The 72089-nt window shown below is 35.9% G+C and overlaps 1 protein-coding gene across 1 annotated transcript; it reads right to left on the reverse strand.

The window, feature by feature from the left end:
* Positions 1-19440: 19440 nt before the first annotated feature.
* On the reverse strand, positions 19441-42125 carry ANXA1 (annexin A1). Its single transcript, XM_021009517.1, has 13 exons — positions 42017-42125; positions 36727-36806; positions 36334-36442; positions 35067-35161; positions 32595-32708; positions 31551-31641; positions 29595-29674; positions 29317-29373; positions 26681-26774; positions 26043-26138; positions 23437-23495; positions 21414-21536; positions 19441-19818 (listed from the first exon to the last, which is right to left on the reverse strand). Exons 2-13 carry the CDS (start codon positions 36790-36792, stop codon positions 19762-19764), a joined length of 1041 nt encoding a protein of 346 aa, XP_020865176.1. The 5' UTR covers positions 36793-36806; positions 42017-42125; the 3' UTR covers positions 19441-19761.
* Positions 42126-72089: the final 29964 nt, after the last annotated feature.

Below are 72089 nucleotides of genomic sequence, written 5' to 3' on the forward strand. Positions count from 1 at the left end.
AAATATACTTAGTTTTTCACAACAAGACTACTATGGAAGTGTTTTGCATGACTACACATCTATAACATGTATAACATGCTTGCCTTTTCAAGGAGGGTGGGTGGAGAAGGAGGGAGAAAATTTGTAACCCAAAGTTTTAAAAATATATGTTAAAAATTAAAAAAAAATTTAAAAAGAAAGTCTGAATGAAGATGACCAAGTGACTTTTTTCTCCATTGCCATCTAAGAGTGAAGGATTTGTTCACTGATGCCTAGTTACATAAAGTGGTAAGGGAAGAGAGCCTGAGGAACATCCCCTTTCACTATCAGTTCTCCCCCCTCACTCCAAAAAACTAACCTTTGCTATTCTATATGTTCAGGGAATAGACTGTCCAACCGGATGCTCAAACCAGGGTGATTCAGGGGGTCTAAGAATCCAGTCAGGGTATACTTGGTGCAGGTAATGCTATGTAGGAACTGAATTAAATTTTGAGACGGTAATCCAAGCAGGGTAGGGGTTGTGCCCCCGAAGTGTTAAAAAGGAATGTTTGTGCATTTGTTCTTACTGATATCTTTTAAGTAAATATCCTGTTGTAAAGGCTAATCTGATTTCAGGTGGTTAAGTGGAAATGGTCTGCAAATCAATGAGCCCCTAAATATGAGGGAACATAATCAGTGTAGGGCTTAAGCCAATGGTAGAAAAAGAGATTCCCAGCTCCCTTAGGGTCCTGAACATCGCTGGGTGGGCAAAGGAGGCTCTAATATGTAATAGGCCCAGGCTTCAGAGAGTAGGGCCAGAGAACCTTTTTGTATATGTGCATATGTGTGTGTACACACACACATATATAACATGTATATATGCATATGTGTATGTATATGTGTGTATATGTGTACACATTGGTTGTTGGTTGAGTTTTTTTAGTTGTTTTCCTTCATTCTCAAAGAGAACCAAAATGACATCACTAAATTGGAGTCAAGGTACAATGTGTCCAGCTATGGCTGATCAAACCAATATGAGCTCGGAAGATTCTACCGCAGGTCAGACACAAATAGTCAGCATGAACATTTGGAATGAAGATGTCTCTAAATTTGTGCAACTCATGTTGCTTTTGAGCTATTCTGCTTCACTCAAAGAGCAGGCACACCATGCTGGGCAGTCCTCTCCCACATCACACAATATATTCCAAAGTACACATAAGTGGATGCCTAGGCATGCAAATCTATCCAGTTCCCTTTTTGGTTTGTAGTTTTCAAATCTGTAATGCCAAGAGAGTAGGATTATAGTGTTTTAGAGCTAGAAGGTATCTTTGCCATCTTAGAATTAATTTTAGAGTCGAAAGGGACCTTACAGTTTGCCTAGTTCAACCCTTTATTTTATAAATGAGGAAAACTAAGTCCCGAAAGGGAAATTATATTTTCTTTTTTTTTAATTAACTTATTTTGATATATCAACAATCACTTCCATATGCTTCTGAGTTTAAATTTTTTCTCCCCCCTCCCTCCCCACCACCCTCCCCAAGACAGCACACAATCTTATGTAGGCTATACATATACATTCCTATTAAATATATTTTCACATTAGTTATGTTGCAAATAAGAATTAGAACCCATAGAAGGAACCACCAGAAAGAGGAAACAAAACTCAACAGAAGAAAAAAATAGCAAATAATATGCTTCAACCTGCATTCAAACTCCATAGTTCTTTCTTTGGATGTGGATAGCATTTTCCATCATGAGGTTTTTGGTGATGTCTTAGATCCTTGTATTGCTGAGAAAGGTTAAGTTTATCAATATTAGTCATCGCACAATGTGGCTATTATTGTGTACAACGTTCTCCTGGTTCTACTCACTTCACTCAGCATCAGACCATACAAATCTTTCCAGGTTTTTCTAAAGTCACCCTGTTCATCATTTCTTATAGCACAATAGTATTCCATTACATTCATATACCACAACTTGTTCATCCATTCCCCAATTGATGGGCATCCCCTCAATTTCCAATTCTTTGCCACCACAAAAAGAGCTGCTATAAATATTTTTGTACATATGGGTCCTTTTCCCATTTGTATGAACTCTTTGGGATACAGCCCTAGAAGTGCTATTGCTGGGTCAAAAGGTATGCACATTTTTATAGCCTTTGGGCATAGTTCCAAATTGCTCTCCAAAATGGTTGGATCAGGAAATTATATTTTCTAAGGTTGTTTAAGTATATATAGCAGAGCCAGGATCTAAACTCATGTCTTCTGAATCTACTTTTAATATCCTATGATTCTAAGGTTCTCCTTTTTGTTCTTCTGTACATAGATATCTATATAGTTTTCACTGAGTCAATTTGCATTCTTATATGTTACTTTGAGGCAATGTAGTACGACGGCTAGAGAGTTGAACTGGATCTGTATCTGATACTTACCCTTTGACTCAGGAGAAGTCACTTAACCTCCCAGTGCTTTAGGTGACTCTAAGCCTATAAACTGCAAAGAAAGTGCCAATCTGCATTGAGAGAGGGAGTTTCCTCACCAAAAAATTCCCTACAACAATGAAATGATTGGTTAATTTCGTATCCTACATCATAGAGAAGTATTTTTTTAATGTACACATAAAATTTTCCCACCAATGTTCTGGCATCTGTTTGGGAAAAGGCATAATGTCATCAATCTGACGTTTATTTCCTAGTAGAGTCCTTCACACAAGTACAATGCTCAATAAATGTCAAATGACTCGTCAAAAAGAAAGTTGATGGAAAAAGAATACCACAAACACTTTCCACTAGATGGCAGTAAAGGTCAAAAATTGGATAAACCATGGAGTAAGAAATTTAAAACACAAAGTATATTGAAAAAAAAAAGAATTTGCAGTTAAAAATAACAGAAAGAACAAAAGTAAGCCACACTGTCAAACGTTACTTAATCATGAGTAATGAACAATTACACTAATGTACTATAAGTATCTGCTTAACTGGATTACCTGACCAATAAGATATATATAAGCGTTAGTTATGGGATTTACTAAATCATTACCATCACAAAATGTAGCCTAGTAGTACTGTGCATGTTTTTTATGACAACTTTTCCATAGCCTCATTGATAGAGACAGCCCGCTATGTTTTTTTAGATAATAAAACCATTTTATATAACATAAATTAATCCTAATTTTCCTCTTTGTACCTGACTATTATAGGAATATGAGTATTATCTCTGTTCATGCCCCAGGTTTCACTTCCTAGGTTCACCTCTGAGTAGGGGATGACCCACTTAATTTTATAATACATCTACATTTTGGGATTTTTCTTTTGTTGTTTATATATCAATGGTTACCTGCATCTTTCAGTTTAAAAAGTGTCCAAACAAAAATATATAAATAATTTAAAATAGCACAGAATTATAAAATCCCAGAGTCAGAAGGGACCTCAGAGGCCATATAATACTACCCCTACCTAAACAGAAATAACCTATACATCCCTTCAAATGGTTATCTAGTCTGTACTTAAAAAGCTCTCGTGAGAGAAAACCCACTACCCACAGAGGCAATACATTTCTTTTTTTTTTTCTCTTAGAAAGTTTCTCTGTATATTAAGTCTAAATCTGCCCATTGGAACTTCTCATCATTCTAACTTTTTCCTCTGAGACCAAGCAGAACTTCTTATTTCTTTCCCTATATAACAGTATCCCAAGTACCTAAAGATAGCCTTGATGCCCTTCTCCACCTCTCCTCTAAGTTAAACATTCCCAGTTTCTTCAACAGATCCTTGGTCAGCATAGCTGTGCATTGCCATCTGCCATATTGATTGCAGATATGCTCTGGGTTACTCCTGTCCTTCTTAAAATGTGAGGCCTAGAACTAAGTATAGTATTCTAAGGAGAATGAATGCCAGTTCCACACTGAAGCAACCTTGACAATTAGAACTGATATCATTTACACATTGCATATAATAATATATATTAATGTTAAATCACAAGGATAATTATAAGCCAACATGTTTAAGAATGTACAATAGAAATTACAAAACGTTACAATATCCTTGACATTTTTCCTCTATTGCTTTATCCATTTGCCCCTAAAACCAGTTAAAATGTAAATTAGTGCCACAAAGAATAGCAGTAGTATCCAGAGAGATCTAACTCTATTTCCTTTGTTCAAACAACTGAAATCTCTTGGCTTTGGGGGTTTAACTTGATCTTATTCATTTTTTACAACTTTAATGTGTGACCAGGTCAAAGCAAGCAGGACTGTGGCCTCCCTCCTTTCAAAATCTAAGATCTCATGAGCTTGTTTCACTGCCACATTGTACTGTGGACTCATATTGAGCCTTGAAGTTCTAGGGGGAAGGAGTGGAGGGGTTGGATCTTGTAGGGAAATAGAGTGTGCAGTCAATAGTGCAGATCAGCATCATATCTATAACTTAGTCTTGGACAGAAGATTTGAAATATGGAGAGGTCATTGGATGATAGATTTATTGCTAGACCTGAGAGGCCTTCTAATCCTACCTCCTCATTTTACCATTAAAGAAACTGAGGCAGAGAAGTTAATCATTTTTCCCAGAGTCCCATAGTTAATAAGCCTCAGAGGTGGGGCTTGAACTTGAGTCTTTCTGACTCCATGTCTAGTTATCTGTCCCATGTGCTACATTGACTCCGAAGAGTACTGAAAGACCAAGAGATCAGTTTCTAGTGCTGCTTCTCATTAGCTCTGTGACCTTGAACAAGTAATTAAACCTGGTTAGACTATGGTTTGTAAATAGTTGTCTGCATGTTGTCTCCCCCTTTCAACTGTAAATTCCTTGAACGTTGGATTTTTGTTTTGTGGTTTTTGCTTTTTTGGTTTTTTTGTCTTTCTTTGCATCCCCAGAACTTAGCAGAGTGCCTGGCACATTAGGTGTTTAATAAATGCTAGTTGACTGATTGAATAACTGCAATTTCTCATATTCAAAATGAGATGAGACTAGGTAGTATGATCTGATGAGGAAGAGGAGGGGTGGAGCCCAAGGATTCAGACAAACAAGAAATTTATTAAATTATAAAAGAACATATATAGGATATGGCTCCTTGCAGGTCTTGATAGTATAATCCTATAGGGTTCATCATAAAAGAAGTCCCTGTAGATCTTAGAAAATAGAATTGGGTATGAGAAACGCATTTACTTCCAGAAAATTTTTCTGTTCAGAAATGTCTGTTCTGTAGATTAAAGACAGCTATGTCATAAATTAAAATCCTCAAGAAAAAGTACTTTATTCTTACAAACTACGTGTGTGTGTATATATATATATATGTATATATATATACTTTTTAAAATATATTTCATTAAATATTTCCCAACTACATGTAAAAAATAGTTATTTTTTTTAAATTTGAGTTCCAAATTCTTTTCCATCCTTCTAACCCTCCTTCAGAAGGCAAACAATTTGATATGAATGATACATGTGAAGTCGTGAAAAACCTATTTCCATATATGCAAAGGAAAAGACAGAAAAATAAAACAAGAAAGATAAAGTAGAAAACGTATGTTTCGATCTGCATTCAGAGTTCATCTCTGGAGGTGGATAGCATTTTTCTATATGGGTCCTTTGGAAGTGTCTTCGGTCATTCATTATCTTGATCAAAGTAGCAAAGTGTTTCATACTTGATCACCCTTACAACATTGCTATAAATGTGCACAATATTCTCTTTGTTCTACTCACTTCATTTTGCATCAGTTCATATAAGTCTTCCCAGGTTTTCCTGAAACCATCCTGCTTGCCATTTCTTATAGCACAATAATATTCCATCAAAATTTTATACCACAACTTGTTCAGTCATTCCCCAATTGATGTACATCCCTTCAATTTACAATTATTTGCTGCCACAAAAAGAGTTAACTAGATAGATAGATATAGATATAGATATAGATATAGATATAGATATAGATATAGATATAGATATAGATATAGATATAGATATAGATATAGATATAGATATAGATATAGATATAGATATAGATATAGACGTAGACGTAGACGTAGACGTAGACGTAGACGTAGACGTAGACGTAGACGTAGACGTAGACGTAGATAGACGTAGACGTAGACGTAGATAGACGTAGACGTAGACGTAGATAGACGTAGACGTAGACGTAGACGTAGACGTAGACGTAGACGTAGACGTAGACGTAGACGTAGACGTAGACGTAGACGTAGACATAGACATAGACGTAGATATAGATATAGATATAGATATAGATATAGATATAGATATAGATATAGATATAGATATAGACAGTCTACTTTGAAAATGTGACTAAAAGGGACAGTGCAGTGAATAGAGCTCTGCCCTTGGAGTCAGGAGGGGCTGAGTTCAAATCCAGCCTCAGACACTTAGCATTCACTATCTGTGTGACCCTGGGCAAGTCACTTAACCCTGATTGCCTCACCTAAAAAAAAAATGAAAAGAAAATATAACTTTTAAAAATGAGATTTAAAATGTGGCTTCTCTTATGCCTATTTGGTAAGTGCTGTTTTTTTAAAGTACAGTGTGTGTTTTTTTAATATTCCAGAGTATGTTTCTTTGGTTATGTTTTTATTTTTTTGGAAGAGCTTTCAAAGCTTTATTTCAAAGAAGATGAATATTCAATATTTTAAAATGCATTATTCAGGCATTAAAAATATTGAGTTCGAGACGAAAAAAGAAATCAATAGCACCCATCTTCATACTTGGTTTGCTTTTCCTGACACTCCAAGTTTCCAGTGATCATAGACTCCACAGAGACAGTGTAACAATAATTATTTCCACAGAGGAACAAGGAATAGTGGATTTATTTTCGCTAGCTTGGCCAGAAACAAATAAAATTCATTCCAGACGGGCCAGTTGGCCTGCAACTCTCTGAGGGTTTAAAAAACAAGCATATGTGCCAATTAACATGGCAGTTAACTCCTCTGACTGAACTGAAAAGAGTCAACAAAAATTTTGAGCATAGAGATTAGAGCCATTTTAGATTTCCTTTCCCTTTCTCTAGACTCTCTTTTCTTCACACTCTGTGGAGCAATAAGGAAAAAATAATGATTAGATCTGAAGTCAAAAGAGCTAGTTTCATATCCCAGCTCTACTACTTACCACCTGTGTGGTAACCTTGACCCAGATGCTTAACCTCTGTGGTTCTCAGATCCTCCATCTATTTAAGAGAAGACTAACCTGGTAGAGTGTTCTAGAGCGGCTCTTCTAACTTTAAATCTATGGTCTACGATCCCTTTCCTACAAGCATTTTCTGTTATCATGGAATCTCATATTCAGAAAGGACAAGGCTTACATACAAGGTCTTGCAAGTCAATGTAGTTTTAAGCTATATTCCATTAATCATTTAATAAATATTTATTATTGTTCGAAGTAATGACTTTTTAAAAATCATTGAAAATTTCAGCAGAAAATGTTAATTAGAAATTATTTTTAAAAATTGAGAAACTAAAGTTCCCCTCTTAGAAAGTCGTTGTCAATTTAACCCCAGGATTAGTCTTCCCAAAAGATTACTATGTCTATAATCTAATTCTCCATTATGTACAAACCCCCTCTGAGTCATGGTCTGAAAGTAAATAATGAGTAACATCATAAATTAATTTACACATCAATGTAAAGTGAGGATTTGGAAGGGTGGGTCAAATTGGATTCTCAGATACAATCCCCAGTACTGACCTTTGAAATGAACCTCAACCTGTCCCAAAGCTAAGAAAGCTTTTTCTTTTCCACCTGGCTGAATTTCAAGTGTCTCTGTGTTAGAAGTTTCTTACTTCTAGTATTTCCAGCCAAACTAGAAACGGGGATGTTGTCAATCTAATAACTAAGTTTCTTCTTGTAGTACTGAATTTCAGTAATGAAGTCAAGAGAGATAAAATGTGAAAAAACTTAGTTTCTCCAATTTGTGGTAGCTTAGAATTTACTCTTAATTAACTAATTGTTTATCTTCTATAAGGAAATTGGGTCATGAAATATAAAGTTCAAAGTTAACAAGCATTTACATAGTGCTTGCAATGTGCCAATCACTGTATAAATATTAACTCATTTGACCTTCACAGCAGCAATTCTGGGCAAAAAGAAAGAAATTTACCTAGGGTCCTACCACTAATAAGTTCCTGAGGACAGAGTTAAACTCCGGTCTTTCTGACTCCAGGCCTTGTACTCTATTCACTCATCCATATAGCTATGTTGTCTTAGAGGTTGTCTAGTCTGAACTCTTCCATTCAGTGAGGTTCAGAAAGGTTAAGTAACTTGTCCATAGTCACACAGGTACTAAGTAGTTACACAAGGTCTTGATCTGGGATCCTCTGACTTCAAATCTAGCACTCTTTGCACTGCCCTACAGTATAATGAACTCCAGCCAAGTTCGATCATGACTGCATGACACAAAGGACCTCTGGATGAAAGCACAAACAAATAGTGTCAGTTTCCTAAATATTTGGACATCCAGTGCCAAAATTTGAATATTTAGAAACCTACAGATTGGCAGAATATTTCTCATTCCTTTGGGAGGTTTGAAACCAAAAGAAGAGGTAGGGAAATGAAGGGAAATCAAACTTGTGATTTCACTGTAAAGGAACCCCTAGACAAGGAAATTCACTCTACCAATGAAGGGTAATACCTTATAATCTTAAAAAGTTGTCTAGAGCACTGAAGTGTTAAGTGACTTTCCCAGTGTCATATATCATTATTCAGAGATGAGATGCATGGATATACTCAATGGAGAAATGGGACTGTTTGGTACACTTTAAATAATCAAGAATATATTATGTGTTGCTTCTTTCCCTTTTTCTGTTCCCAATGTGCTTTCATTTTCATAGAAGGGGAAATGGCAGTGATATCCATTTCACAAATTGCTTGACTCTCAGATTTGGTATCAATTTGCAAGCATCTCTCTTTTTTTTCCTTTATAAGCAGTAGAATCCCCAAAATTGTTAGATAAAGAAAATTGAATCAGCCTTATCAGTTCAAGAAAATATTACCAGAGGTAAAACATATAAATGATTTTTATCTCTCTTTGGAATTAAACTGCTTGAAAATGAAGCAGGCATTTGGAGATGATTTCACTTTTTCTATTATATTTGTTAGTTAACTATATATTCATTGGGTATAAAGCATCGTACTAGATGGTATGGGGAGAAAATGACAAAAAACAGACTCCATAACATCACTACCAGTAGAAGTAACAGGGGAAAAAAATGGACTAAGTTGGTACTAACTTTAAAGGAAATATCCCTGACTCCTTTGAACTACCATCAAAGACTGTCATTCCTGATAAGGCTATGTTAAGCAATTGCCCTATTACTCCAATCATCTTTCCATCTGTCTTCTATATCCAAAACACTCTTCCAAGACCACCATTCTCTTCTATATGTTTTCTTCCCTCAATAGGATGTAAGCTCCTCAAAAGCAATCTTACTTGCTCATATGTGTATCAGCCGCATTTAGCACAATTCCTGACATATAAACATGTATATTCCTGACATGAAACATTTAAGATGTTTTATTATTCATTTGTCCATTCATTTTAACAAATGATGTCTTTATTAAAGTGTAACATGCTGTACACAATCAAGCTCAATCATCCCTTTGCATTATTTTGTGGTCTTTACATTTGGTGGAGCGTAACTATGAGTTAAATGGACTTTCTATGCTGTATCAAAATAAAATTTTTCAACAAAACAGAAAAGAATTGAATATAATAGACTATGTAGATTTTCATAAGAAAACTATGGAGATACCGTTGAAGTAATGAAGAGATATAGAACTATTACTAAGCTGTAGAGTACCTCTCCCCAAAACTTATCTCATGACCTTCAAACCCCAGCATTCAATTCCTAATTCTCTAGAATATTTTAAGCCCTTAAAGGTCATCTAGTCCAAACTCCTTACCTACTGGATAAGGAAACTGAGGTCCAGTGAGGTTAAATGACTTGTCACAAGTAACATAATGAGCCAGGAGCAGAATCTAAGTATCTTTCCATTCATTCATTTCTTAATAAAAGATTTTGGTGTGTTTTCAACCAAGTAAGTCTATGGAAGGGAAGGTACATCATATTTCAAGCAAATCTCATGTTAAATTTATTACAAAGTACCCCCAGTATTGTTTACAATAAATACTAATTCATCATTAAGAACTCTGTTAGGCAGCAAAAGTTTAACCTTTTGCTACCTTAGCCAATCACCCTTTCTATCCCTAGGATTTTAGTTAAAGGTAACAGCTTTTTATACTGAATGTTTTCTTACATTTCTCTAATTTGTGATGATATGGACAATACTATTTAAAATAGTCTAGTCAACTTCCTTAGAGAGGACAGTGGTATCAAAAACCACTAGCCATTACCTCTGGAACCAGATGAAATCCTTGGGTATGAAACTTGGGTTTATTCCCACTGGATATAAAGCATTGATTATTTTTTTTTTATTATTTTCCACAGCACTGGCTGATATCATAAATAAGAAGGAAGAATGCAGGGTGAAATTGATGCCACCAGGTCATTAAGTTAAAAGCATAAGCTAGCAAATTCACAAAGAATACTAGGTAGCTTTTACATAAACAACAGCCATTTCAAGAGGATTTTGAGTCCCATAGTACATATAATACATAATTATAAAAATTGACAATAATCCTCAATTCATGAGAAATGAAAGCTTTGCTTGTTGTTTGAGAATGAGGAAGGAAGGAGGGTTCAGACATTTAAAAAGCAAAAAGGAGAGAAATAGGGTTTTAGATACTAATTTTATTTTTAATTAAAAACAGACAAATAGGAATAGTGCCCCCAAAAGAAAGTCAGCAGGAGTTCTAAGGTAGCTGCTAATGGAGTGAAGGTGAGGAAGATTGTCATGGTTCCCAGTTCATAATACTTGTTGATTTTTTTCTGAGAAAAAGGAACACTTCCATTGTTGAAATCACAGAATTTCAGAGTTGTAAGTGACTTCGGTGGCCCTTCAATCTAATCTATACACATCGTGGAGGCCTTTGACGTCTTGGTTATCCTCTTTTGAATGTTCCACAGCTGATTGATGTCCTTCCTAAAATTTGTTACTGAACAGAGCTGAGTACAGTACTACAGATGTGACCTGAGCAGGGCAAAGCACAGAAGGACTATGACTACCAATTTCATATTCCTTCAAGCCATACCTCTCTTTCCAAGATCACATTATATCCCTCCTTATCCCTGCCTTTCCTTTGTCATCACCTGGCCACATCTGCCTATGAGCAGAGTCTTATTCTCAATGCCTCCCCTCCCCAGTTAGGCCTATGGCTGATTGTTCAATTTCCTAAAGCATGAAGAAGTCAGAACTGAAATGCAGTGGACACCAACATTTAAATGGTCTGAGGGCAGCAGGAATAAAGAATCCCTAGGGAAAGGGGAAAAGCCATGTGGTTGAAGTCTTAATGACACCTTAAGAGAGTGAACCAAAAGAGTATTCCCTCCATTCCAGGCACTGTTGTCCATAAAAGTTGGTGAGTGGAGAATCTGAAACAGCTGTGAGGGTCTGAAAAATGTTGAAGCGTGTCAGAGTGGAATTGGGGAAGATTCAATTACACACAGTTTTATGTGATGTTTACCTTCATTTTTTTCATTTCTGTAGGAGGGATAGTAGGGATACATTTATAAGAAGAATTGTATGTTAGAAAACTTAATCAAGCTTCATGAGCATAAAGTATTAGATAACTTCTGCTTTGTATTAATAACCAAAGCAGCACACAGCTTCCCCAAAAGACCAACAATTTGGAAAGAGGCAATGAAACTGTACTTGAAATATTTGGACAGATGTGTAGAAAGATATTGGGCTTTGGAGAAATACATTACTCAGATTACAAAATAATCTTCTGATTCAATTAATATAAACTCAATCCAACCAAAGCTTTCATGCTTCTGGCAAATAAACAAACATACAAAGAAATGGATGTTTTCCATATAAAGTATAATGTCAGAATTGTTTCATATGGTTAATTTTCAAAGCTCAGTGTGAATGAAATGAAATATCATTGTTTTCTAAAATTTTATCCTTCTTTTACTCTCTAGCAGAAATAGAGATTCTAAGCCCAAGCTATGCTTTCAATGAGAAGTGATGATAATATTTTGGCATAGCATGGGAACTGTTTCTTTAAAACCCCTTAGAAATAGACAAGAGAAGCAAGGGAACAGAACAGAAAAGAATTTTGGGGGTAGGAGACTGCTAAAGACTGCAAGGAAACGAAATGCTATATTGGGGAATATCTGGTTTTATTAATCCTATAACTTCTTAGGGAAGCTAGGTGGCATAGTGGATAGTGTACCTGGCCTCAGACACTTACTAGTTGTGTGACCCTGGGCAAGTCACTTAACTCTGTTTGCCTCAGTTTCCTCATCTGTAAAAATTAGCTGGAGAAGAAAATAACAAACCACTATAGTGTCTTTGCCAAGAAAACCCCAAGTGGAATCACAAAAAGTTGGATATGACTGACCACAACCAAAAATATTACTTCTGTGTAAAATCTAAAATTGGCTATGTAACCAGTGTTTTTATAGATTTATCAGTATATATCTTGTATGAATTTCAGATTTTCCTTGAAAAAGATATGTGAGAACTAGATCATCTGCCCTTTTCAGGTAGCCATATTGGCTGGAAGGGACTCCTACCTATTTCTATCAAAAGCAACGTGGGGATTGGTTTTATTGTCTTACTCCAAATTTTATGGAGGCTCATTTTCCCTGTCACTGATTTTCTCTGGTTTTCAAAGCAGAAATGCTCATAATCTATTTCTTCTTTCTTATAATGTTGCAAATAAACTTATGCAAACCTGCATTGATACTATGCCTCTCTGCTTGGCAAGGAGATGAAGTGTTGTTGGCTGTTTGATTTGGTTACTATGTTCATTTGGATACCTTTGTTTAGCAACTGTTTTACATCAATTAAAATTTTCTAATAAATGGTAATAGAATCATTGTATTTACTTTCAACTACTTCCTGTTCTTTGGAGTCAACTGCTTATTTAAAAGTATACTGGAATAGGGGGCAGCTACGTGGTGCAGTGGATAGAGCACCAGCCCTGAAGTCAGGAGAACCTGAGTTCAAATCCGGCCTCAGACCAAACACTTGACACTTACTAGCTGTGTGACCCTGGGCAAGTCACTTAACCCCAATTGCCTAAAAAAATAAAGTATACTGGAATACCGTATGGAATACTCTAATACGTTTGTATTAGTAATAAGACTATCAATAACTCCCTCCCTGCTTAGTGCCCCAATTCCTACATTTCCATGACAAAACTAACAGAAATATTGTAATGAACACAAATGTTTCTTGCACTAGAAGAATGCATCTTTACTCATGGTTTACGTAGCAAGTATAGGCTTGAAGAACAAAGTAGGTTTTCTAGTTTGGATTTAACATAGGCAAGGGTGTGTTTATGTTGAGAATGTTAAAATTATCAGTGAATATCATTTTGGTTTGGTTAGCTTTATATAAAAGAAGGCTGAGGAAAAAAAATGACTTCTAAAACAACCTCATGTCCTTTCCATTACCCCCAGGAAAATTAATTTTAGAATCAAAATAAATTTACGGAAGTGTGATTTTTCACCTGTGAATTTCATGTCTATATGACCTTGGAAATATGAATGATTTTACATTTTGTTGATCTCTACATGGATTCAGGAGGTCATGATCAACTTAGTTTGGCAGAAAGAGCACTAAACCTGATTTCTAGTGAGAACTCCTTCGTGTAGGAGTTGGGCTGCTAAGGTTCCTTCCATGTCTCAAACTCCACAATTCAGTGATTCCGGGCTTCAAATTCCAGCTCTGCCACTTGTACTACTTGTGTGATTTTGGGCAAGTCACTTACCTTCTCTACTCCTACATCTCTTCATCTATAAAACAAGGAGTAGAAGACTAGCTGGTTTTATAAGGTCCCTTCAAGCATTAAGTTCTATGATCTTATGAATTTGCCTTTCAACAAAAAAAGAGCTAATCTCACTGAGACTGAATTATCAGCACAAGCTAATGAATCTTACCTTTACTAGTTTTGTGAAATCAGCTACAATGATCTAATTCTCTGACATGATTGATTTATTAGAAAGCAAATATGCATAACTGTAAACTATGAAGATAATTTAATCTAGATCGATTCTGGTCAGTGATTTTTTTAAAAAAGCTTTCTTGGAAGTTTTGGTTCATTATTGACAGCCATATGTGAAATAAAAATTGAATGAAGATATTTTATAAGCATTGAAACAGCTATTTAAAATGGAATGAGTTGTTTTGATAATGAATTCCTATCACCAGTCATATCAAAGACGTGGTGACCACTTCCCAGGAATGTTGTTGAAGAGATTCATTTTCAGGTACAGAATTGAATAGATGACTTCTGAGGTTCTTTACAATTCTGACATGCTATAATCTTTTTCAATAGAAAAGTGATTTGTTCCATTTCAAACTTCAGGAACATCCCTGCTCCTCCTATCTCATTTTCTTGTAGTTTTATCTTATATTTTCTGAGTTTAAATTAATTATGAATCTATATTGTTGAATCACATTGTTTTCATATGGATATATTCCAGTCTGTTTACTTACCATAGGAATTAAAGCAAAAATGGGCCTTGCAGATCACCTAATCAAACCTCTTATTCTATATATTAAAATAAAATTCCAAAAATGTGGTCAAATGACATAGCTAGTTAACAAAGGAGGGAAGATTCAAACCCAAGCCCTCTGCTTCTAAATTCAATTCCTTTTGTTCTCTATTATACAACCTTACTGTTTTGTTCTTGTCATTGAGCCAACACCAACACTAAATTACCTGTGGTAGCTGGTAGCTAATTCACTGGTAGCTAAAACAATTTGGTATCTGTAGCCACAAGACTACACTCATTTTTAAGTTCCCTCAATGAAAAATAGGATTATGATAGTTTCCTTAAGCAGCATAGGGAAATACTCATGCTTGCAGGCTATTAGACATATTTCCCAGACAACAACATATGCGTGAATACTATGTCTGCTCATATCAAACCCATCTCCACTCCAGAAAAATTTAACAAGTATAGAGTACATGAAAGGTCATGGAGGAAAAGACACAACTATTCCTCAAATTTTACTCAGTATTTACTGATTTTGTTCAGTATTCCTATGAAATTTACTAGGTTTTCATTACTCAAGATCTGAAACTGCTGCTATTCCCTATTTTCTAGCCTTTCTTTCTGTTCAATAAATACTAACTTATCTATAAAAAAAAGATGGTAATGTATAACTTTATTATAGAAAGCCTTCACTTTGTCTCAGACCTATGAATAGATTGCTACCAAGTCAAGTAAGGCTAAAATCAACTGCTGCTAGAGTAAAGGAGGATATTTTATTTAATTTCTGTGATATTTATTTTTAAAATAACATCCCAAGTTCAAAAGATCATACTTATATTCCCAGGATTTAATGTATGAGATAGATTAGTCACATTTGGCAGAAGGCTGTAAAAAGAATCTAGATTGGACAAAGTTAAAAGTATAGACTTCAAAATACTTCTCTACTTCTATCTTTTGGGTAGCTAAGTAGTGTAGTGGATAGAGCACTGGCCTTGGAGTCAGGACAACCTGAGTTCAAAGCTGTCCTCAGACAATTACTAGCTATGCGACTTTAGGCAATTCACTTAACCCTGTTTGCTTTAGTTCCTTATCTGGAAAGGGAAATGACAATTTTTTTTGCATTTTTGCCAGGAAAACTCCAAATGGAATCACAGAGAGTCAGATAACCACATTTATATTTACATATGTGTATATAGTTTTAAAATTAGTCTGGGGTAGGGAGAAGGTAGGGGGTCACATATGGACTGGATTCAAATGATGAAGACTCAGTTTCAACAGAAAGATTTTTGTGTTGTGTATGTCATGGGAACCGAATTCAACAATGCAAAACCCAGAATCTAAGAATGAATGCAACATGGATGTTCCATATTTTTTTCAGCAAGATAGATACATTCAAATAATGATTTCTACTAACAGAACACAGGTGTATCACTAACACATCTGCAGTACTGACACAGCTGAGACAAGGCTACTTTGTGGAGAACATAAAAAATGCTGCCAAAAACAAATAATAATTGACTAAATACTGAGCGATCAGAAATCATGAGCACACTTATAAACTAATCTTGCTAAAATTTCAATTTGCTATTTTTCTAATGCTACCTAAGACTTCATCAGGACAGCTAGGTGGCACAGTGGATACAGTGCTGGGCCCAAAGTCAGGTAGACTCATTTTCTTGAGCTCAAATCTAGCCTCAGATACTCACTAGTTGTGTGACTGAGCAAGTCACTTAACCCTGTTTGCCTCACTTTCTTCATTTGTAAAATTATCTGGATAAAGAAATAACAAGCCATTCTGGGATCTTTACCAAGAAAATCCCAAATGGGGTCATGAAGAGTCAGACATGACTGAAATGACTAAACAACAACGAAGACTTCATCACATTAGTAGTATTCATTGAGTCTCTGCATGATTTATTTCGGGCTGCCTATTCTGACTTGTTTTGCTCTCCGTTTATTTAGGTAACTAATCACACTCCATACATCAAGAAACTGTTCTCTCTGGTTTTGTAAACTGCCATCTTGAGCTCCTTTGCTCTCCTTCCCTGTCTGACTTGCCAGCTACAAACCTATAATATAATCCATTCATCTGCAGAGGGTGATTGCCAAACCAAAACTTGACTTCCACTCAAGTTAAGAGTAATATTTCAAAAAAACTTCTCTGTCCCTAAACATATCATAAGACAGCACCCTAAGACATGAGTTTAGGCTTTCTCAGAATGGAGAGAAGTAGAAAAGAAAAAGGGAAACAATAATGAGAGATTGACAGCTTCTAATTCCCTTAAATATATGTCAAATGCTGCATGTGTGATCCTAAATGTTAGAAAATCAAGCTAGATAATGTAAGTAAATTTAGTTCCTGCTTATAACCACTTATCAACAAGGGGACTAAAAAGAAGTGGAGTTTTCCCCATGATCATGGGGAAAGCAGAAACTTCCAGGAATATGATGGAAAATTGTCCCCTATTCCTTCTTACTCTGCTCAAGTCTGAAGAAAAGTGCACTTCATTGCCAAAGGTTCATCACCACAGTTCACGGTATACCCATCTCTCTTCTTTGGAGAGATCAAAAATCTATATACTTCTGCCACCCATCATCCTTAAGCATTCCTAACTCTTTTCAGCCTATGGAAAAATTACACTGCTCCCTAACCCATAAAAGGCAAAAGGTCTTCAAATCTGTGCCCTGGGCAAGATGCCTCAGACCCATCTCCTAAATCCATCTTTGTCATAATCCCAAGAAGTGATTTTTCTTCTTAAAGACAAGCTTGATACAGCATGTCATTTATGGAATTGCTAGCCAATTCTACCCAAAGGTAGATAGCAACTACTGGGTCTGTGAGTCAACAAGCATCTACTAAGTTGGCACTATGCTAAGCACTGAGGGGTGCAAAAAAGGCAACCCTGCCCTCAAGGAGCTCAAATTCTAATGCAGGAGCCGATTTTCTACAAATTAGATACAAAAAGGCTAAAATGGAGATAATCTCAGAAGACAGGCACTAGCAGTTGCCTAGTGACCTGACTTTGAAAATTAAAAACAAGATGCCATGGGAAGTGGAATATTCTGACATTTTGCATAAAAATATGTACATTTATTTCAAAAGTCATGTTAACTAGTGTCCCTTTCTATGCACTCTACATGGATAGGAGAGACTGGGGCTGGAAAAGCCCTCCTGAAAAAGATGGGATTTGAGGTAAACCCAGAAAGCAAAGAAGCCAAGCCACATGGTAGAGGTGAGGAGGGCACACATTCCAGGCATGGGGGACAGCAAGTGAAAAGGCATATCAGAAAATGGAATGTTGTATATGAAGGACACCAAGAATGCCACTGTAGCTGGGAGTAAAGTGTAAGATTAGAAAGGTAGGAAGGGCCTGGGTAGTGGAGCACTTTAAAAGCCCAACAAAGGGATTTATATTTGAACCTGAAGTTAATAAGGAGCCACTGATATTTACTGAGTAAGTGGGGATCGTGATCTGGCCTAAGCATTAGGAAAATCACTTTGGCATCTGAATTGGACAATGAACTGAGTCGGGAGGGACTTAAGACAAAAAGACCAATCAGAATACGATTGCAATAGTCATGGCATGAGGTGATAAGCATTTGAACCAGAGTGGCAGCAGTGTCAGGGGAAAGAAGGGGATATGTAAAGATCTTGGCAGCAGATTGGCTATCTGGAGTGAGATGAGGAATGAAGGATAACCCAGCAGTTGGAAGCCTAGCTAACTAGAAGGATGGTGGTCCCCTAGATGGAAGTTAGGAAAAGTGGAGGGTTTTAGGAGAAATAAAATGAGTCACTTATCTTCTTGGCCTCAGCGTCCTCCTATATAAAATGAGAGGGTCAGACTAGAGGGGCTCTGAAGTACCCTTGAACTCTAGATCTATGATTTTAAAAAGTCAATTACTGGAGAAAAAGGAAACCTCAGAACCAGGCTGAATAGTTATGTTAATATGGCAACCTTGAAAACTTGTGCCTATTTTGTCTAAGTATCCACATGTGACCTGACTTCGAAAATTAAAAACAAGATGCCATGGGAAGTGGAATATTCTGACATTTTGCATAAAAATATGTACATTTATTTCAAAAGTCATGCTAACTAGTGTTCCTTTCTATGCACTCTACATGATGAACTTCGTAGCTTCCTATTTTTCCTCCCCTTGTTTCTGGTTTTCATTAGGATACACTAACCTACTATTATGAAAGGTAAAGAGGAAGATACATGTAAACTCCCATCATTCCAATCTTTACCTCCATGTAACTTGTATTCCAGCCCCCTTTTTAACAAATATACATGGGAAGACCTACATGAAAGCAATTTAGGACCAAGAGTATCGCTATTCAAATGAAGACATGAAGTGGCACGAAAAATCTGGTCAAATTGATAGGCAATATTGGTGTGGTGCTCTCTTATTGGAGTCATACCACACACTCTTCCTTCACAAGAGGATAAGCTTGGATCAGTAGATACAACTAGTCTCAATTACTTTCTTTTGATATTTTAGAGACCCACAGTGTATAAATTTGGTATATTAAAAATAAATTTGATTAATAAGAAAGAATTGGTCATGATATTTATACACTATTTCTAATTTTAAAAATAGGTTTTTACTGATGTGGTCTTTTTTTTTTATTTTGATGCTAATTCCTGATATATATTCAACTGTACAATGCTTACAATACTTGCAAACTAAACAAATTCATTAACATGAAAACAGTTTACCTGTAATGGAGCTACTACCAAATAATAAAATCTGAGTGTTTGTGTTCTAAAGTGTAAACCAATTCCTTTCAATCTATGAATGCATATTCCACTAAAACACTACAATTTAGGTTTGGGTCCAATACCTTCAATCAATACCTGTATGTATCCATGCATATTTGGTGTAAAAATTAAAATAGTATAAAGTGGCCAATGACACATCAATCCTTTTTACATGTTTGCTTTATTTTCCATGTTATATAAAGTCCTTAAGTTATACCTTTTAATGTTGTTAAATGTAAACATTTTGGGTACATGCTTTTTGGATAAATATTTTTTAAAAAATCTTAGCACTACTATACAGCATTGAGATAAAAAAGAATAAGTTTTCCAGACTAAATTTTCCAGAAAGCAGATGGCTGAATAATAATCCAAGCTTTTAAAAAAACTTCTCTGTTTGAATCTATGCTATATTTTCTAAGTAGCAAAGATAAATGTAATAATATCTTCTGATGATAAAGCTGGAGTATATCAGAATAATGCCATTTAGTTTCCTCCACACAGAGCAACCAGGATTTTTTCATAATCTCCCTTGGTTTCGTCCTGTAAATTTAAGAAAAAGAATATTAATATTACCTGAAAACAACCATCAATTCTTTATGGTCATCAGTAATTGAAAGATAATTCATTTTTAAATACTCTTGACACAGTAGGCATTTAACAAATAATTGTTTGTTGATTATTTCCCAGAATGAGCAAAGCTAACTGGATTCATATTTCAAAGTGATTGAAGCAGATAATATTTTGTAATTCCATCACACGATGGAATACAAAGCCATACATTATGACTAGATGTAACATGATATCAGGCTAACCCTATCACATGTTAGACTGGCTCATGATAGCTCATCAGAAACACACAGAGTGATGGTTCTTTGGCTACTCCTTTCTGTTAGGTATAGCTTCAATTAAAATAGTGCCAATTCTTTTAAGGAGCTCTGGAATTTATTCTCTTGTGTGTTCCCTTTTCTATGCATCTATTGATAAAATAATGTGGGTTTAGATTTTTTTGTTTTAATATGATTAATTATGTTCATAATCAATTATGTTCAATTTAGCCATAGTGGATGACTTTGTAAATAATTGCCATAGGGATTTTTTGCCAGGTTTATTGAGAATTTTGATTTAATATTTATTAATCATGTTGGTCCATAATTCTCTCTCTATGCTTTAGTTTTCCCTCAAGCATAAAATAGGATAACTGTGAGTTTGGTAGGGTGCTTTTTTCCTTAATTTTTGAGAAAACTTTGTATAATTTAGTATTAAAGGTTTTTAAGTTTAATGGAATTCATCTATAAATATAATTCTCATTCATTTATTCTTGCAACATCCTAGTTATATAAATTAAAAGAAATTATAATTATACCTCTCTTGTCTCCCCCTTAAGATGGCAAATTGAGACATGCTTTAATCACTCACTGACAAATGCTTAGCAAATGAATCCATTTTCAGAACCAAGCACTATTTTCCCAAATTAAGCCTTCAAAAATGCTATTTGAAGGATGTCTCCAACTGAGCAGCTAACCAACAATCCATTGCTGAACACACAAGGTCCCTTTATAGTCAAAAGGAATTAGCTGTGATATTGAGAAATCTCTGAAAAGAAAAAGGTATTTACACCAAACTCAATTACTATTTTTTTCTTTAATTTTATTTGAGACAGTGTGGTTTAGTGGAAAGGAGAGCATGCTCTATATCAGGAGCTCTGAGTTTTAGTTCTGACTCTACCACTAAAGAGCTGTACGATAATTTAATTTCTATAGTTCTATTTTTTTTCAAAATGAAGAGTTTAGACTAGATTTTTTAAGACTCTTTTTACCCTAATCTATGATCAAAGATCTCCTAACTTGAAAGTTAACATTTGTCACAGAAGACATTCATTACTAGGACAGTAGTTTCTCAAATAGGCCCCCAATCCAAGAAAATATCATTAAAAACTAGAATTATTTCTCCTCAAGAATGAAAATCAGCCTCATTTGCCATTAAACTGAAAAATCAGCAGTTTTCTAAACAGCAAATGAATAAAAATCACTATCCTTGGGCAAATACTTACCTGTCTCCTTGGAACAAATAATACATTAAGCCACAACAAGAATTGTTGATTATCATATAATGTTGTAAAAAGATACAAAACATACCAGGATGGCTTGGCACAGAGAGACACCATACATCTTTTGATAATATGCCTTGATCTCATTCATGTCGATTTCAGAACGAGAAACCATAATCCTGATAAGATCCTTATGACGAGTTCCAGCACCCTATTGAAAACAAATACTGACACTGTTAACTCATTCATATGACATTCTCACTAAATTGCAGTAAGGGTACTCATCTATATCATTTCATTTCTTAAAGAATTTGTGGTATCATACATACACACAGGGAACATGTAGCATAGTAGATGGAATGGTAGTCTTGGCGTTTGAAAGACACAAGCTCAGATCGTATGTTTGATGCTAGTTGTATGAACTTGAACAAGTCTCTATGCACCAAAGGCAACAGTTTAGGATTTCTCATGGAGCAGTAGAATGAACTCAGACTTGTAGTAAGAAGACCTGAATTCACATTCAATGCAAAAGAATCTGAGACATTTTTAAAGGTTTGTTTGGTTTTATACTTCGAATCATCATTGTCTTTTCTATTCCAAAGCTCTATACTATATGAAGAAATTATTTCTTAGAAAATATTTATAGGTTCACAGGATTTAAGGGCTAGAAGGGAACTTGAAGATCATCTGGTCAAATGGCTCTCAAAGTATGATCTAGGGACCCATATGGATCTCTAAAACCCTTTTAGGGGGTCTGTGAGGCCAAAACTATTTTCATAATAATACTAAGACATTTTAATTTCTAATATGCTAAACACCAATAATAAGTAAAAGCTTTTTCGAGAGTCCTCAATAATTTTTGAGTATAAAGAGGTACCGAGACCCAAAAGTTTGTGAGCCATTGGTCTAGTCCAACCTCTTGATTTTGGGGATGATGAATAGACTTATTGTCATGGAGGGGAATGCAGGTTGGTTCATGAACATATCTGCTATTTGCTATCTTCCTTCATGCTTTCCTATTAATTTTTTTAAAACTGAGAATATATATGAACATGTATAAACTGATATATATGCATGTATAATATGTGAATGGGTGTGAACAAGTAAATATATATGTCTATCTCTTTGTACTCTGTTTTTCTGATTAGCAACCTTTAGCAATGAAGAAAAATAACAACTTTTTTTTCTATGGTAAGAGGTTGATATTTGAAGACAATAATCCCTGTGAGAGGAATTATGCAAAATGCAGAAAATAAGGTTTTGAGACAGAAAACCTGATAGAAAAGAAAACAAATATATTCTATCACAGTTAGTTATAAAATATAAGGCACAGAAATTTGTATTTTTTTCCAATCCAATTATTGTATAATAAAACATAGAAATAGTTTGAAAGTTTTTCCCCCTGTATTTCTTTTATGAAGAAAGGGGCAAGGGGAAATCAATGGTAACTAAAAGATGAAACCACTGAGTATTTGTAAAACATCCATTGATTTCCATTCCACTGATGGTTCTTGGTAATTAATGGAACAGATCAACAGAAAACAAATGAGTGTAAGGGATGTTGTGAAGTTATTAGCCCAGCAAAAATCACCTAAATCCAAAGCATCTTTTGTTTTGTTAGCAGAAATAAGTTTTAAGGTTGTTTGAAATAATCAAAGCAAACTTAAAATATTTGTTGCTCTCTGTGTTTCTTAAATTCAACTATTGCTTTGTGGACAATAGAAATACATAATTAAAAGATGAAATTTAATAATAGGAAAATTAGAAAACCAGCACCTTGATGGCCCTAGTTAAGCAGCAAGGGCCAACAGGAAGAAGAAAATGTCATAATTTTCATGTGCATTGGAATTTTACGCAATGCTCAAAGCAAACCAAAGGTTCTATAAAAGGACTTTATTTACAAATTCAAGTGCATGCTCAAAAATTACCTCAAAAATGTGAAATCCAACTATAGCTTTCTAAAAATGTGAAATAAACTTTTCTTCATCATTGAAGGCACTGGTTCACCCTAATGAAAGTTGCTCATTTAAATGTACTTTTCCTCACATATCATTTCTTTACTTGTAAATAATAAGACAACCCCAAAAGAAAGTACTTTAGATAAACTGTACCTTCATGGCTTTGTGAAGCTTCTCAGCAAAGAAAGCTGGTTTGCTTGTGGCACATTTCACTGTGGAGAGAGAGAGAAAGGGAAAGAGAGAGAGAGAGGAAGGGAGAGGAAGGGAAAGAATGGGAAGGGATGGGAGGGAGGAAGAATGAAAGAGAAAAAGAATGAATAAATGAATAAATGAATGAATGAATGAATGAATGAATGAATAAATAAATAAATAAATAAATAAATAAATAAATAAATAGATGAATAAATAAATAAATAAGTGTGAATGTTTTATAGCTGGTATGCTTATCACAGGGGGAAAATCATGTTGACATTATGGGGGGCTGGTAAATGAGTATCTGTCTTTTCCTAGATATATAATTGTAGGATCATATACTCTTAGAACTTAAAAGGACCTTAGAGGTGACCTAATGCAACCTGTAACAGACAGAATTCTATAACATTCCTCAAAGGCTTCCTTCTATCTACTCTTTTTATTTTATATATACTTACTTTTATATATGTTCTACTCCTTTGTAAGAACAGGATCCACTTTTCCTTTTTCTTATATCCCTAGAACTTAACACAGTGCCTAGTACACAGCCAAGTGCTTTATAAATATTTGCTAATTAATAAGTGGTCATTCAGATGGTCTATGTGGCTTTTTTGTGAATCATTGTGTAATATTTCCCCCATTGTAGCATATGGAGGCAAAACTGCCCTGTCATCCTGTAGATGTATGGAGGACTCTATCGAATGAATTTTATTGGGCAGATAAGAAACATGATGCCCCAGCAAATAAAACCATCTCTAATTGAAGCTCATCAGTGATGGGGTGGAGGTAGAGGGGAACTCACCTCTGGTGGCAGCCTAATCCACTTTTTTGAGGTTTAATTGCTATTGCTGGGCAGGTTTTTGTTTGCTTTGATTTATGTTTGTTATGCCATTTCAAAATATGTTTTTCTGAAACTCCCCTATTCCCCTTTTTACTACTATAAGAATGATCATTTTCCTTAAGGGAGAGATTAGTAGGTTTTAAAGATTTATTAGCACCTAACTGAGGCAATCTCCATTTGTTCTAGCTGTGGGAGAACCAAGAGCACTGAAAAAGATGAGGAGCAAACTAAAATGTAATGATAAATGTCAAATACAACATGAGATAAAAATCTCCACTGTATTGGAAAAGGTAAGAGAGCACTTCACATGGAGCGGGTTGGAAGTTTAGTTAACAATAAGCTCAACATGAATGAATGTGACATGTAAGAAAGCTGAAAAATAAAAACTGAAAGGCTATATTAACAGAAACATTGTTTTCCAAAACAAGGGAATAATAAATTTCAGTGGTCACTAGACCACACATGGAGTATGATGTTCAGTTCTAGGGGTCATATTTCAAGGACATTGAAAATTGAGAGCATCTGTATGAGAAGGTGCTGAAATGATGTGATAGGTAGAACAGTTAAAGGTGCCTAGGATGTGTAAGAAGGCAAAACTTAAGGAAACTGTGATACCTGATTTCAAATACAAGAAGAGTACCATCTGGAAGACATGAAATAGGCTATGTGGTTCCAAAAGGTAGCAGAATTAGAATCAATGGGAAGCAGATTCAGGAGAGGGATTGTAAATCACAAGGTAAGGAAGCGTTTCTATTGTTCGATGAAATGTACTGCCTTATAAATTAATAGGTATCTACCATTAAGACTTTAAAAGTGAAAGCCAGATGAGCATCTATCAGGGATATTAACCAGTAAAGGGATCGAGATGGTACAGTGAATGGAATGGAGGACCAGGAATCAAGAACAGTTGAGTTTGAATACTCCCTAATGTCACTTGGGTGACCTCTAACAAGTCATCTAACCTCTATCTCCCTCAGTTTGCTCACCTATAAAGTAGGGATAATAGTACCTACAACACAAGGTTGTTGTGAGGATTAAATGAGTTAATATCTGTAATTGTCTTTGCAAACCTATTTAAATACTAGCTGTTATTATTGCTTATAGATTGAATTATGTGAAACTCTAAAATTCCCTTAAACTCTGAGATTCTATGATTCTAAGTGGATAGCCATCTCTTTGCAAGGACAAGTTATGCCAAGATTTGAGCATTCAGTTTTCTCTAGAACCTGTCGCCTCTCAAATGGGAACAAATTCTATAGCAGTTTTTAAATCGTGAAATAACAGAAGCTTCAACCTGATTCCCAGAGTCATTGGTGTACTACCTGCCCAAATCACTATGTATTTATTTTGTATGTATCATTCAAATACTTACCTCTGAATATGCTATATCCTCTGGTACAGTACAAGCTCTTTGAGGGCAGACTGTCTCACTTTTGTAGTGATATTCCCAGTCCCCAGCACATACTAGGAGCAATTGATTGAACTGATGCATTCCTCCTCCCCTAATCTATATTGTCTACCCTCAACTATACTTGAAATAAAAGGGCAATGTTGGAATTCTTATAAAGGCATCTCTTGTCAGAGGAAAAAAGGATAGCTCTTTACCAAGAATGTGTGCCAGATTTACTCCAGCAGAACTTGAATATAATAAAGAGATCATTTCTCTGTAGGAAGAAGAGTATTTTCAAACTTAAAACTATAGCTTATCTCAACTGCAGTCACATACCAATAGCGGTTAAGCAGTTCTCGATATCCCCTTTCAGTTCAAGGTCCAATACCTTGTTCATGTCATGTTGGCTGTATTTGCAATACTTCTGGAACACTAAAAAAGAAAAATAAAATCAAGCTAAATGATCTCACCCCCAGAGCCAAACTTATGGCCAAGAGAAGAAACAAACCCTTGGAGAAGGGGGGCAGGAACCAGGCTTGAGGGGACACAGATAGCAAGCAATCTTATTAACTACAGATCGCAAGCAATCTTATTAGCTACCAAGAATGATAAATCACAAAGCAAAGTTATAAACTGGATTAAATTTGGGCTTTAAAAAAAGCTATACATCTGAAAAAGTAGTCAGAAAAGACATGGGAAAGAAAACTACGTTAAGGGCTCTGTACTTGGAGTACCATGGAACATAAGAATGATCTTGAAAAAGATTGGTTTCCTTTCATTTGAGGACAACAATGGGCTAGGAACTCAGAGATTTTGCTTACAAGATGACAAGGAAATGAATATAAGCTTGATAGTTTATACTTCTCCAATTTGGCTACTCTATTTCCAGGGAAGTTCTCTGAATCCACTTCTAAAAAGAAATATACCCCATTTCTTACTCCACCCCCTACCAAAAAACAGTGTCTTCTACTTACCACGACGAAGATGGGGGAAGCTTCTTGTGGTAAGGATAGTATTGAATACATTCACATCAGTTCCTTTTCTTCTCTCTCCTGCTTCATACAAAGCCTGTTGTAAAGCAGAAAATAAGCAGCAATTCCTCCTTAAATGTTGCCCGAATTAAAATTTCAGATAAAAACAAGCCAAGCCAGAAATCGGATTTTTACCCACTTGGAGAAGTAAAATATATGGTATGTTTCCTGAGGGACTACTCAATAGATATCTGTTGAGTGGTTACTATACACCCAGTATTATTGGTAAGGGCTACAGAAGTAGCAATTTAATTGGTGGCAACAAGAGGAAATCATCTGAAGCTTCATTATTTTTTCAAAACCCCAAACTGATACTGCTAATTCAGAATTGCCCCTATCTCTAGTCCCATGAATCCCTCCTCCTTGAATACACATCTCATATTACAGGTTATCATTGACTTTGAAACAATAAAAAGCCAACATTATGTGACCAAGAAGAAATGTTTCTGATTAAGCAGACTTATTCTAAAGTTAAATATTACCCTTTGAAAGTACTAATGGTTATGGAGAACAGAAGAATTCATGACCAAACAGGAGATAGAAAACATTATGAAAAGCAAAATAGATAATTTTGATTACATTAAATTGGAAAGTTTTTGCACAAACGAAGCCAATGAAACTAAGATTAGAAGGAAGGTAGAAAACTGGGAAAGAATTTTTACAACCAGTCTTTCTGATAAAGGCCTCATTTCTAAAATATATAGAGAATTAAGACAAATTTATAACACAAGCCATTCCCCAATTGATAAATGGTCAAAGGAAATGAACAGACAGTTCTCAGATGAAGAAATTAAAGCCATCTATAGTCATATGAAAAAATGCTCTAAATCATTATTGATTAGAGAAATGCAAATCAAAACAACTCTGAGGTACCACATCACACCTATCAGATTGGCCAACATGACAAAACAGGAAAATGATAAATGTTGGAGAAGATGTGGGAAAATTGGAACACTAATACATTGTTGGTGGAGTTGTGAAGTGATCCAACCATTTTGGAGAACAATTTGGAACTATGCCCAACGGGCTACAAAAATGTGCATACCCTTTGATCCAGCAATAGCACTTCTAGGGTTATATCCCAAAGAGATCAAACAAATGGGACAAGGACCCACGTGTACAAAAATATTCATAGCAGCTCTTTTTGTGGTGGCAAAGAATTGGAAATTGAGAGGATGCCCATCAATTGGGGAATGGCTGAGCAAGTTGTGGTATATGAATGTAATGGAATACTATTGTGCTATAAGAAATGATGAACAGGCTGACTTCAGAAAAACCTGGAAAGACTTATATGGTCTGATGCTGAGTGAAGTGAGCCAAACCAAGAGGACTTTGTACACAATAACAGCCACATTATGCAATGACTAAGACTGTTAAACTGAACCCTTCTCAGCATTACAAGGATCTAAGACATCTCCAGAGGCCTCGGGATGGAAAATGCTGTCTACATCCAAAGAAAGAACTATGGAAGTCGAATCGCTATCACTTATTTTTACCTTCTGTTGAGTTTTGTTTCATCTTTCTGATGGTTCTTCCTATTAGTTTTAATTTTTACTTACAACTTCACTAATGTGAAAATATGTTTAATGGGTATGTAAATGTAAAGCCTATATCAGATTATGCGCCATCTTGGGGAGGGTGGGGGGGAGGAAGGGGGAGAAAAATTTTCAACTCAAAAGCATATGGAAGTGATTGTTGATAAATCAAAATAAATTAATTTAAAAATATATAAAGTAGAACTAACAAATAAAAATTCATTGACATTTTAATAAAAAGAAAGTACTAATGGAATCAGCAAGAATTCATGGAAGCATTTTATAAATAAATATAAACAAAACAAATTTTATAAACAAATATATAAACAAATGTAGAGGATCAAATAAATGCCTGCTTTCATTCCCTCATTTATTTAATATATAAACACATGGTATAGTGAAAACAATATTGACTCTGGCATCCAAGGACTAGAATTTATATCTGTCTGCTGATACTTATTACCTCCATGACTTTGGCAGGTACTTAACTACAATGGGCCTCAGCTTCTTACTCTGGGAAATGAGGGGATTAGACTAGCCGACCTCTGAGATCCCTTCCAACATGAGATTTACGATTCTATTCTTACCCCTTGGAACCTTGGACTCTCGATTTCTGACCTTCCACTTTATCTTGAACAATCTCACGACTACACTATTTCTTGAATATATCTAAGCTTTGCCTTACCCATCCCTCTCCTTTCCAACTCTACTTCCATGTATATGTGCTGTTTTTCTCTATTAGAATGTTAGCTCCTTGAGGACCGGGACTTTTTGCTTGCTTATTTTTGTATTAATAGTGATTAGCACAGGGCCCAGCATGTAGCAAGTACCTCATAAATACTTTTTCCTTCATTAATTCCTCAAATAGCACAAGAAAAATATAGAAAGAATAAAGATAATGTTAGTCAGCTATTGGCCTCCAAAAGAAAGTCATGAAGAGACATTCATACATAAAGAAATTGGGGAAATTCTAAATACAAAAGGTAGCTACAGCAAGTACAGGACACTAGAAAAGAAAATTCACAGTAACAAGCACATCCTTACCCTGGCATCATTATCAGCCAGATCATCATTCACGCCAACATCCTCACTTCGGTCGCCCTGGTGAGTGGGGGGGGAGGGAGATAGAAAATGCCATTATTCTTCTTTTACAACTTATTTTCTCCAACATAACCCAAAGCATCTTTATAATAATTTTTTAATAAAAGTTTTAGGAATCATACACAAAGGAAAGAAGATAAGTGTCTTGAAAGATCTCAAAATCATGGTTTATATTTTTCAAAAGGTGACATTCGCTGAAATTACTTAAATCAATCACATACCTTGGCCAGAGAAAGCAAAGCCTTCTGAAAATCTCCAGATGTATCTGAGGTGATGTCTTTGGCCAGATCTCTCTTAAATTCTATATTACAAGATTGAAAAATAAAAGAAATGATACTTTAAATGAGAGAAAAATGTATCCTTTGCTACATAACAGTAGAATCAAAGTAAGTGAGTATGGCTTTGTATCATCAAAGTCATGTGTTCCGTAAAGCAGCAGTAAATGAGAGAAGGCCACATTATTTCATCACCATTGCAGATATTCAGGGACTGCAAATTAAACCATAAAGATCCCCATTAAATGGATAATGCTTTCAGCAATACATGTGGTCCTTAAACCTGTGTAAGGAAAGTGAGAAAAAAGAAATATTTTCCCATTATAAAGTGAGATGCTAGGATAAAATTCCGTTTGTATCCATTGTTCTTGTTCACATTAAAAAAAATAAAAAGATGGAAACACTAAGAGCAATATGATGCTAGAAAATACATAGAGGTTGCAAAATGCAGGAAAATAGGGAATCTTAATGGAACCTAGAGATGGATATTTTTTTCCATTCTTGAACAGTTGAATAATAATCTTATTTTTCCTATTGCTTACTATTACTACTGTTTGTTTATTCATCGAAAAAAAAATTTTATTATGCACAGTGTTTGGTACCAGATGACGTACAAAAATAAATGTGATATTGTCACTGCCCTTGATAAGATTATCATCAAGCAGAGATGATAAAATATATGTGTCCATAAATATGAATTAAAATTATTTATAAATGCCCAAAAGAATAAAATGCCAGGATAAAAGTTCAGATCCTACCTGAGGTACTTACTAGCTGTGTGACCCTGAAAGTCACTTAACCTCTGTGAGCCTTCATTATAATAATAGCACCTAAGTCATAGGCTTGTTGTGAGGATCAGAAGACACAATATATGTAGAGAGCTTTGCAAACTTTAAAGTGCTAGACGATACCTGCTGCTTCTGCTGTTGCTGTTGTTGTTAAAATTGGGAGTTTTTTATGAAACTCCAAAACCCTAAATGGCCCCGGTAGGCCATGAACTTACAATCCCTGGCACAGGGTACCATTGCCTTATTTGCTGGACTCCAAAAGGCCCAAGGTACCAAGTTTCACATAAGATCTCAAAATACAAGATTGCAAATGCTTTATTAAATTATACTATAAACCTGTTATATGAGGAGTAATTATATATTCTACTTCTTTCAAGATGTGCCACTCAGAGAACTGTGGTAAGTTTGATCTCCAGTGAAAATCTGTTAGACTGCTGTGCATTGCTTATAAGATTAAGAGACAAAAGATGCTGAATAATATGGAGTGCTCCCAGAGAATTCCTTGCTACAGTTCTGTTCTTTACAATGCGTGGCGTGTCACTAACAGAGTGTAGTAAAGTAAAATTTAAAAGAAAAAGAAATACATCTCTGTTCTCAGGTCCATACAGGAGGTAAATAATTACTTCTATTATTCTTAGTCATCCCTAGAGATGTAGCAATTTACCCATGTTTGAAAAGCCAAAATTAAGAATAATGCCAGTTATAACCTCATAGCTAGGCCATCTTGTAGAGGAAAGGGGACAGCTAAGCCATTTTTTCAGGCTCTCTTCAAAGAAAAAGATCTCCTTCAGAAACCAGCCTCAAAACTTGGAATGGAGTAGACTTATAAAACCCAACTAATAAATATATGTATTTACTACATTTCATCTCTAAATACCATTTAATGACCAATTCTTTGTCAACATGTTGATTTTATTTGAGTTTGATTATAGAAGTTCATTTTATTTGTTTTTCTCAATTTGCCTATCTGGATGACCTTTTGCTTGTCCCAAATAGTTGAATGTGTAGAGTTTACAAAAAGCCTGTCACCACTAACAAATTTAAAATTTTAGGAAACATATTATTCTCCTTCTCATCTATCTCACTATGTTTGTATAAACCAATGTTGACTTACCCTCTTTGTAGACTCTGTTGATTTCTCTGATTTCCCTATTATTTCTTGATGCTAAAATTTCAATTAAGGTGTCTTCATCTGTTCCAAGGCCCTGCACAAAATATATGAGGAAAGGCCTTATTAAATAAAAATAACTCTTTACTTTAAGGCCCTGAAGTCTACTAGTTTTAACTCTATCCTCCCTCCCCTGTTGTGAGAGAAATCTTCATGAGAAAGCATTTGGATAAGTAGGCATTACCATTAAATATACTCTCGGAGACCAGCCTTACAATATCATTTATTAGTATCTGACTTGTTTGGCTAGGTTTTTTCCATCATTTAGTAATAATGAGTTTTAATCATTATATTCAATTTGTACTGTTGGAGAAGGGGTTCCACATCCTTTGCAATGAACCACTCAGACCTTAAAAATTCATATAAACAGTTATTTAATTAAAACATATTCAGTGACCCCAGGTAAAAGTGGTCAGCAAGGAAGTTTTTAAGTGTTTGGAAGCCTATTGCTCAGTATAGAAAGCAATCCTTAGAAAAGGCATCCCAAAAGTTATAGCACAGCACTTCACTTTAGAAGTAAAAGGCTGCACTAAGACTTTTGGCACAGGCTGTATACTCCTCACCCAATGGACCCACAGCCAGATATAATTCAAACTCTCCCCGGACTGTTTCAAAATGTCCTGGTTCACAACAGCCTAGGGTAGAAAGCTGCCTGGGTCTGCATCATAACATCCTAGCCCTACAACAAGCACTAACGTGTCATGTTAATTGGAATTTAGCAAATAGAACACTATATATATATATCTATCTTGCATGTACATAGTTATTTGCATTCTGGCACCTTGATTAGAATGTGACTTCCTTGAGGGCAGGGATCATGTTTTTGCCTTTTGTTGTATTCTTAGCATTTAGCACAGTGCCTGGCACATAATAAGCACTTAAAAATATTTGTTGATCAAATTACTGACAGCCCTAGTTTATGCATTAGGTCCTATAGGTTTGGCCAAGAAGAAGAACATCAGTTAGATATTTTCAAACATCATAAATTACCTTCATAGCACCCCTCAACTGCTGGGCATCAAACTGGGCTGGGGTTTTCAACAGAGCCAGGGCAACATCTTCCAGGTGGCCTGTAAGGCCTTTCTTCAGAGCATCCTCCAGGGGCTATAGAAAAGAACAGGTAGCATTTGTGAGTCAAGTTATGAAGCACTTTGGTATTCCTTGTAGTTCTGTGGCTTTTTCCTTGGAGAAGACTAGAAGAAGTTGATTGCTACCTAAACAAAGCCATTCTTTTTTTAAAAAAATATTGATTGAATTAATGATTTTATTTATTTATTTATTTGCTTTTAGGCAATTGGGGTTAAGTTCAAATCTGAGGTCAGATTTGAACTCTGGTCCTCCTGACTTCAGGGCCAGTGCTCTATCCACTGCACCACCTAGCTGCCCCAACAAAGCCATTCTTGAAAAGTATGGCCTACATTATGAGTAATCAGATCAGACGTTCTAAAGGGGTTAAGGAGGAATCCATAAAATGGCATTGACAAGTTATTAAAACACTTTAAGGCACTGAGGGAAGACAAAAATGCAACATGGTCATGAACCTTTCTTCAGAGGAATTGTAGATTTGGAGTTAGAAGAAAAATTAGAAGTCAATCCTGCCCAACACCTGCATTCTACAGTGGAGAAAATTGAGGCCTGGGAAAGGTAATGAATGGCAAAGTTGGGATAAGATTCCTGATCTTCTGATGCCAAGTCCATTGCTCATTCCACCATGCTTCAGGGAAGGCAAAATCATCTATATAAAGTGAAATTTTGAACTGATATATTTATAATTATCCAAGCTAGTTATATTGCATTTGAAACTCAACAAAGTCTAAGTATAACAGGGATGTCATAAATGTTGCTGCATTTATTTCAGGTGAGAAAAGAGAAACAGCAACATGGCCTAGTAGAAAGAACAATGGATTTAGAGGAAATAGGTGTTAACTTAAGTCTGTGCTCTGTTATTTATTCTTATGCTACCCTGGGAGAGTAATTTCCTTTCTCTTGGACTCCATTTGCTCATCTATTAAAAAAAAAAAGAGGGGGTGGTCTAGATGATCTATGTTTCCTTCCAGCACCAATATCCTATTGTTCTAAGAGATAAAATATGCAAACACACACACAAATTTTTATAAGTGCCACTACATATACATACAGCTTGTCCCAAAAGTCTTAGTGCAATTTTAAGCTTTAATAATTTCAGCACAAATGCTATAAACTTACAAAAACTTTAGAAAAGTGATTATTTAAATTTTTAGATATTAATATACTTCTTATTAAAATTTATCACAACCACCAACTTGTGCTATCTAAATCATTCCAGTTGATTTTTGAACTTTGCAAAAACTTTTACCAGATGATGCTTAGTGACTTAACGAAATGCATTTGTAGCCCTAGCCTTAAGATCACCCCCCCAAAATGTGAGGTTTTGATGCATATGTGATGGTTTTGACCTTACAAGAAAAAATCTCATGGAGTAGATCAGATAACTGAGGCAGCTATGCAAGAGACCTGCCTTTACTGATATACTAGTCTGAAAAAGTATCATCCAGAAACTCATACATGCATGACAGGGCAGTACACTGTCTTGTTAAAATTAAAAAATAAAAATTTATTTTTCAAAATGCACAAAACTAGATAAGAATAAATATTAAAATTAACTTTTAAGTTACGTTTTTGTAGGTTTGTAACATTTATAATTCTAGTGTTATTAAAGCTTAAAGCTGCCCTAAGACTTTTGGGACACCAATGAATATTAAGCAAACTGTTCCTTCCAGTTCAAATATTGGTGTTGTTCCCTCGCTTTTAAGTTGCATCCAACTCTTTGTGCCATTTCTTTCTCCAGATCATTTTATAGATCAGGAACTAAGGCAAATAGGGTTAAGTGACTTGCCCAGGGTCCCACAGCTAGTAAATGTCTAAGGCCAGAGTCAAACTCATGAAGATGAATCTTCCTAATTCCAAGCCCAGTGCTCTACGCTCTGCACCACTTAGCTGCCCTCAGTTCAAATAGTGCTTTTCAAATAATGATGGTATAATATACTTTTTATTTAGGCTCTTCATTTATTATAAACAAGATTCTTGCTGGGGAAAGAGGTTGGAAGTGTGACCTGGTTCCTCTAGTCTTTACTTTTAAACTTGAATGTCTAAAGGTTAAATTATGGTAGTTGAAGGGTAATTATCTTATTACCTAAGATTGTGTTAGACTATAAATGTGCTTAAAAAGTCACAGGATCCTAGAGCTAGAGACAGAAGTGATTTCCAAGGTCATTTAGCCCAACCACCTCGTTTTATAGGTGAGAAAACTGAGACCTACACATACTAAGTTAATTGTCCAAGGTAACACAGGCAGTAAGTGGCAGAAGTGGGATCGTCTCACTTCACAGGTAGTTCTCTTTCCCTTGTGGCCTGTTACCTTAGAGTTACTACAACAAGGCTAAAATTAAGATCTTGAACTCAATAAAGAAGTTTTCAGTTTACCTTTCCTTTTTCCTGGAGGTATGCTTCTTTGATTTTCTGACGTTGAACATTGGTTCTCTTTGTTAAGACATCAATGATGGTTGCTTCATCTACACCTAAAAAATTGAGGGACAACCAAACTTTCAGAATTATGTTCTTATCTTTGATGCTATTGGTTAGGTTGTATTTGCTATAATGTCAAAATGGCAGATAAACAATCTATTACATTTTCCTCTGGGAGGGAAAAAACTCTGCTAAGCATTACAATATGAATTAGATTGTCTTATGAAGTCGATTCACCCCTTAGACTTGTAAGCTTAAGTTATATTCAAGAAAAGTTACAAAATTCTGAATCATTTTAGATTGTGTTTTAGCCTAACAATTATTTCTAAAAGCCATAGAACAAAATTTCCAATCATATTTATCAAAGGAGCAGATTAAGTAATAGATAACCTCAAAACTATTCTTCTTTTAATCTTGAAGGTATATTATGGGAATAGTTTCCCGGAGTCAACAAATAATTTTTTTCCAACCTGTTAGAATAGCAGAGATAGAGGATAAAGATTGGACTTGTGATTTCATAGGCCACCGAAACTCTTTGGCGAGGAAATTTCCTCTACCAGAGCAGGTTGGCCCCTTCTCTTCAATTTATAGTGTCAAAGAGCTGTCTAGATCCCTGACACATTAAATGACTTGTTGAGGTCACACAGTCATGTATTTATTAGAGGCAGGATTTGAACCTATGTTTTCGTAGCTTTGAGACCTATTATGTCATTTGACCTCTCATTAGTAAGGAAAGGGGTAAAATAGCTCTCTCTCTTCCCCAACTTGTAATTTTCAGATGGATCTGTGGCTGGACAGCAAGGAATAGAGAAAAGAAATTTCAATCCTGATTCTTTGTATCTTCAACTCAAACTTGGACCAGACAATGGGTAGATAGGAAGAGTGATATTATTCTTTCTCATATCAGTCCTTAAGATACTACTAACCCTTCCAACTTTAGAGCCTATGATTGTACAAATCTGAAATTACTGCTAAGAAATTAAGCATCTCCTAACTATTAATAAACTGCAACTTTATTTCACCTGGAAATCCCTCAACTTTGAAATGGAAGTAGAAATGTTTCCCCATTTGTTTCAGTTCAAACATATACTTATTTATGGCCACCTTGGTGCTAGGCTCTGAGGAAGAAAAACCTTCTGATAATTCCTGCCCTCATGGGTCATTGTTAAAAGATCATATGTCCACATGTTTTCCAAAGGGGAATGTTCTGATATGGCATAATTACCTTTCACAGTTAGAGCTTTATCCAATGCAGCAACATCAGAAGATGGGTTGAAGCTAGGGTAGGTATTAACTGATGGCCCAGGTCCTCCTTTTGACCCCTTCACAGTTTTCTAAAGGGGAAAGAAAATTAAAGGAATTTGTTTTTAAATACCCAGCTTTGTTTGATATGTTGATAGGTAAGTACGTAATTTCTTAATTGCTCATTATGTGAGCACTGTGGTAAGGCACTGTCCAAAGCACTGTGGGCAGGAGGAAGTAAATATAAAGATACAAGGCGGTGCCTTCCCTCAGAGATCTTCCATTCTAATATGGAAATACAACATATAAAGAAGAATGGAACAGAAGGTGGCAGAAGATACCATAATTTTAATAAACTATTAATATCTATACTTACAACATACTCCTGTTCTTCATTGTCTATAAACCAGGCCTGCTTGAGGAATTCTGATACCATAGCCATTTTCAAAGAGATGTCTGAAAAGAAAACATAAGCAAACATTAAATTGAAGGGGTAACAACATTTAGATAGCATTTTAATGCTCATTTTCCTGGAGTATTTTGCCACAAATCTACTGTAACTGGTAGTTGAGGTAAATTATACACCACACAGCTTTCTAATCACATTTGACTTTGATAGAGGCAGGTTGTTCTATCTGAAGACAAAGATGAGAATCTGAGCAAGAAACTACTGCTCCTATCTCTATCACAAAGCTCATGTACTTCTTTCAGAGGCCCTTAGGATTGCATTCAGTATAGATTCTCTTTGACTCACCATCCTAATATACTTGATGTCTACTTTTATAGCCCACAGAGAACTATAAGTAGAATAATAAGTAAGTTAAGTCAGTCAATTACAGGGAAGTACTCTAAGAGTGAAACTTGAAAGCTAACCTTCATGGAAAAGTCAGAACACTCGGCTCTATGTGTGCAAATAACCCCTGAGGACAAAAATGTACACATATAAACACACCCCTATGAATGCATATATAAACACACCCCTATGAATGCATATACATACATATGTGCATGTGCACACATTTGCAACACATTCCCTTGAAGGCACAATGTATTATTTTAATAGTGGTATATTTATATATATATATGTTTTTATATGTATGCATGCATGTTTGTCTATCTATTTACAATGTATATAGCATATATTTATTGTGTACATTATACAAAAATATACTGTATATTATATAAATTTAGTATATATTTCTAATTATGAGGCAAAGGTTAAATTATCTTTGATATATTCCTAGGAGGCAGAAATGCATTTTGTTTTCTTTATATCAAATGACTAGAATTTTTTAATTGAACATTTAGACTTATTTTTAAATAAAAAATATATTTCATTGTCTGCAATATTTATTCATTCAGAGTATCTTATGCCTCGAAAATACTTGAAGAACTTGGGATTTGGGTTTCAGATCGTGATTTTTTGGGGGCCTCTGACCTCAGAACATCATTAATAGCATAGCTTTTGAGAGCTCGTAACACTGAGCAGATAAGTGGCTTACCCATGGCAATACAGCCAGTATGTCAAGATTTAAAGTTCGAAGAAACTTTGATGGTCATCTTGTCCAGCTCCCCCATTTTACATGATGGCTAAGAGGTTTAGTGACTTTCCCAAAATGGCAATGACAGAGCAGAATTTGAACCCAGATGCTCAGATTTCAAATCCAGAACTCTTCATAAAAACACTGACAAAACACTAACATCATCTTATAACCCAGAAATAAAGCTTCTCTGTGCTTCATTGGTTCTCATATCAAGATAAATAAGCCAAACCCTTTGCAGAGTGGCTGTTTTCATTGTAAAGTGTAAAGCCTCCCTTGCCACATAAGCAGCAGCAATACATATCTCTTCTCTTTAATACGTTACTGAACAATCACTGTCTACTAATCCTAGGATATCTGTTGCTGAATATGTCAATTTCTAAGAGATTAGTAATGCTCCTGTATTTGCATGTCCAGAGAGACCTTTGTTCAGTTTTTGCAGTCAGGAATATTTTGACAAGGCAAATAATTGCTTTATTAAGCAACATTAAAGCCAACCAAATAAACAAAGAACACCTTTTAAGTACAAATTGAGATAAAAGCATTCCAAAAGAAACATATTAATAATACTAGACAACTCACTTAAATAGAATAGACCTTGAAATTTTTCAAGTTTTTAAAATCTTAATTGTTTTCTTCCTAATTGCTATCTGCTTTCACTACCTAATGAATGCATGTTTCTTGAGCTTGAGAAGACAAACTTCTGGTGGGGCTAGGGAATCATCCTAAGTACAGACCAAGACTAGAACATAACTTAAATATGGCAAACCATCATAATTCCAGGGCCTAGGGCATTTTGCAACTCAATTGTTGATGTAATATTTCCACTTGCAATTCAAATTCATTTAAAAATGAAAGCATATGCTGATTGGAGACTGAGTCAGAAAATGGCAGGTTTCTAAAGCAATTTAAGGGTGGATTAAAAAAAATCTGTCAGCCTCTGCCCTGTTATGTCTTGCCTACAAGAATCTCCCTTACCTACCTATGTAAATAAGAAAGACAATCAGTCTATCCTTCTACAAATACCAAGTTATACCAAGCTAATATCCTGAAAAAGTAAATGACACCCTAATTTTTTGGAAAATCATGTTTTTCCCACATAGGGAATTGCAAAACACTGTGGCTAATTTAATTTTGCTCCATCCCCCCAAAACCAACCAGCGCCTAACACAGCTCCTGTCACACAGTAGGAACAAAAGTGATAATGGCACATTCAGTTTTGCTTTATAAATACTACCTCATTTTATCTTCACTGTAACCCTGGGCAGCAAGTGCCATTATTATCTCATTTTTCAGATGAGGAAACTGAGGCTTAAGAAACTTGAACAGGGTCACATAACTAATTAGTGTCTGAGGCCAGATTTGAATTCAGGTCTTTCTCATTCTAGGCCCAGTATACTATTTATTTATTATACCACTTAGCTGCCCCCACATAGTAGGCATTTTAGTGCTTGTTAATTAACTGATGTAGTGAAAAGACTACTGTATTAATTGCTAAGATTTCCATTTTAGCAGGTAATCTTATAGGAAGGAAACCCACAATGTGATTTCAGTCAAGTCTCTAAAACTCTTTGGTCTCAGTTCCCTTGAATTACAGGATTATTTAGTTAGCTAGTGGTATAGCAGGGACTCAGGCCTCTGCCCTCTCAGATTGGTGTTTTTACAGGGAAAAAAAATATTACCCAAGTTTCAGTTTATTTCAAACAAAAGTCTTGTTTCAAAGATATACACAGCTGCCAAAGTAATCTCACCAAAGTCTGATTATGTCAGCCCCTCCCTTTCAAGAATCTTCAGTGATTTCCTCTTGCTACCAGGAGAAAACATAAATGGCTTTCTTTAACATCTAAAGCCCATCAAAATCTGGGTCTACTCTATCTTTCAAGATTTATTGTCCGGCAAATTTTTTATATTTCAGTCCAGATCTAATTGTTCTTCCCCAAAATCTGCCTTTCCTTGGCATACCTATAGCCTTTCTGTGTGCTGTCCCCCAAGCCTGGTGGAGAGAGAGACAGAGACAGATAGAGAGATGATAGAGGGAGAGAGAAAGGAGAGGGAGAGAGTGAGTGAGAAAGAAAAGGAAGGAAAGAAGGAAAGATGGTCCTAATCTATAATTTAATTCCATTAGGAAACTCCTCTTGTGGAAACTTCATCCATTGATAATGCGGATCAGCAACTCACCTTCAACTTAAAGTCTTAGAATTCAGTTTCTTTGGGACACTGAGAGAAAGTAACTAGCTAAATGAGCTGTCTGTGGTCACACAGATGGTATGTATTTGAGAAGGAACTTGAGGCCAGGTCTTCCAGACTTTAAAGCCAGACTTCTTTCCAACAAGTCATGTTGTCTCTCCTGTTACCTTGTGCAATCACTCACCTTACCATTGTAGGCACTTCATAAATGCTTACTGAACTGAATAATGGAACTGGGAGGTACTCAGTTCACCTGGTCTAGATTTCTAACAACTTATTCTTCTTTAGGAAGCTCTTAAATAAATATACATTTTAATGTTTAGCAAAATCATTATTAGATTAGACAATGAAGTCATTACTAATTACCTGTTAAGTATCAACTTAACCAGGTTTTAATTCCCCACCTTCCAAATGAGGTAGCACACATGGTTAAGCCAAAATTATACTATTAAGAATATGATTGAATCAGAATTTCACCACATTTAAATTATTTTCAACATAAATCTTCCAAAAGTGAGAGTAGAGGAAGATTTTAAGAACATCCTAAACTTAAATTAATCAAGTGCTTAATTATGTACATGGTATTTAACTATTAGAAACTTTTACTAAATGTTTATAAACTTAACATTCACAAAAATATTTCAGAAATAATCTTTGAAAGATAGTTTGAGATAATGAATAGCTCCAAAGTAATGTAGCCCCAGTACTTTTAAGTCTCAAAAAAAAATAAGAAGTTTCATTAAGATTATACATTTTGAGCTGGAAGGGGAATATTCTTTTTGAAGAGGAGGGGACCTGTTTAGGGGATTTTCAGAACAGTCTGTAATACCAGGAACTCCCTGTAGTGATGCAAATTGATGCTTTAGAGTTTTAGAGAGCTGTAGGCACCACAAAGAGGTGTGGGTCACAAAAATAATATGTAGCAGTCAGGACCTGAACTCAGACTGATTTTTGGGACACTCTGCCAGGCTGCCTCTGAGAAGACAAGAGAACTGAGACAGAGTACTTAAGTAACTTGCCCACAATAAAAAGGGTAGTAAAAAGCAGAACTAGGACTTAAAAACACAGTTCCTCTAAATTCTAATCCAGAGCCGCCATAATGACTCTTTTCTTTTTGCTTGCCCCACCCATTAATTTCTTCTATCACCACGGTCCCTGGAATGAGGAAGGCCTTAAAGGCCTCAGCTCCCATTTCTGCAGGGTATACCATTACTGTACACCACCCAGGAAATCATCTATTTCCTTTCCCCTCAAGTATGACATACATAATTGAGAAATAGGTTAGCACATGAACTACCTAGAAAAGGAATGTGACCACACCCTTGTAAAGGAAAACTGGTGAGAAGCTTATAGGCAGCTTACTAAGGACAATTAAAACAAAAGCATGAATTTCAAAATGCCTTAATTAGAAACAATTGCTACTATTGTGAATTCAAATTTGGTTAACTTGGCTTCCAGCTGCAATAAACTACACTATGAATTGCCTCCTCTTTTCTCAGAGATTCACTGAAAACCACAGGCTCCCTCTTCCCTTCCCCTCCCTTTCCTGTCTATATAAGGCATGCATAGCTTTGGTGGAAACTCATAACTTGCAGGGGAAAGGGGAAAACAACACCCTTTTCCATGGTAACTGCCCAGAAACTGAAGGATTCTAATGCCAAGTAAACTGGCCTCACGTCATTCTTCCTGTTATATCCTTTTATCCAGTGGACAGCAAAAGTAAATAGTTTGCCAGTTTCAACACATTGATTCTAAATATAATTGCATAAACACTTTTACAAAAAAAAAAAACTTTTAGAAAAAGCAAGTCACACCCACCTCTTCTGTAAATTCCAGAGCCAGCTGCTTCTAACTAAGAGCTAAGTTTTAGGGGATAGTGAATTTAGGAAAGTTTTTTAAAAGCAACAGAGAGCTCCTAAGGAGGAAATGAAAACTCACCTTTTTCTTTCTCTCCCAAACAGCTAATGAAACAACCTTCAGGGAAAGTTTCAAGCTGGAAATGCAAAACCAGAGCTTGTAATTTTTATATATTTGGGAGGACTGACCACACCTAGCAACAAGAGTTGTAGTACAAACTCCAGTGATTGGCTGCCTTTTGTCTAGGACATGACTAAGTCCTCCCCCTAAACAAAATGCAATCAGCTAGCCAGCTCATAACTGACTTCTCAAAGGGGAAAAAAAAAAAAGGAAAAAAGGAAGGGGAACAGATTAGGAAGGGTGAATATGTCACTTTTTTAATTTTTTTTTTACTTTTGATTTCTGTTTGACCATGGGGAAAAAAAGATTTCTAGATGTAGACTATTACTGAGGAAAACCCAGGGACAATCCAATTTCAAAGATATTTATTAATTGCCTACAATGTTCAAACCAGTATAATGTAGATTGGGGATACAATGGAAAAAAGTAAAAAGTGCCTGCCCCCAAGTAGCTTATGTTCTTATATTCTACTAAGCTTAAGTTCCAAGATTTGAGAGCTGTGGTTTGGCCTAGGAAGTCCACATATAGAAGGTTTGTAGCCCACACGTGGGAAAAACACTGATGAGGAGTAAGAGGATTTAGGTTCAAATCCCTGCTCTTCCTCCTGCCTGGATTACCTTGGGCATGTCTCAGTGAGCCTCAATGTCTTTATTTGCAAAATATGAATTTTGGATTGGATGACCTCTAAATGTGCCTCTCAATCTATGATCCTGTTTTAATTCCTGCAGGATGAATGTGAAGCCCTCTACAATTTATCAGTTCTCTTGGTTTTACTTCCCTCCAAAAGGAGCTAGAGAAAGCTGTTGGAATCGTCTCTTAAAGTGGCAGGTTAGGAGCAAGGATTCAGGGCAAAGACAGAAAGTTTCTGTATCAGTGGTTCTCAAACTTTTCCATAGTAGTGGTAGATAGAACCTCCAGTTGAAACAAAACTTTTGCATGAGTCTCATAGTAAAATTCTCTGAAATTAATATTTCAATGCTCTTAGCAAATAAACCAAGGTTCATTGAACACATCCACACACACGCATACTTGAGGTATTTCAGGGTTCCTGGAAGCACAATTTGAGAAATATTGCTGTTGTATTTAACTACAGTACAGTATCCTGACTAGAGAATTGAGACAGTTGGCAGATAGACTTTCTCCCAGGGTCATTCCTTGCCATGGGTAAGAAACTTAAAAAAGAGAAACTGGTTTGTTTCCTAGTGTTTCTCCTCCCACTCTCCTCCCCTATTCCCATGACAAGTTGAAATTTCAACTATTTTAATTATCTGTCATTTGATGCTGAATATAAAATCCACCCACCTCCCCCCAAAAAAAGAAAAAAAATCTAGGAATACATTGGGGTCAAAATAATTCTTTTTATAGGCTTTACTCAGCTTCTCTTTTTATTTTGTTTCATTTTTGGTTTTTGCCAGTAGGTTTTGAGGAAGAAAGGTTGGCCTACAGGGTAGTTCAATTCTGTTTGTGCCAAACTTTTTAAGTTCCTAAATTATTCTAGAAAATAATTTTGGCAAAACTGTATAATGCCACAGTGATAAATTGGTCTCACTGTTTCAAACATTTTTTTAAATGCATAAATGCATTTTTTAAAAATGTAAAACACTGTGATCTTGGGATCCTTTGAGGCCTTGTTTGTTTATTTGGTTTCCATAGCCTCATATTTTGCTAATATAAATCTGAACCTGTGGTTCATGAGATATTTGCTGTCTATTGAAAATAAGGATCTCCATATTGCATCTCCACCCAAAAAAGTTAAAGGAAGTGATCTACAATGCCATAGTGTAATCATTACTATCAGGAATAGGTCTGTCTGTGAAACCTCTTTTGTATGGATTCAGTTACATGTTAACTCTAAAGCAAACTAATTCTTGGCAATTTTGTAAATGTGCAAATAAATGTGAAGCAAGGAAGTAGGATTATAAGGTGTGTGAAAGGATGATGAGTATCACAGAACAGGTATTCTAAAAGTTTCCTGTATGATGTAAGAGTGGAGATTTTGTTCTAACATCAATAGTGACTCCAGTGTGTTTTTTTTAATGAATAACTAGAAATATAAATGATTACTAATTAAAATGTAATTATAAAACAGGATTTAGAAAGATTGCATCATGAATGACATTTATATAGTACTAGAGATAGCCAGGCAGTGTAGTGAATACAGTGTCATGTCTGGAATCATGAAGACCTGAGTTCAGATTTGGTCTTAATCATTTACCTGAGTGAGTCACTTAACCACTGTATATATCAGTTTCCTCCAATGTAAAAATGGGAATAATAATGGCACCAGACTCTCAGAGTCATTACAGGAATCAGATGAAATCACAATTGTAGTGCAAATTTGCACAGTTACTGGCACATAGTAGGTACTTTAAAAACATTTATTTCAAAAAATAAATAAATGTTTATTTCCTTCCTACTTTGAAGTCTGCAGTGTATTTTACAGACGTGATTGCCTTTAACCGTTAGAAAAAGCTTGGAAAGGAAATGCTACAGTTATTTCCCCACTTTACAGATGAGGAAACTGTGGCTGAGAAAGAGTGAAGTGATTGACTGGCTCACTGTCATATATTTAAAATACAGGTCTGGGGCAGGACTGAAGTCAGGTCTTCCTGACTCCAATCCAGAAAAATGACAAAGACATAAAACAAAGATGTTCCTTACTCTTTTTAAACAAATTCACCAATCACTTATTATGATTATTATTGTTGTTGCTGCTGTTGTGAGAAGATAAGCATAAAAATCTCTAAAGGATGTGCTTTATACTTTTGGATTCAAAATGTATTGGAAAATCTCTGAGTATATAATACTTAAAAATTAAACATAAAGTAGAAAGGCTTTATTTTTTAAACAACCAGCTATAATTGCAAGATAAAGTCACACCACTGTAAAATGAAACTCCCACTCTTAAAGAAAGAAAAAAAGACCTACTGATTATCCTGGTGATAGGTTATTAGCACATTTTAAAACAAGAAAAAAATAACAAGTATGTTGGCAGAAATTAATGAAAACATAATTGATGCCAACGTACACACTTAAAGACCAACTGTGGCCTCTATCTGTTGTTAGAATGAAATGCTAGGTTAACATCTTCAGGACTGTGATTCATCCCTATTCTGGTTTCTGAATGATTATGACTCAGTTATAATTCCACCCACTTAAAAAAGAAAAAGAAAGAATACTATAACTGCTAGTAACAGAGTGACACATCTTTATAACTTTTTTCTTTCTAGTACTTCTATGTATTTCATACACAAAAATCTGATAACATAGAATAACATAGTGAGTGATTGAGCAAAACCTGCAGTGTAAGGAAACATTAGAAAATCCAGCCAAGAGATTTGCCAAAAATCTAAGTGTGCTTGGCCAAATTATCCAAATAATCCTTTCTCTTTAGGTGAAATAATGAGGATTTTTCTAGGATTACTTCCAGGAAAGGTACTATTATTCAGATATTTCTACAATGCTTCAGTTATTCTAATAGTACAAAGGGATGAAGACACAAAGTTCTATTGTCCAAAATGTCAAATTAAATGACTCAACCTAGTAAACATAGAGGGGGGGAAATAACCCCAATATAGAAGATTAAAGTTCCTTTCCAAAATAGTTTGGTGGAATTACATTTTTGCAATGGTGGAAGGTGGGAGGCTATTTTAAAAAAAAAAAGTTTAGGACAAACTGAATGCAGTGGCAAACAATGAAAGACTGTGGCCTGAGGCTAATTGCAGCATAATGTTTAGCACACAACTCCATTCATTTGCTAGCACTGCTAGGCAGAGTCCATACTTAATTGGAGATGATGCATTATTAAAGTAGATGATTTCAACTTCTACCAAACAGAGGTCAGGACTATGATTAACTTACTTTCAATAGCACTCAGCGGTGTGCCCTGAGCATGTCACCCACTCTAAAATTCTTAGGTAGAAATCAGTTCATTAATATTGATGTTTTCCAGGCATTTGTAGAAGGAGCTAAAAGTATTTTTGGCCAACTTTTCCACATTTCCATCCTTGAGTTCTTTTAAAATTCTTAGATGGATGTCATGACGTGTTGGGTGCTTTATATAAAATTCAGCAAATATTTTTAAGGACAGTTGAGCTGTCTAAGGAAGGAAGAGTTTGTCACTATTTAACTGGACACAAAATCTATAAGTGACTTCAGTCATGGCTACCCACCAAACTGTTAATAGGTTAATCGGCTGACATTTTGAATATTTGTTCTTCCTGTACACTCTTGCTACTCTCACTTTCCATTTTCTTATTTTGTTTCCCTGAACTATGGGACTGGTAAGGACAATTGCTATACCTGTGATCAGATCACATCCTGTCATTTCTCAAAATGGAGTTTACTATTAGAAAAGCCAAAATCCAAATTCTAGTGGTATCTCTACGCCTAAGTCCTAGTATGACTTTAGATAAGTCACCCAACCCTCTTGGTGATTCATAAGACACTTCCCAATGGAGGGATGACACAAGGATTAACAAGATTATATTTCAAAAATCCATTGTTATCATTGATTAGAGCATCTATTTTCCTCTATAGGTAAGCCAAACAGCAAGGAACATAAAATTGCATCATGCCCTTTGTTAGTCATTATGATTAATTTCATTCCAAATCCCTCCTTTCAAAAGTTGCCACTAAAGCAAAGGTGAGGTGTGGCCTGATGTTTTCACTCCCAAGTTTACTAAGAAAACTTCACATACAAACATTGTAAAAGCTCATGCTTCATAATTATAGCTTCAGTTATATCTTTTTGTTTGTTTTTCATACAAATTATTTGCCTATAACAGTTCATCATTCCTGGCATCCAAGTTAGTTTCATCATGTTCTGGCTATAGCACAGTAAAATATTTTGTTTATGGAACACACAATGTAATGCCTTCATAGGACACGACACTGAAAAGGCCGTTTAGAGACCATCTAGTCCAATATATAATTTTGGGGATGAGAAAACGAAAACCAGAGGGGTAACACAGGTAATAACAGGCAGAATTTGAATCCGGGGTCTCTGATTATAAATCCAATTCCCTTTACACAACAATAGGGGTCCTTAACCTTTTTGTATATAATAAAGCTTTTTGGTAGTCTGATGAAATTTATGGACCCCTTATCAGAATAATATTTTTAAATAAATTGAAATGTGTAGAACTCAAAGGAAGCCACATATTTTGAAATAGTTATCAAAATATTTTTAAAAGAAATTCAGAGACCCAGCCTAAGAATCCCCATACTCTATTATACCATCTCACTGACAAATTTCAAAGAATGAAGGGAATGAGGGGAATCTATTAAGCATCTGCTACATGTCAAACTGTGCTAAGCTCTGGGGATACAAATACAAAAGCAAAGAACATCCCTACCCTCAAAGAGCTAATGTTGAAATGGGGGAACAGCCACACATAGGGGAATGATAGACGGGAAGGGGAGATTTAGTCTGAAAGATTATAGGGATGGTGAGTGAAGCCAGAGGAGAACAGATTAACACATCCCATCCAGGAACAAAGGCAAAGCTAATTTAATCATGGTTCCAGTGTTGTAGGAAAAGGTTTGCAATTACTATGTTCAATGTATAGATGGTGGGGCATACAAGACAAAAATGAGACCGTATTTCCTTGGAAGGAACATACTTCCTATGAAAACATACTTAAGGATAAATAAATGAGGAGATTTGGAAAGGAAAAGAGTAGTAACAGCACATAGGCCCAGTAAAAGGTACTCACAGGAGAAGTGCTGAAAATGATCTATAAAAGAAAAGAAAGATTCTGAGAGGCAGAAATGAGCAGAAAGTACAATAAACTCAGTTAGTCTTGGTCTGGGTATTAAGGAAACAAAAATAAAATTAACAACATTACTTGCCTTTCAAATTTTCCTTTTTCTGTTTCAGACAACAATGTCCTTCAAGTCACTAAAATGTAGTAATATAAAATAGCCAGTGCATAGACAGAAAGGCAAAGACAGTATATTGAATTCAAGGAACAGCTTATTGTTGATTTTAACTGGAATGTAGAGTAGTCAAGAGTTAGAACCTGATTGGATATTAGAAGGGGAAAGAGAGAGAAATAATTAAAATTGACTCAGTTAAAGATGTACTTGAGTGACTGGAAAGACATTGGTGTCTGAAACAGAAAAAAAATTTGGAGAAGAAGCAACTTTAGGGAAGTAAACAATGCATTGTCTTTTGGACATATTTTATATAAGAGTCTCATGGGACATCAAGGTAGAGTTGTCCAAAAGTGAGTGGTTTGGGGTAGCCTGGTGGAGCAGAGGATAAAGCATAGGCCCTCAATTTAGGGAGGACCTGAGTTCAAATACGACCTCAGAAACTTAGTAGCTGTGTGACCCTAGGCAAGTAATTTAACCCCAATTGCCTCAAAAAAAAAGTACATGGTATGAGACTTGAGTTCAGTATTAATATTAGATATGAATATTTAGATATGTGAGTCTTTTTCATAAAGATGATAATTGAATCCATAGGAGTATATAAGCTCATAAAGGTGGAGTGTATCAAGAATGCCAAGAAAAGGGACAGATTAGAGCCTTGGAGGACACCCAAGAGTAGTCATAGGCAGTACATGGATGATAATATAGAAAAGGAGAATTAGGGTTGGCAAAAAGGAGAGAGAGAACCTGGAACAGTGCAGTTTCATAGAAGCCAAAGAAAAAGAGAGTATCTAGAAGGAAAAAGGTGGTCAACAATTTTCAAAAACTTCTGAGAAGGGAAAATAAAAAGATTGTGGGATAGGAGGAATCAGTACAAACTAATTATTCCCATTACTAGTCCAACAAAGACATAGAAAGAACTCCAAAATGAGCTGAACCAATTAACACTAGTTAAGGAGGAGAAATCAGAATAGTCTTGCTCCTCACTTCTGTTTCCAGATTATCTGCTTCCATAAGTTTACATTCTATCCCCTGAGATTCAAATCTATATCAAGTGGTCCAGAACATTGTTGTGATCAACCTCTAGGTCACTCTTAAGTATCTCTCTCTAATTCCCAAGCAGTTAGTGACTTCACATCTTGCCTTCCTTGATCATCCATTTTCTCAGTTCCTATGATCTTTGCCTTCTTTCTAACTGAACCACCTGTAGCAGTGAACATATTTTTATTCCTCTAGCCATCACCCAATATTGTACTAACCCCATGATTGTGAACTCTGAAATTCTCTTCACCAAATACAATCACAGGTTTAGATTGAGAAGGGCCCTTTTATGCCCTTCATTTTTCAGATAAGAAATATGCTTCTTCCTCACTTCTTCCTTTTAGAAGGCTTGTAGAACTGTTCTTCAAAGTTCAATTTAAGTGCTACACATTACGTGAGGCCTTCCCTGATTTCCCTAGCTATTGGTGCCAGCCTCTCTATCTTGCCTTATATTTGTATTGTAGGAACTTCATACATGGATGTGCCATCTCTTCCAATAGAATAAAAGTTATTTGGGATCTGAGATATTTCATTTTTGTCTCTCTATCCCCAGTGCTTAGCACAGTGTCTGAACATAACTTAACAAATGTTTGGTGATTGATTGCCCCCCAAAACACGGAGATTTCAAGTAGCTCTGCCTAAAGCTTTGAATAAACATACATAGCCTAACATTTTTACCAATTCTAATACCCAGCCATGAGTACTTCCAAGGAAAGAAAAGAAAGGAAGGAAGAAGGAAGGACACATGCAAGGGGGGAAAAGGATAAAAGAAAAGAAGGAAGAAGGCAAGAAGGGAAGCAGGAAGGCAAAGAGGGAGTGGGAAAAGGAAGGAAGGAAGGAAGGAAGGAAGGAAGGAAGGAAGGAAGGAAGGAAGGAAGGAAGGAAGGAAGGAAGGAAGGAAGGAAGGAAGGAAGGGAGGGAGGAAGGAAGGGAGGGAGGAAGGAAGGAAGGAAGGAAGGAAGGAAGGAAGGAAGGGAGGGAGGAAGGAAGGAAGGAAGGAGGGAGGGAGGGGAAAAGAAAATAAACATTTACTAGGATTACTAGAATTCCAGATGAAGTCTCCAAATGGGGGAAGGAAATTTCTAAAACAATGAAGTTAGTGGCATGCCATTTGATAGCTTAGAGAGTGAACAATCCTATGACCCTTCATATGCTTTTCTCTCTATTTGAAACAGGACCCTGTTGCCTGGTTAAGGTCTTGCATTTTTAAGAAGACTGTGGCAGGTGCCTGCATTATCCACATTTCAGTTTGATTTCCATCTGGGTGAACAAGAAGTCAGCTGCCTTGAGCTGTGGCTTGTTTACTATGGACACAGGTAAATTTACTTAAAGTACTCTCTGCCTGAAAAGGATAAAAGATTAGTCTGGGGGGCAGCAGGAGAGCATGTAAAACATCCTGGGATTGGAAAGATGGGTTGCACAAATATTGTCCACAGCATTTGATATTTGCAGTATGGAAATTAAGTGCAGAGCAAGAGAACAATCTCATGGACTCTGCCAAAGGAAAAGTTTCACCCCACTTTCTCTCAACTATAAGGTTTAGCTTGCTACATTTATATATGGATACACTATACTGAGTTAAATGTAGCTATGGGGCATTCGTTACTTTTAAAGTCTATATAAACGATGCCTTAAATACAAGGATGGGAGAAAAGGCTGAAATACAGATACTACAACAGAAAGAAATCGATCAAGAAAGGAAACAAATTTTGTGAGCTGAGTTGCTTTGCTTGAGAAAGTTCAAGAAGTCTGACTTTGATGACTCAAAGGTTTGTCATTTGCAAAAGGAGAGGGAAAGAGGAGGATTTGAATGATTTTGGCCAGAACTGAATAATGGGAGTATCTCTAAACAGATAATGTTCTTAGGATAACATTTCTCTTTGCCGGGTGAGGCCTTTTTTTTTTTTTAAGTTTAACTGGTTACAGCTCAAAGTAGGGAAATGAGTTCATTCTTAAGTCTGTAGCAGCCAGGGCTGTTTTACCAGCTTTTAAAATGATTAATTTTTTAGAAGGAAGAAAGGCTCTAAGACCACATTTCACAAGGGAACACCCATACGATTACTTAAATGGACAGATGAGTGTAAGAATTTAAAAAATTCTTAGGAGAACACAGCAAGTCAGCTGTTTCAAGCTGCAAAGAAATTACATTTCTCCCCATCTGCCTGGTCTTTTTAAGGATTAGACTGGCCAATGAAAAAGACAATTTTTTGGAAGAATTTTTCCATAAAGAGAGGTGGACACTGCTGCCCATGAATAAATGATCATCCAAAGGCCTGCTTATAAGTAATGCAGTATTTGATATTATTTCCCTTCTGTGGCATGATTACAACTCTCAGTTCAGAAACCCTAGATTTTTCTGCTTGAAGCACCCACCTTCTTACTTTCTGTGATTACAGAGAGTAGTATAATCCTTTTTTCTATTTAAAAGAATATTAATTAAGTGATTTGAGTCCCAGAAACCCTGGAAAAAAAAGGAAGGTTCACTTTAATTAAAGCTACACAAAGCTGGTGTGCTGGGTAGGCAAAATAAATAGCTGCATTTACATGTTCCTTTAAAGGATGCCAAAGACCTCCTAGCTTAAAATATGTCCCTCAACAGTCTTCTGTAGTGAATGATATTTTTACCATCAAAAATTCATTCCATTTCAGACACTTGGGAATTATTTTGTCCATGTTACGGAAGAGACTGGATCCTCAGAAGGGGTAAATTGATGGGCTTAAAATCACATAGTTAGAAAGTAGAAGATACAGAGTGAGAAGCCAGATTTTCTGACTGAATGACTAGTGTTGTTTCTACTATAAAATACTGCCTTGAAATTAATAAGTTATGTGTGGAGGGAATGAGATGTTGGACAGGTACATTTGGATAAAAATTAAAAATAATACATAGATGTTGAATAACAGCTACTTTCAGTGTAGGAAGTTCAAAACACTGAGTGATTATAAGAAGCCAGAAGGAAAAAGCTGTGAAGATGAAATGAATGAGTACCTTAACACAACTATACCCTTGGAAATCTTGTATAAATCCAAAAGAAATTTTTTTTAAAATGTAAAGGAAGAAGGTTTAGCAGTATCAGATCTTAAACTATATTATAAGGCAGTAATTATCAAAACTATTTGGTTCTGGCTAAGAAATATTAAGGTAGATCAATGAAACAGAGTGGACATACAATTTACAGCAGCAAATAAACAACCTTGTATTTGACAAGTGTAAAGACTTAAGATTTTAAGCATATAGATATGGATATAGATATACTTATTTGGGTCTAATGGGGCCATCTCTGGGGCAGGGGAGGAAAAAATGAGAAAAGAAATTTATATGATAACTTTGTTGTATATATATAAAAGAAATAGCAAGTTGTACACAGTAGATTTGCAGTTTTAACTGCAATCATCTTTTTTTATTACATTATGTTATAGAAATGCTTGTTTTATTTCATAAGTAAAAATAAAAGAAACTTTAAAAAAGAAGTCAAATGGATTTCAGTATGTAATCTTCCATTCTATTGCTGTTTTAAATTAAAGCTTTCAGAAAGTGTCATATTTTCCCATGGTTGATCCATTGTCATCATCATGAAATGTCTCATTTAGCTAATCTATTCTTCAGTCTGAGGTCATTTTTCCTTGTTCTTTTCTAGGTCAGAGAATTTAAAAGTGAAGGTGACCTTTGAGGTCATTTGATCCAATCATTTCATGTTACAGATTTTTTTTTTAATGAAAATAAGAGAACAAATGACTTATGGAAGATCACATAGTTAGTTTTTTTTATTTAGAAATATATCTATTTTCAGGGGCAGCTAGGTGGCACAGTGGATAGAGCTCTGGCCTTGGAGTCAGGAGGGCCTGAGTTCAAATCCAGCCTCAGACACTTAACACGTACTAGCTGTGTGACCCTGGGCAAGTCACTTAACCCCAACTGCCTCATATGTGTGCGTGTGTGTATGTGTGTGTGTGTGTATGTATATGTGTATGTATGTGTGGTATATATATGTACATATATTCTCTTTTCATTCATAACCCACTGAAAACAAAATAACATTTTTTTAAAACCCTTGTAAAAATGCATATGCTTTGGCCGTAACCAAAATATATATGTGCAATTCTGTACCCTGCCTCTACCACTCTGTGAGGAGATAGGTATCATGCTTTTTCATTGGTCTTCTAGAATCATTGTTGATCATTACATAGATTAGAGTGGTTAAGTCTTTCAATTGGTTTGGATTTATAGTGTTGTTATTGTATAAATTGTTCTGCCTCTGCACACTTTGCTCTACATCTATTCATACAAGTCTTCCCAGGTTTCTCTGAAAATTTCCCTTTCCTGATTTTTCATAGCACAATAGTATACCAGTTCTCCCATATACCATAAACTATTGATATGTTCCTATTTAATTCCCTAGCACCTGATTAGTTTCTAGTTTTTTGTCACTACAAAGAATTTCTGTAAGTTATTTTCACTATAGATTTTCCTATTTCTTTGATATCTTTGAAATATAAGACAAATAGTAGCAATCCTGCATCAATGGGTTAAGGGGTCTAAGACAACTACAAAAGACTCATGATGGAAAATACTATCCACATCCAGTGGAGTCTTCTCTTACCTGTTCTCAAGATCCTTTTTGAGCTCTTCCATGGCATGGTACTGATTCATATTTTTCTTGGAGGCTTTGGATGTAGGAGCTTTGACTTTGTTGTCTTCTTCTGGTTATATGTTTTGATCTTCTTTGTCACCAGAGAAAGATTCTATGGTCTGACTTTTTTGCACCTTTGTTTGCTCATGATCCCAGTCAATTGCTTGAGTTTTAAACTCTTTGTTAAGGTAGGGGTCTGCTTCCCATGTGGAGAATATACTGTCCCAAGCTTCAGGGGTTTTGTGCAGCTGTTTTCAGAGATACTTCTAGAGACCTGTAAATTTTCAGTTCTTCCAAGGTGGTATGATAAGGGGCAAGGTATTTACTCCTTTCCTGGCCTGTGCTCTAGTCTATGAGTGACCACAAGTACTCTTTTCTGCCTTGGAACTGTAAGGAGGATTTTCTCTGTATCACTACTACAAGCTCACCAACTCCTCCTTGCCCCAGGACCATGACCCAGAACTGTGACCCAGATCCAAACACAGGCAAAGCAAGAGATTCCTGCCTCAGCACTGGCAAAGAGATCTCTGCAATCTCCCTCTGATCAGCCACTTGATTCCCCCTCAGCCTGTGGACCAGAAGGTCTGGAGGCTGTTGCCACGCAGGCTCAGGGACTAGGTCTGGGACTGGGGCTGGGACCAAGCTTCTCTCTCACTGCAGTCACAGACTGTTCCCACTGACCTTCTAAGTTATCTTTGGCCTTGATGGATTGAGAAGTCTGTAAACCACCACAGCTGTCTGCAATTCAGTCCTTTGAGGCCTGTTTTGCCTGTGCCCCACGCCAAACTGTGTTCCTCTCCCCAACCTGTGCAATATACCTTTCTGATCAACTATCCAGGCTGTCTTGGGCTGGAAATTTGTTTCACTCTGTATTTTTGTGGATTCTGCTGCTTTAGAATTTATTTAGAGCCATTTTTACAGGTATTTGGAGGGGTTTTGGGGACAGCTCAAGCAAGTCACTGCTTTTACTCCACCGTCTTGGTTCCACATCCTGATCTATGGAGTCTGAATGGAGATTGAAACATACTATTTGTTCTCTCTCTCTCTCTCTCTCTCTCTCTCTTCTCTCTCTCTCTCTCATTTCTTCTTTCTTGTGGTTCCTCCCATTGATTTTAATTCTTTACAATAAGACTAATGTGAAAATATGTTTGATATAAATGTATATGTAGAGCCTATATCAGATTGCATGCCATCTTTGGGTGGGGGAAGGGATGGAGGGGGAGAAAATTTGGAACTCAAAATCTTATGGAAGTGAATGTTGAAAACTAAAAATAAATACATAAATGTAAATTTTTTAAAAATATGCATCATTTAGTAACTTTAGAGGTATAGTTCCAAATTGCTTTCCAGAAAGGCTAGAGTCTAGGCCAATTCACAGTTCCGCCAACAGTTGAATAATATACCAGTTTTCTTTCAGCCCCTCCAAATTGGTTGTTTTATTTTTTTTATCAACATTGCCAATCTGATAGAGGTGAGGTGGTACATCACAGTTATTTTCAATTTGCATTTCTCTATGAGAACTACCTGTTCATAGTTTTGAGCATTTGTTTAGCTGTTGTTGCTATTGTTTTCATTCAGTCACTTTTCAGTCATGTTCAGTACTTCATGACTCTATTTGGGGTTTTCTTGGCAAAGATACTAGAGTAGTTTGTCATTTACTTCTCCAGCTCATTTTGCAGATAAGGAAACTGAGGCAAACAGGATTTCTCAGAATCTTTCCCAGAGTCACACATTTAGTAAGTGTCTGATGCTGGATTCAACTTTAGGAAGATGAATCCTCCTGACTCCCAGCCCAGCACTCTATCCATTGTACCACCTAGCTGTTCATTGGTTGATGGCTATTTAAATATTAATATTTAACTATTATTATTTCCCTTCTAATCTTAGATTGGTGGACACACACACACACACACACACACAAATATTTTTGTTGTTGTTCAGTCATTTCAGTTTTGTCTGACTCTTCCTGCTCCCATTTGGAGTTTTCTTGGCAAAGATACTAAAGTGGTTTGCCATTTCTTTCTCCAGCTCATTTTACAGATGAGGAAACTAAAGCAAACAGGATTTAGTGACTTGCCCAGGGTCACGAAGCTAGTAAGTGTCTGAAGTCAGGTTTGCACTCAGGTATTCCTGACTCCAGGCCTTGCACTCTATCCACTGTAACCACCTAGCTGAATATACACACACACACACATACACATATACATATGTATGTATATATGTATATAATTATATATAAGATTAGAAGGGAAATAGCTAAATAGGAGGGGGAAATCTTTGCAGCAAGTTCTCAGATAAAGGTATAATTTCCATGATATATAAGGAACTGATTCAAATTTATAAGAATAAAATATATTCTTCAATTAACAAATGCTCAAAGATATGAATAGATAGTTCTTATAAGAAGACATCCAAGCTACCAGGTTATATTAAAAAAATATTTCATATCACTAATAGAGAAGTGCAAATTAAAATAACTCTAATGTTTTATCCCATTGCCATAAGATTGGCAAAGTTGATTTAAAATATATTAATACAATTGCATATGTATATATGTATACAATATACATATATCTATATATAACCAAATATATATACATATATATATGAATGTAATGAATATATTATATATACATACATATTTCTTTAATCAGCTTGTTTTGGTAGATTGTATGAGACATTGATCTATACTAAGTTTCTGTCAGACTGCTTTCCAGTTTTTCCATCAGGGTTTTTTGTTTTTGTTTTTTGGAGTCAGATACTGAGTTCTTTCCCTAGTAGATGAGGTCTTTGGGTTTATCAAGCACTAGGCTACTCTGTTCTTCTGCTTCACTGTGTTGTTCCACAGATCTGCCCTTTTTTTTTAACTGGCAAGAAATTATTTAGGGATTACATCTTTGTAGAAGAGTTTGAGATTTGGTACTACTACAGTCCCTTCTCCCCACATTGTTTTCCTTGAGATACTTGACCTTGTGTTCCTCCAGATGACTTCCATTTTTTTTGCAGCCATATTAAAATGTTTTTGATTGACATAACCTAGAATAAGTAAGTTAATTTAGGTAGTATTGTTTTTGTCTTTGTTTTTGTTATTGGCTTGGCCTTCCCGTGAACAACTAATTTCTTTTTTTTAACAAATATTTAAATGTTTTTATTTCTATAAGAACATTTTGTAGTTGAATTTATATGCTCCATGAATATTTATGCTTAGATAGATTCCTAAATATTTAATATATAGTTATTTTGAAAGAAATTTCTCTTTCAGCCTCTGCTGGGTTTTATTGGTAATATACTTACATGTTAATGATTAATACAGATATATTTGTATCCTGCAGTTTTCTGCTTATTGTTTCAATTAAATTTTAGTTGACTCTCTGGTTCTCTAAGTAAACAGCTATCTGCAAAAAGCAATAGTTTCATTTCTTCTTTGCTTAGTTTATTTTTCAGTTTCTTTTCATTTCTGGTACTATACCAATAGAAGCATTGATGATGAACATACTTGCTTTACCCCAGTCTTATTAGAAATGTCTCTAATTTATCCTGATTATAAATAATGCTGGTTCCTGCTTTTAGATAGATGCTACTTATATTATTAGGACAAGGTCCAGTTAGTCCTATGTTTTTTAGTGTTTTTAAAAGAAATTATTAATATACTTTGTCAAAAAGGTTTTTTTCCTCATCTCTTGATATAATCATATGTTTTTGTTGTACTTGTTATTATAATTGTTTTAGGTTGATAGTTTTGCTAATATTGAATCAATCCTGCATTCTAGCTATGATTTACCCTGGTCAAAATGTGTCATCTCATTGACATGTGGCAGTAACCTCTTTACTAATATTTTATTTAAAATGTTTGTGCCAAGGTTCATTATAGCTATTGAACAATGATTTTCTTTCTCTCTTTTAAGTCTATCTGTAAAGATATTGATACCATGGAAATAATTTGGAAAGATTCCTTTTATTCTAGAAGAAATAGCCTAACTCTTCCCCCATGCAGGTTAGGCTAGTTTTAGTTTTATATTTTTTCCTTAAATGGCATTGAGATATTCCTCGAGATTTTACTGGCTCAGAGAACTAAAGGTTCAGACAGTTGGTATCTCTTTCTCACCATTTGGGTTCAAAGTAGCTATTTGGAACTAGAGGGGTTCTCAGCTGCTTGGCTGGTAGATCTTGAAGGCAGCTTTATTCAGCTGAACCAACTCAAGAGATTCTTATTACCTATCCTTGTTAGATTTTCATCTCCTGATGGCTACATAAATATCTTTTTTTTTTTTTGTTAACTGCTTAATGATGTATGTGTGTCTTATTTTATTCCAACATCACTCCTAAACTGGGTCTGAGTCAGGCCCAGCCCAGAACACATGATTTTCCTGCATAGTAGCTCTTCAGGACTTCATCATAGTCTCCACAAACTCATCTTCCTAAAAGTTTATATCAGCTCTGTAACTCACACTTCCTCAGTGCCCCCAGGCTCTAAGATACTTCTCTCTTTCTCTCTCTGACTGGAAAAGGTGGAGAGTAGACTTTGGAGAGCTCCTCCAAGATCCACCATTCAAGGACAGTGTCCAGAGCTACCATCTCATCCTTTCTCATCCAGTTACAAGACTTCATCATGGCATTCTCCCCTCCCCTTTTCATCTTTTTTTTTGCATGTTGCCTTCCTCCATTAGATGGTGAGCTTCTTGATAGCAGAGACTATCTTTTGTAAAATTTCTTTGTATCCAGCACTAATCATTGTGCCTGGCACATAGTAGACACATTAATAAATGTTTATTGAGTTACTGATATTTTCTATTTTTTTCAAAGACCATAAGTAATTTTTGATTAACTATTCTATGAAAGTTTCATAGAATTCACTTGTGAATCCATCTGCTCTGCTCTCCCTCTAAACCTCCCACTCTGTCTTGGAATATCATTTATACACTGTTCGATTTATTTTTCTGAGATTGAGTAAGTAATTTAGACTCTCTTTTTCTTGTTCTGTTAATCCGTGCATTTTAAGTTTGTTGGTTTTTTCTAATTATCTATCCATTACATTTAGGTTGTGAATTTTATATGGCATTTATGTTACACAATTGAGCAAAAAAGTTTCTACTAATTTTTAAAATTTCTTCATTTGTTGTGAGTTCACTTTTTTCCCATTTTTGATACTGGTAATTTGGTTTCCTCCTTTCTTTTTTTAAAAAATCAAATTAGTTATTTGTATATCTATGTTGTCTTTTTTTTTAACAAAGGCAGTTTCTAGTGACACTAATTCAATGGATTTTTTGCTTTCAATTTGGTATATTTTTCTTTAATTTTTAGAAAGTATGCTTTTTAAAACTGTAGTCTTTTCTAGGTGGTTTTTTTTTTTGCACGTGACCTGTTTGTCAGTTTATTCTTTCTCTTTTGTTGGAGTTAAACATTTTCTGCTAGTGACTGACTTGGCTATATCCAATAATTTTGGGCATGTTTTCTCACATTTCTTTGGTGAAATTATCTATTGTTCCCATAATTTAATCTTTAACCTTCTGGTTCTTTAGAATTGTTATGTAGCCTCCAAGTAATTTTCAGTCCTTTTTTCAGTGGCCCTTACAATACAACAATACTGCATATATATATATTTGTGTGTGTGTTCATGTGTATCCATTTATGTGTTTGTGTGTATATCATTATGGTCTTGAAAACAAAATATTGTTGGGATTCTGCTTTCAGAGCAGTTTTTCCAGACTCTTCAATTTTATGAATGAGTCCAATCCATTCAAATTCAAAGCTCTTAATTGTTTGTTTCCATCACCCATCATAAGTGTCTCTTAATCTCTTTCCTTCCTGCCCCTTATTTACAAAGCAAGAGAGTGTCAGGCCAGAAGTACATTCAACACCCATGCTCTAATCTTAGTAAAATCTGCTTCTGCTCCCTTGCTCCTTTTCCCTTTCCCTCACAAAGACTCCTGTTACAGGTTTCTATTCTTTCTTCCTTTCTTTCCTCTTAAATCCCCATTTCAGATCCAGCCTCTGAGACTTGCCAATGGTCACAAAATTGACAAGTATTTGAGGTAATATTTAAACTCAGATTTAAACTTCAAGTCCAGAATCCTAGCTCCTATGCCATGCTGCCTCTTAATCAACCATAATTTAATGAGCCCACATTACATACCAGATACTACATTAAGTGCTAGCAACACACATGCAAAAATGAATTAGTCCCTGCCCTCCTGTACTGCAATCATCACCCAACCACCACCACCACCATCATCATCATCATCATCATCATCATCATCATCATCATCATCATCATTAGATAAGCTATCAGGTGATGAAAATTTTTTTGACATAATAACTCATGAAGCCATCTACTAAGACATGTGAAATCATTAACCAAGGGAGTTCCCTCTCAGATGAAATCATAGCTCTTTTTGACGTAAATGATAACAACTCTTCTCCAGATCTGTTTTTTTCATCAGATAATTGTTCTATAATTTATAGTCAGAGAGAGCTGTCTAGGTCACCAACTTATCTAAGGTCAAAATGTGTATATCTCAAAGTTAGGGCTTGATTCCAGTGGGTTCTGACTGTGAAGTTAGCCTTCATTTCCACTAAATTGCCACTTAAATAATGATGGTGATGACAGTAGCACTTTACTGTTACAATTTCACTTATGCTACAAAATATACAAAATAATACAAGTACCCAAGATATTATTATTAAAGGCACATGGGCATGATGGTCAGAACACTGTTAGAAACCAGAACATTTAGAATAAAATCTTATACCATTTTTGCATACCATTTGCTAGGATTCTGGACTTGAAGTCAGGCATATCTGAGTTTAAATATTACCTCAAATACTCATCAATTTTGTGACCCCTGGCAAGTCTCAGAGGCTGGATCTGAAATGGGGATTTAAGAGAGAATGTGACCACAGAATGGGAAAATCAATGGATGTCTTTGAGGCTTGGTTTTCTTTTCTATAAAATAAAATAATGATTTCACAAACTATTTCACAGGGTTTTTGTGACATGAACACTGCATAAACCTTATATTGTTCATAATGGTAGTGTCATCCCCAGTATGAAGATGAGGAGATGCATAGCAAATATGGCTTTAAATTTTTGTTATGAGAGAAAGGTCTCTGCGATAGGAGAGGAGAAGGGATAAAGGGGTAAATCTAGGCAATGTAAAAACAAGTTATCTATGCAACTCTATTTGTAAAGTTTCTTAATAAAAATGGCAAACGATGGTCCAGAACAAGACCAGAAAAAATAAATATCACATCTTGGAATTGATATAAGATCTTTATCTCAAAGCATTGAAGTATGAGGTTTAAAGTTAGAATAAAGCTTTGAGTTTCATTCCCTCATTTCAAAGACTATGAAACTGGGCCGGAATCATTAAGTGAAGTATCTAAGATCATCCAGGATAGGATTTGAACCCAGGATTTCCTGACTTTGAATTCAATGTATATTTTGCTAATGTGAATTTTTACAATAAAACAAAAACCCAAAGTGATTTAATTGAGTCAGATTGAACGTGATATTTAAAAAAAAGAAATAATATTTATGCTTTGTAAAACTTGTTGAACCAACTATTCTGGGAAATTTCAGTATTTTAAGGGAACTAATTTCCAAATCAAATCAATGAACAAAAGCAAAATAAAATTAGACTTTGAAGTGCATAAAAATGTTTCATATCTTTCATTCTTCCTTAAACTAGATGTGGTGTTATGAAGTTGATAAATAAAACCTAGAGAATGTTACTAGGTTTGTTGTTTTGTTGGTTCCTTTTGAGGGACCATATTAAATGTTAGTCACCTAATCACTGAGCTCTATCACACAGTGATCTGAATTAATCATTGAGTTAGGTTTATCAAATTCCATTAAGACATTTTTATCAAATCATTTAGCTACTAAGAAGAGAGAACAGAAGAAAAATAAGAAATGCCTTTTACCCCCCTGTGGTATAGACAAGCTCAATTATCTATTAGGCTATGTGCTGCTTCTGAAGACAACAGGAGATCAGGTAGCATGCTGGAGAAGACAACTAATTATTGTATAATAGAAGCTCCATATCTTTTTTTTTCTTTTTGGTGAGGCAATCAGGGTTAAGTAACTTGCCCAAGGTCACACAGCTAGTGAGTGTAATGTGTCTGAGGCCAGATTTGAACTTAGGTCCTCCTAACTCTAAGGCTGGAGCTTTATCATTGCACCACTTAGCTGCTCAGAAGCTCCATATCTTAGAAGAAAAGTGTTATTGGTATTTGACATTTTTTTTAATGCCCAGCTCAGAGGCCTAGTCTGCTTATGTTAGATTCTGAGGGTTGCATAAAATGAACACTCTCTAATAAAACTTTAATACCAAAGTCAGCCTATAGAACCAGGTCCTGCTTTTATAGAAAGGGGAGCATTGTTTGATACTGTGAATTGAAATACTGAAATATTTTAATTATAAAGCCTGTATACTAGAAAGCCCATTTGCCAGGAAAGTAGCATGTTTTAGTGAAAAGAACAGAGCTGTTACTAGGATGGAACATTGGGGCTTTTTCTCACGGAAAAGGATTTGCCCACATTAAAAGAAAGGGGAAGGAAATATAAAGGGCCAATGATAATACATGTACTTTTTTTAAGGAAGAAGGTGAGAGCAGAATCTGATGAGATGGGGTTAGGCCTGATTGGGAATGATGTATTGTTGGGCAAAGCAAGCACCCTCTGGGTACACAGCCCAAAAATCTTTCAGTGTGTCTTGAGAATGGGCAGAGGGTATAGAAGATTGAAATTGAGTTAAAACTAGCATAGAAGTGAAGAAGAGGACCTGGCCCTGACCTAGCCCAGTGAATTGGGTCTTTCTAGTGTAGACTTTGCTTTAGTGTAGACCTTGTTGGCCCATTAGGGGAAGGGATGTCTCATAGCATTATTCACCACATAGATGAAGAGAGGACAGCACATCTGCCTAGCCTTCCTGGAGTCCAGGGACTGTTGGTGGGCTAAGAAGCAGATTTCATCACTGATCTCCCTGGAGAGTGGGGGTACTTCAGGCAGCAAAAGTAAAGGAAAGTGACACAATGATTCCACTCATGTTAGAGGGTCGGGCCTTTTTTGGTTAGCCTTTATCTCTCCAAATCTGGGAACCTTTCCTTTCCTCTGAAGTTTTGCCTTCTTATCTTCTCAAACTTATGGTTCAGGAGAACTGGGTTGAGCTGAGGGGAGCATGTCAGAGCCATATGAAATATGAAGGAAAGGAGACTTGGGGCTCAGGCAGGGGGAAATGATTTTCCAATAGTTGGTTGTAGCTGCCTCTGAACATGGGAGAGAGGCAATGAAGTGGGAGATGTATTTCCTGTGGTCCTAAGCCAGGAGTGGACATAGCCTCTAGGACCTGTTAGAAGACCATACTTTCATAGAGATGCCTTTGCTCTCTGATCCTGGGAATATTATCCCTCCTTGGAAGTTTTACACTCCCAAAACATTCAAACTTTCTCATGGAGCAGAAGAGAAGGAGGTGGGGAGTGAGCTTTTAATCAAAGAGCACCTAGAAGGCCCACAGACTCTTTCTTGCTGAGCTGTTGGTCTTTAGTCAGGAGATCAATGATTGCCGCTCTCGGAGAAACAGTGTTCATTTACCTCTGAGGTGAATAAATCTCAACAATCTGGCTAAAATAGCCCTAGACCAGGAATCAGGAGGCCTGGACTCTGGTCCCTGTTTGATACTAACTCTAGGCCTACTTTTCTTCCTTACAAAATGAAAGGATTGGAAAAAGTAGTCCATAATGTACCTTCTAGTTCTAATTATCAGTGTGTCCATGAAAAGAGAAGAGAGGCTAGGCCAGGAGACCAAGGATCTAATCTCTGCCCTGTCTCTCAGTTTGTGTTTGCTTCTCTGAAAAATGAGGATCTTGAAAACCATGTTCCCTTTCTGTCCTAACTGTATCTATGACCTTCTGTGATCTTAGGCAGTAACTTCCCCTTCAAGGCCAGAGTTTTCTTTTCTGTCATGTGAAGGAGTTGGATTAATTGATCTCTATGGTCCCTTCCAGTACTAAAGTGATCATTTAAAAGTTTGTAATGGGAGAGGAAGGGGGGAGACTGGCTTCAACCCCACATTCAGCCTCTTCTCCCAAAGTATTTATCTTTTGGCCCTAAGGATTACAATTCCACCCTGACCCCAACCCCTGTAATTAGGCTTCCTGAGTGCAACTGTAAAGAAACAACATTAGCACCTTATTATGAAGAATACTTAGTTAAAATAGGAAGCTAACAAACAGCCTATTACTTCTGAAGGGGAAGCACTTAGTGAGGGAGGGGATGTCTTTATAGCAGTGGTCTCATAGTTACTTATGGTCTCTATCTCTTCCTACCAGATGGTTTCCACCATACTCTCAACTGAGAGTGATTTTCATGCTGCTTGCCCCCAGGTACAATAATTCCTAGTCGTGGTCCTGGGAAATAGCACTGGATTTGGAATCCTAGACCTAGATTTTGATTCCTGGCTCTGCCTCTTACTACCTAGGAAGGTAACATCCCCTCCAAGGGCTTCAATATAAACTGAATAACTTTGGATAGATGGTCTTTAAGGTTCCTTTTAGCTCTAAATCCCTAACTTGAGAGCAGTAGGTCAAGTAGAACAATAAAAAGTCTAGAAAAAGTGCCAGGTATGTATTGGCTTCTAAGTGTATGATCTGGGGGCCAGAGGATTCTGAAAACAAGAATATGATTGGAAATTTAGCCATGATTAGACAGAAAGGAAAAGCTCAAAAAAGAGGGGAACCTGGAATGGAGGCAGAACAGGGATGTGAAGCTCAGGGAAGCAGATCATAATAAACTAATTCATTTGACTTGAAGTCTATGTGATTTCTATAGGGGTAGGGCCCCAAAGGCTAATCTAGAGCAATAGGGATAGGAAAATTAGTTTCATCAATAACTGCAAAAATAGAATTTTAAACTTTATTTTTATTTTTAAAATATTTAAAACATTTTTATTATTTGACATCTATGATAAATAAAATGTTACTGCTATAACATTACCTACGTTTGTTTTACATCACCTACATTTCCCAATATCTCTCTTCTCCCTCCAAGAGAAATATTCCCCATAATGAAGAATAAAAAAATAGGGGGGAAAACTGTTCAGCAAATAAAACCAAAAAGTCAGCCATTATACCCAATGTTCCATACATTTCTGCAAAGACATGGGTGATAGCACCTTCTCATATTTTTTTCTGGGGACCATTCTTTGGATGAATTTGGAGGTCAAAGTTTTAGAAACGAATTTTAAAAATTGTTTTTACAAGTAACTGGGAAATAAGATACACAGACAATGGGGTATAGAAATCTATCTTACCTTGGGGCAGGGGGCAGGGGGGAGAGTAATAGAAGGGAAGGCAGATGGGGGAAGAGGTAGTCAGAACGTAGGTCATCTTGAGTAGTGGGGTGGGGAGAGATGGGGGGAATTTGGAACTCAAAATCTTGTGGAAGTGAATGTCAAAAATTAAAAATAAATAAATAAAAAGGAATGAAAAAAGTAGTTATGTTGCATATTAGTACAGCTTAAGATCATATTACCTTTTTGCTGTCATATTATACTTTTAACTCATATGGAGCTTGCAGTCAATTAAAAGACTTAGGCTTTTTTTATTATTATTAATGAACTGCTGTCTAGCCCCATCTCTTCCATCTCGTATTTGTAAAATTGATTTACTTACCCACATGTAGGGCTTGATCCCTAATAAATTTCATATCATTTGGTTTTCCCCAACATTCTATTAGCCTGTCAATATTGTTTTGGATCCTGTTATTTGACATGTTAGCTATTCCCTCCTAGCTTTGTGTCATCTAGAAATTGGATAAGAATGAAATCTGTGCTTTCATCTAAATCAGTGATAACAATGTTAAATTGAATAAGACTAGGGAGCAATCCCTGGGGAACTCCACAAGAGACCTCTTCCCAACTTGATAATGGCTCCTAAAGCATGGGAATTCAACTCGCTCAAAAAATACCAAGCAGTAGTATCATCTACCCTATGTCTTTCCATCTTTTCCAGAAAAAAAAATAGCATAAAATGTTCAAATATTTTGCTAAAATCTAGGTAAACTACATTTACAATCTCTTGTTCTAACAGTCTCATAACTCTGTCAAGAAGGACTTGAAGTCAATGTAGCATGACCCTTGGTGGAGCCCTGCTGGCTCTGTGGCCACTGCTTCCCTTTTTTAGATGTTCAAAGGCATCCCTTCAATTTGATATTCTATTATTTTGCCAAGAATTGAAGACAGGCTCAGGTGACTTCCAGGATAAGATCAGTAGTAGGAGTGAGATCAGTTAGGAAGCAAAGAAAGAACCAAAAAAGAAAAGGCCCTGTTTGCTGTATATACATATCCCTAAATTAAGGAATAGGGACTAAACCTGTGATTTATCAGTACTGGAACTCCCTTTACTCACACTGGCTCATACTTCTGCTGAAACTTAATAGTCTTTTAGACTAAAGAACTGAGATATTAAGTTACTTGCTCAGGGTCATTCAGCTGGTATGTATCAGAGATGGGACTTGAACTCAGGTCTTCCTGACTCAGAGGTCAGCTCTGTCTCTCTCTCTCTCTCTCTCTCTCTCTCTCTCTCTCTCTCTCTCTCTCTCTCTCTCCACTGCACTATGCTGTCAGTAATAAAACCCTTAAAATGCCTAAAGGAAGGGTTGCTTTTTTAGGAGGTGGTTTTCAAAAACAAAGAGAAAAGAAGGAATAACAACAACAACAAATGATAATAAAAATAATGACAACAATAAATATTGCTAGCATTTATATAGTGCTTTAAGTTTTGCAAAATGCTTTACAAAATATTTTCTCATTTTATCCTCATGAATAACTTGGGAGGTAGATTAGTCAATCAATAAATATGTATCAAGCACCTACTATGTGTCAAGCATTTTGTGAAGTGCAAGTAGGTGCTATCATTGTTCCCATTTTATAAATGAGGAAACTGTGGCAGACAGAGGATAAATAACTTGCCCAAGTCGTAGAGCTAGTAAGTGTCTGAAGCTGGATTTGAACTCAGGGCTTCATCACTCCAGGCCCAGAGCTCTCTCCACTGTACCACGTAGTTATGCTTATCCTCTCATATAGACTAAACAGTTGAAAAGAGAAACTAAGAATAGAATAGGAGGAACTGAGTGTAGTGACAAATAATTAAAGAGTTCCAGGGAGTCATGGTATGGGGCTCGTTGGTAGGGGGAAAAAATGTCAAAGAAGAGTGGATTGGGGCACAGGGCATGGGGTGGTCGACTGGCACCACATAATTGGTTTCTCAGAACCTCATTAGTCTACCACAGGCTCTAATAAAGTGTGTCCTATTCATTATTTACCTAGTGCAGAGACTGCCTACCAGGAAAAGGAACATACCAAACAGATAATCTTAGATGAAAATATAGTTAAATTTTTAGAACCCAAGTCAATCAACAGTGACTAAATCTAAGGCTAAAAGTCCCTTAACCCCTGGGAAAGGAACCCATTGAAACTATTTTCTAAGAAGTAGCTGCCATATATTGATGGCTTCAGAAGCAAGTTGGATCCAGGCCCTAAGGGTGAGAATGCAATTACTATGTACATAGGCTTTGATACTGAGAAGGTAATTCTGGTTTTAGATTTTCTTCTAAGGAAGAATACATTTATTGTCCCCCCCCCCTTTATTTCATGAGAAATAGATCTCATTCTGGTGATAGATACAGTCACCTTTGCTATTACTTCTGGTTTATCATAAGGCTATTTACCCCCAAAGATTTTGTATTCCTATTAATAATCTCTCCTTGATGCCTTTTTTCCTCCCTGTAGTCATTATCCTGCATGTCATAGAATTACCTTCAAAGCCAGCTAGTAATTGGCCATGTCATGAAGAAAAGATTATGGCTTCAGGGAGTGTCTCTGGTAGGAAACAGACATGGTTGTCTAGCTATTGGTTTGTTTCATTTTATTTTTTTCAGTACCTTTGTAGTATACATAATCCCATCTGCAGATGATGCTGAGGGCAGAGATAAAGAATACGTATTAGCAAACAACAAAAATGATCACACTTGTATGTTGTTGCCTAAGGGACAGCCATCTTGACTTACTGAAATGAAATCTCCAAAATGAGATAACTTGCTTCAACCCTGTGAGTAATCTTTCCCTTTGGACCACACTTTTTATATCCTGGGTACATTTTTCATGTATTGTAAAAATTAAGAGCTAACATTTACATAGCACTTTGAGGTTTACAAAGTGATTTTCCTATAGCAACTCTAATGGAACAATTATTATCATAACTATTTTATTGTTGAGGAAGCAAAGACTGAGAAATTAAGTGGATCTGAGATTTAAACCTGGGTCTCCAAACTCTAGATCCAGCCTTTTTTTTTAACATCAATAAACTACCTTTCTAATGAAAATTATCTCTGGATATTTATTTCTGATTCTTCTACTAAAAAATGAACTCCAAAGGCAGGGTCTTTGTATCATCCAACCTCCCCATCTTCTCCAGTGACTAAGGGCTTGGCATTCAACAAGTATTCAAGAAACTGAACTATTAATTTATATCAATACAGGAACACAAAAAGTATTGGTGATTTCCTCAAAGGGAATTCATTCCTCCTACTAATATAGAAATAGAAAGCCCATATAAGACTTGCCTGGTCAGACAACTAGGAAAGGCAGAGGAAAGACTTGAATCGGCTCTTCCTAACTCCTCTATCCACAACCTCCACACATATTTACAAAGGGTTAAATAGGCAGCTATGAAACATTATCCTAGAAGATGTACTATGTAAAATCCAAACCAAAGCATGAATCCCCATTGATGGCAAAGTTCTTTAAATACCCCTAGTTGCAGATGATGATGTAATAATTATATTAGGTCAATGCCCTTCACTGGAATCTACAACAGCCATAGGTTGTGGTACCTGTAACTCATCCTACTGGGGATGGCTAAGGCTGGTGGGTCCAATCCAATAAACATTTATTAAATGCCTACTAGGCATCACTCACTACACTAAGCACTGGAAGGATTTTGAGCTCTGACCTACAGAAGGGCTAAAATTTATCAGGTGTCTGGCACCAATACAGTAAGCCTTCCCTTTGGAGTTGATTGTAGTAGGCAAAAGGCAGCCAAATGGAGAACAAAGAAACCCAGGTTAGAAATGGAACAGATCAAAGTTTAAGTGATGATCAGCACTAGGATCAGCCTTTGAGTGGTCTGGGCAAGATAGGGAGACCCAGTCTCCAAAACAAAACAAAACTATAGTAATCTTCACTTTTCCTCTCCTTTGTTCTTGTCTTTGAGGAAGAAGTGACCCTCTTCTTTGCCAGGGTTACCCTCTCTACTGGTGGCCTTGATTATATCCCTTCCCAACTTCTTCATTCTCTCTCCCTCTCCCTTTCTCTCTCTCTCTCTCTCTCTCTCTCTCTCTCTCTCTCTCTCTCTCTCTCTCTCTCTCTCTCTTTCTCCTTCCCTCCCTCTTTCTTTTCTCTTCTCTTCCTCCTTTTTCTTCTTCACTCTCCCTATCATCTCCCTCTTCCCTTCTCCATCTTCTCCACTTTTCTCTGCCTAATTTTCAAATGCTCCCTTTTTATTCTCTTCCCCAATGTCAAGAAAAATACTCAGGTCACTTCCATATTAAATAAAACTTTACCTTTACCACACCATTTTCTCAGATTCTTATTCAATATCTTTCCTTCTTCTCACTTGAAGTCCTTTCCTCACTCTTTCTCAGCCTCCGGACCACCATTCATTCCTCAACCCTTTTCTATGTGACTTCCTATCTCAACCTCTACATAGAAACTATTGTTTTCAATATTACCAATGATATAATGTCTAAATCTCATGTCAGTTTCTGAGTCCTTGAGCTCTTTGACTATATGACAACTTTTGACATTGTTGGCTACAACTTCTCCTAGATACTCTCTCTTGCATTACCTTCCACATTGGAGTTCTCTCCTAATTCTTCATCTGGCTGGTCTGATTCTTGTCCCCCTTTTGGGGGGATTATCTTTTATTTTCTCCCTCTTTAACATGGATGATGTCTCTCAAGGTTCTATCTTAGCCTCTTTCTCTTTCTTTACACTCTCTTCCTGGGCAATCCTATTTATTCTCACTGCTTCAACAATCATCTCTAGACAAATGCCTTCAAAATCTAAATATCTAACCCTAATCTCTGTCTAGAACTGCAGTCCTGCAATATGATTTGTCTGCCAGAAATCTCCATCTGATGAATCACTAGCATTATAAAGTTGATATATCCAAAATAGAATTGATCTTATTCCCTAAACTTACCCCCCTTCCAAACTACTCTATTTCTATTCAGAGTACTACTATCCTCCCCAGTCACAGGGATATGCTAATTTTGAAGTACTCTTTGACATTTCTCTCAGTCATCTACCACATCGAATCAGTTGCTAAATTCCATTGAGTCTGACATCATAGCATACATCCCAACCTTTCTTTCCACTCACACAGCCACCACTACAATTCTTGCTCTCATCATCCCTTGCATAAACTACTCTAATCACCTCCTAATGGTCTTAATTCTTGCATCTTTCTATTCAAGACCACTCTCTACATAGTTGCCAAAATAATCTCCAAAGGCATAGGTGAGATATGTGTTTCTCTGCTCAAAAATATTCAGTGAATTTCTATTGGCTTTACAGCAAATTACAAACTCCTTAGACAGTCATTTAAGGCCCTCCAAAACCTGGCATCAATATATTTTTAAACCTCTTTTTACATTATTCTACTTTATAGACTTCAAAATCATCATTGATTTAAACAAGCTTTCCCACATGCCTGATATACATTCTTATCTCTGCCCCTGAAAATTCTAATCTTACTTCAAGATTCAGCTCAACTGCTACCTTCTTCATGAATCCTTCCCTCATCACTTAGCTGGTCTTGCTTTCTTCCTTCCCAAATCACATTTTCAAATTGTATTCACCTCTTATACACACATTAGATCCCCTAGTAGAATATAAGCACCTTGAGGGAAGGAATTATTTCATTATTACTCTTGTATTTCCATGACTAGCATATTGTCTTGCAAAAGATGGTTAACTTAAGAAATATTTGTTGAGTTGAACTCACATAACTATCCAAAGTGGGGGGGAAAGCGTTTCTTGAATGCAGTTTTTAACAACACAGTTTTTCTCATGATGCTAAATGACTATTTGTCATGGGTCACCTCTATCTGCCTCAGTTTTCTAACCACAAAATGGAGGGATAATAATAGCACCCACCTCCTTGTTGTGAGGATAAAATGAGATAATGTATCTTAAGTTCTTTGCAAGCCTTGAAACAACATATAAATTTTTGCCATTATTATTGCTATTCTTACCGTCCATCTAACTGCCCATTCTTTGAGAATTATAGATTCAAAACATTCTAAATATAAGCATTATAGAATTAAACAAGTTTAAAGCTGGGAGAGAATAATAATACACTTGTTCACAAACTAACACCTGGAAGAATGAAGTGACTTAAGAACTTGACCAAGGTCAACAGTTAGTAGTAACAGCAGGACTGAATTCCCAACTCTAACTTCCCAGTCTAATGATTTCCCCACAGAACCTTGTTTTTAAGGTCCTTTACTGTGTATCCTGAAATGACTCTTCTTTCCTTCGCAATATCAATTTTCCTCCCCACACTGGCCAGTTTTCTTATTGTTCCTCAAATGCAACACCTCTGAATCTTTGCCCATGCAGCCCCATCCATGAAATGGGCTTATCCCAAATATACATATCCTTAAGCTTCCAGCTATACTCCAACTAGAGCTCTCAGAGATAAGACATTGTTTTAGTTTTTCATGATAGTCATAGTCTCCTTTCTTTAAACTCATTGATTTTAATGATAATTTTTTCAGTTAGTAATATAGTACTTTATATTATTTACACTGTGATATAATCGTTAGAGAGATAGCTGGCCAAGAAGCCAGGAAGCAAAAGTTTGATTCCTGCTTCTAACACCTATCAGCTATATGACTCCGAGTGTACCTGCTCAGTGCTCTAGGCAATACTGCAAGACCATAATTTTCAGAAACAGTGGCAACCTGAATTTATGGAGAGAATTTTCCCATTTGGGAGTTCCCGGAATGAAATGTCAGGTCCACTCCCTATTGCTTTTTTTTTTAACTTAACTGCTTCATAGGGCTATGTCTTATCTACCCAATGAAAATGTGAAGCCTTTGAGAAGAGCAACAACGTGTTGTACTTTTCAGTTCTAATTTTGAAGAAGTCAATGATTTTATCAATGTAAGGAATTTCTAAGAAAAACTTTCTCTATTATACAATTTAATCAATAAACATTTATTAAGTGTCTACTATGTGCCAGGCACTGTGCTAAGCACTGAAAAATAGCATTATCTCTTAAACTTATAATCTTCAAGAGTTGCATGAAGGCCTATATCTTACCCAGCATCATGCACTTGACACTTGACACTTACTAGCTGTGTAACCCTGGGCAAGTCACTTAACATCAACTGCCTAAATAAATAAATAAAATAAGGGCAG

Source organism: Phascolarctos cinereus, unplaced genomic scaffold (assembly GCF_003287225.1).
Source record: "Phascolarctos cinereus isolate Bilbo 61053 unplaced genomic scaffold, phaCin_HiC Scaffold_4;HRSCAF=312, whole genome shotgun sequence".
In the NCBI taxonomy this organism is placed as follows: domain Eukaryota; kingdom Metazoa; phylum Chordata; class Mammalia; order Diprotodontia; family Phascolarctidae; genus Phascolarctos; species Phascolarctos cinereus.

Bases quoted from the DNA above. Each gene is read 5' to 3' on its own strand.
- ANXA1 (XM_021009517.1), bottom strand. From the start codon at position 36,792: ATGGCTATGGTATCAGAATTCCTCAAGCAGGCCTGGTTTATAGACAAT. The intron at 35,162-36,333 runs GTAATTATGCCA...TCAATTTTTTAG, and splicing joins TAAAGCTCTAACTGTGAAAG to GTGTAGATGAAGCAACCATC. The intron at 29,675-31,550 runs GTAAGTCAACAT...CTTGTAATATAG, and splicing joins CAACAGAGTCTACAAAGAGG to AATTTAAGAGAGATCTGGCC.